This window comes from Choloepus didactylus, chromosome 4, assembly GCF_015220235.1.
Source record: "Choloepus didactylus isolate mChoDid1 chromosome 4, mChoDid1.pri, whole genome shotgun sequence".
Taxonomy (NCBI): Eukaryota; Metazoa; Chordata; class Mammalia; order Pilosa; family Megalonychidae; genus Choloepus; species Choloepus didactylus.
In genome coordinates this window covers 34,635,540-34,706,664 of record NC_051310.1, presented here as the reverse complement: position 1 = coordinate 34,706,664, position 71,125 = coordinate 34,635,540, and the positions used below count along the sequence as shown (strand labels likewise).

The window sequence follows — 71,125 nt, the reverse complement described above, 5'->3', positions numbered from 1 at the left end:
TTTTATGTGACACTGTCTCAGCTTCTTTTGCATACAATGTGGAGATAGTCCAGTAGTGACCTGGAGTCCCATCTCTTTTCAGATGAGTTTCTGAATTTAGTATCAAGTGAGACAGATAAGAAGGATAATGCTAGGTAGGAGCTTCTTGGCATGCCACATAGGCAACTCCAAGTCTGCACTTTGTCTTCCTTCTGGCTGCCTTCCTATCTGCAACACCTGGGAACTTCTTAGAAATGTAGTATCTCAGACCCCACCTCTGGCCTATTGAATCAGAATGTGCACCTTAAAAAGATTTCCAGCGGATCCAAATGCACATTAAGTTGTGAGAAGAGCTGCTCAAGTCTAGACCATGGCCAGAGACCAGATACTCAGTTCTTTATAATTTCAGGAATAACTGCCCTTTTGAATAGGCTCAAGTTGGATCCTCCTTCTACAGAATTCCATGCTGCAGGGGAGAATGCTCAGAAAAAAATCTAATTGATTGATTGATTGATTCATTCATTCATTCAATAAATGTTAGATTGAAGCATATGAAATTGCTATTTTATTGGTCAAAAACGGTCGGATATTGTCAGTTTGATACGTTCTCACTCTTAATATTTATTGAGCTCCGATTATTGGGCCAGGCACTCTACTAGGTATCGGGGATACAGCCGAGGGCAAAACCAGCCTTGGTCCCCGCCCTCACAGAACTTATAGTCCACCAGGAGATATGGTCATTAATTAAATATATGACACCAAAAGATGTAAAATTACAGCTGTGGTACATTAACAAATGGAGGTCCCTGGTGCGTGGAGGGTGCACCATAAATTGACATATTTCAGGGCAGGCCCAGGTCAGAAAAGGCCTTCCTGGGAAGTGTCGCCAGAACTGAAATCTGAAGGGTGAGAACTTAACCAGATGAAAGGGGTAGGGAGGGAAAGTGAGTGAGGATTCAGGGAAAGAGAATTCCAGGCAGAGGGGACAGCAGGTGCCAAGGCCTCCTGTAGACATTTCTACGGAAGGCAGAGACCCCACCCTGGTTGCAGGGCCCACCCTGCTGGGGCTGGAGTCTCCTAGCCTTGGCTGGGAGGCAGTGAAGCTTGCCCACAGCAACAGCAGCCTTACTCAACCACCACTTTCAATTTCTTTCTTCATTGTCTGCCTCCACTACAGAAGCTGTAAAATGAGTGCTTGTTTTCCCAGTTTCTTCAGCAGCTAGAAGTGACCTAGTGGCACAGTTGTGCCAATAAGCTGTCTGTTGTGGGCTTCTGGGGAAATGTTTGCCTTTTTATAAGAGGGGGCAATGGCTGGTGCTGCTCTTTCTCTTCTTTGTCCTGCCTGGAATTGAGCTGTGAGGCTTGGAGCTGCAGTAGCCATCTTTTAACTATGAGGAAAAGGCCAGCAGAATCAAAGAGGCAGAATTCCAGAGGTTGCTGAGCCATGGAACCAGAGCCAGCAGCTACTGATCTCCAGACTTCTTCTTAGAGAAGAATAAACACCTTTTCTGTTATTTGCAGCTAACGGCCTGCCTGATAGTGTAGCTAAAAAATTAAGAATTAACAAATGATTATGATTACTGATTCATTATATAGATGTTTTTTCTTTCTATATTGTAGAATAGCCAACAGTTGATACCTGAAATTACTGAAACTCAATAGTCTCAGACCTGTTTATACTTTTGTAATAGTCATTCTAGCCTAATCTCACCCTTGTTTATACTTACTATTATAATGGTTATCTCGCCTATTCTCAGCCCTGTTTATACTTTTGTAATACTTATTCTAGCCCAGTCTTAGCCCTCTGTATAGCTACTATTGTAATGGTAACAACTCCATTTCCCCTTGTTTGAATCCATCAAAACCCTGAACTCTTTAGACTCAGGGAGACAGATTTTTGGGCCAATAGGCCATCTGATCTGCTTTATGTGTAGCAATAAACTCTCTTTGAAACCCTGGTGTCATGGATTGGCTGTCATGTGCATTTGCTCAGTATAATAATATATCTCTCTATGGCTGCCCAGAGTGGTATAGGGAGAAGTGGGGAGTCTACTCCCTTACATGTCAAAGAAGGAAATTAACATTTGCTGAGCTCCTATATGTACACAGCATTGTGCTAGCTGCTTCATATACAGGATACATTTACTCTCACAACCCATCCAAGTAGAATTATTCTGTCATTTCACAGTGACTAAGTAACTAAGGTTCAAAATCTCAGCGAATGGCCCCATTTACCCAGCTGCCAGTGGCTGCTCCATCCCACTGTAGCCAGAAGAGAAGAGTGTGGGCCCATTAGCAAAGTTAGCCATGCCTTATGGGGGTGGGAGCACTAGAAGGTTTGTCTCAGATCTAGGTATCCACCCAAATTGACTAGGATTCTTCTCTTGCTCAACTTTCTTCGTTTCTAGCAGCTAAACTAGCTTTCTAAAAGTCAACCCATTATGGTCAGAGCAGTGGCCAATAGCCTTGGGTATGGATAGTCATACATCTTTAATATTAAAATAGGCTACTGCCATGCCCAGAAACATCCTGCAGAGAAAGCAAGCCTTTTGTCTACTGCTTGGGAAACAAAAAAAAATATCCCTGTCCTTTGCTGGTTTTTAAGACATCTTGCTGTCTTCCCTTCCTGTAACCCACTGTAGTCAGCAGTGCTTGTATCTTGGGAGTCACAGGCTAAGTTCAGCAGTGACTGGGCAGGTGGCCCTCTCTGTTCCCCTTTCTCTGTCCCCTTCAGCACCATCCCTCCTTCTTCCCTGCTCTGAGCACCTGGTTCTTTCAAGTTTTCTCTGTCTTTCCTACTCAGAGGAAAACACCTTGTAAACATGGCTGCATCAAAGGATTGGCTGTTGAGTTTGTTCCTTCTTTGACTCCCTCTCCTCACCATTGTCTAACCTTGGTAGCTGGACATGGCATTACCAAGAAACACTGCAGCGCAGCTCCGAAATGTCAGAACCAGTCTTGGTTCTTGGTGGGTGTCAGGCTCTGAGCCAGTCTCTGGGCTGACAGCCATATATGAGTTAGACATTATGAGCCCATTTTACAGAAAAGGGGGCTCTCACTCAAGGTTGCACAGAGGGGATTTAAATCCAGATCTGTTGGATTTTAAACCTGAACTACTGTCCTCTTGCTAAGATGTTTTTCACCTTGTCCCTAAACCATCTCCTTCCTGCTTCTCTCTCTCCTGCACTCCCTCTCTCCCACCATCACTCCCAGGGTGCCTGAAGTTCCCCCATTAAGAGCTTTATTCCTTATGGCTGAAGGCATTTCAATTTTCAAGGATCCTCACTAAAATGCAAATACTCCTGGGAAGTGTAATCTCCTAAACATTTATCCTATCACACGTGGCAGTGGGAGAGTTTAATAGACCAGTCCCGAGGGAGGACACCCTGAAGGCAGAGGGGGTGCAGAACTAAAGTGCTGAATTTGCAGAGGGACCCCTCTTCCCTGGTGCTTTGATGAGCCCAGTCTCAGCTTCCTACCTGATCCCCAAGGGCCCTAAGGCTGATGATTTCCAGCGAACAGATGGGAACAGAGTATTCAATAAGCTATTTCGGGAGGGCAATTACCCTGGGAGTGCCTCCATCCTCCTGAAGTGCGGTCTAATAAGGCTCCGGGGAGCCCGGGGCTTGAGTGCCGCGTGGAGAGGCAGAGTCGGAGGCGCCCACGCTCCCTTCTAGGCCCTGGGTCCCAACTTCTGCAGCTCAGAGATCGCCTGTCTTTTCAGGATGGGTCTGAGTGTGTGTGTGTGTGTGTGTGAGGGAGGTTGTGGGGGCTTGTGGGGGGTGGATTTAAAATTCTACCGCCTGAACTGGCCGCATTGGTTGTCATGGCAACGTCACCTTGAGCCAGTCTCCTGTTGATCTGGGTGTTGCTGAAGACAAGCTGGCAACTTCCAGGCTGACAGCATTGCTCTAGGCTGGTGGAGAGGCCCTCTAGATTCAGAGACCCCTGCATTTCTGGCTTTGACACCTTGGGCTTCCAGGATTCAACCTCAAGAATCAATATATTTATTTCTGGCTCTGTGTGGAAGTCTCTTTGCTGACCTGCAGGAATAAATCTGCCCCTGGACATTCCCTGAGCATCAGTGGCCTCCTGAAGCTGGGCTTGGAGGCAGCAACCAGCTGTGTGCAGGAATATTCCATGGATTCCCCTTTGCTGCTTCCCTCCCACCACGCTTTGATGCTGGGTCCACGCAGGTAATAACCACTAATGAATTGTTAATCAACATGCCAGGCATAGGGCTCAGCTCCTCCACGCCTCATTTACCCCCATGACAACCAAAAGGGACAGATGAGGACTCACATTGCAGAAGAGGGCACTGATGTTCGCAGAGGTTAAGTGGCCTGCCCAGGGTCACTGACCCCGGGTGTGGCAGGACCAGGGGTGGAGCCCAGCCTGTCTGATTGCAGAGCCTGCGCTGGAACCGTCAGCACATTGCAGAGAGGTCTGATGCAGTGAGCAGGGCCCTGGGGCAGCAGATGTGGATGGTGAGATGCAGAAAATATAAATGTGGCCCAAAGGGGCCCTCCCCTTCATTGCCACTTCTCCTGCACCAAGAGCCCCAGGGAGAAAGCTAGCATGCCTAAATGTGCAGGGGCTCCCCTTCTAGGATTTAATTATCTGGAATAAGTATCATCCTGTCTCCTCAAAGGTTCACATTTTATTTAAAATAGTAACAGTAATTTCAGACTTTTAGACTTGCGATGCTCTGTTGCCATTCGCTGTTGTTGTGTTTGTTCTTATTTTTTTGTAATCTCTCTTTTGTAAAAGGACATTTATCTGTGATATGAAATTCAATTTAAAAAAAATGTTTGCTTCAAAGGCTTCAGTGGAACCCTTTAGATAATTAGAGATGCTTAAAGATACCTCAAAATCAGTGATATCATTACCCAACATGAGTGGGGCTAACCTATGTGAAAAAATTAGAATATGCAAATTCATAGAGACGGACTGTAGAGTACAGCTCAAGGAGGAGGGGGAATGGGGAGTTAATGCGTAGGGTGCAGGGTTTCTGTTTGGGGTGATGGAGAATTTCTGTTATTGGATGGTGGGGAGGGCAGCACGATGTTGTGAATATGATGAATGCCACTGAATGGCATGCTTGGGAGCGGTTGAGATGGGAGAGTTTATGTTGTATATATGTTTCCATAATTTAAAAAAGAGAAACTGAAACTAATGAGACAATGACAATTAAATGCAATACCTGGTCTTGGACTAGATCAAATAATGGAGAAAATGCCCCAAAGGCATTATTGGGAAAACTGGAAAAAATGGAATATCTAGTGTATGCTTTATATCACTGTTAAATTTCTTGAGCTTGATAACTATACTTAACGAGGTTACATAAGTGAATATCTTAGTTCTTACGTGATACATGTTAGTTTTAACCATTCAAGGAGCATGATATATGCAACCTGTTCTCACGTTTTGAAAATACATAAATAGGTAGAAAGAAAGAAGAAAGAAAGAAAGATACAACAAATGTGCCAAAATGTTACAAGTTGGTAAACCTGGGTATCTGGGTAGGATGTGTCCTCTAGTTCTCTATATTTGTTTTGTATTATTTTTTTTTGCAACTTCCTGTAAGTTTGAAATTATTTCAAAATAAAAGTTAAAAAAAAATTAGTGGGTCTGGTTACCAGGCATGACCACTTTGTGAAAATTCATTCAGCTGTGCATTTAAGATGTGGTGCTTTTGGTTTATATCTTATACTTCAGTTAAAAAAAAAATAAGAGCAAGGCTCTGTCTGAATAATGTGCAGATTGCAACAAGAGTACTGGTGTCCACCGTCTCTGGTTTTGGGTGGAGCTGACCGACTCTGCTCCTGGACCTCATGCCATTTCTGGGGCTTGGCCACACACAACATGCATGCATACAGCTCTCTGGGGGCTCTGTGGGGGTTGGCCTCTGCAGTCACACCCCTGTGAAGAGGTTTCCCATAGCAACCCTCTGGAGGTCCCCATGCTGCCTACCGTTTTTCTTCCAGGGGCTTCCCAGCCAAGACTTTGCACAGAGTTGCACGTAAAGACCTCGTGTGGGCATGCATGAGCATATGTGCACACATGTGTGTGTAGGGGACAGAGGGTGGCCAACAGTTTTTGTTTGAATCCCGGCTCCAGCACCCACTAGCTGTGTGAGCTTTTCTGAAACCCAGTTTCCTCATCTGCAGAGAGAAGATAATAAAAGCAACCAAGCATAGAACTGCCACGAGGAAGGATTAAATAGAATAATACACGTAAAGGGGTGCACCCAGGATTTGGTACATAGTAAACATTAAAATAATGTACAGAATCATAGTATCTGAGGATGGGGGCTCAGGCACCCAGGCTTTTACGAGCTCTGTAGGTGATGCTAATGTACAGCCAAGGTTTCAAAATATACTCTGCCCTGGCCTCTGCCCCTCCATCACACCTTTGAAGAACTGGAATGCCACTAGAAGGTTAATTCTCTTCTCTTCTGTCTCACAGATCAGAGCAGAGGTCAGAACCAGGACTGCTCTTTGGAAAGGGCTCACAGATGCCAGAGGAAAGATGTTCCTTCCTTTGCCCCGCACACTTCCACTGTACACCCAAGTGTGCCAGGTTCTGTGTTGGAGAAGGACAGGCAGATGGGTCAGGTGTGACGGAAATGGCCCCATGACATGCCATGCCCTGTAGCAGGAAGATCACAGAACTCCTGGATTCTGGTCTCAGCTTTGCCCCTGCCTGTGTGTCTCTGGCCTTTAAGTCTCAGGGACACTCTGAATTTCCACTGAACTAGCTTGATCCTCATGGCCACTTTACTGTTCTTTGGAAGAACACCTGGCTAACTGCCTTTCAACTGGGCCTGTGGGCCCCGGCTGGCTCCAGGGCTGGGTCTGCAGTTTGTTTTCACGTGGCTGCAGTTGTACACTGGCCCAGGCAGGGAGCCTCCCCCAGCTACCTCAGGGAGGCTGGATGTGCCTGGACAGTTGACCCAATGGAGGCTGTTGGTCAGAAGGAGAGACACCTAAAGAGGTGTCAATCCACTCCAATATAGATGGTGGGTGTTCTAGTTTGCTAATGCTGCCTTTTCACAAAACACCAGAAATGGATTGGCTTTTATAAAGGGGGTTTATTTGGTTACACAGTTACAGTCTTAAGGCCATAAAGTGTCCAAGGCAATGCATCAACAAAGGGTACCTTCACTGAAGGATGGCCGATGGCGTCTGAAAACCTCTGTTAGCTGGGAAGGCACGTGGCTGGCATCTGCTGATCCCGGACTGTGTTCCAGCTTCTCTCTCAGCTCCTGTGCATTCTTCAAAGTGTTGCTCTTGGGGCATTTTGTCCTCTCTTAGCTTCTCTGGGGCAAAAGTCTGCTTTCAATGGCCATCTTCAAAATGTCTAAGTAGCAGCTCCTCTCTCCGCTCCTGTGTGTTCTTCAAAGTGTCCCTCTTGGCTATAGCAAGCTCGCTCCTTCTGTCTGAGCTTATATAGTGCTCCGATAAACTCATCAAGGCCCACGCTGAATGGGTGGGGCCACACCTTCATGGAAACCATCCAACCAGAGTTATCACCCACAGTTGGGTGGGGCGCATCTCCATGGAACCAACTCAATCCAAAGCTTCCAACCTAATCAACACAATACTTCTGCCCCCACAAGACTGCACCAAAGAACATGGCTTTTTCTTGGGGACACAATACATATAAACTGGCACACGGGGTTGCCAGCAAAAGCACGACTTGCACAGGCTCTGATGGAAAGGTGTTTTGCTCACATAGAGAGAGAAAGAGCAAGGTCAGCTTCACTAGTGGGCATCGGTTCCCCATAGCCAGCGGGTCTCCCTCCATGGCCGAGGCAGGGAGGTGTTCCACTCTATTCTCAGCACCCCCTCTCGTATTTGTGTGCTGTAGTGGAGGAACGTCGTAAATCATGCCCACCAGAGTCAGGTGGTCTCCCGTGAATGTTTGCATATGCTCAGGATAATAGAGGAAAGAATGTCCTGGCAGTCCCCTTATCTACTAGGGGATTGGGTTTTATTCCGCCAGGCCGACATACCTGGTCCTGAGCACTAGATGTATCTGTGGGTCCCAGGGAAAAGTGGCAGGCCACACAAGGACTGTCCCCTGCTACTGGAGTATTTGTGGACTCAGGCTCCCCAGGTGCTCCCAGGGAAGGCTGATATCCAAGCCCCAGTCCACACAGGCACGTCACCCTGATGCTTCTGTGTCACACGGGGTGGACGTCCTGTTGGAGTGAGCTTTCTCCATGAGATCATGCTTCCTAGGCCCAATGGCTTGGAAAAGTTCTTTGTTCTTTGAGAAACCTCAAAGCCAGAAACTCAGTTTTTACACATGGTCATTCACCCCTTAGTTTCTATTACCCTGGCCAGCTTCCCAAATGGGTTTACTAAGGGTTAATTGGGTGGATACCACTAACAGTGCAGGTGAATTACATGGCATTTCTATTTTCAGCGTCTTTCTTCTATTGCTTTGCTGTATTCTTTTGTCAACCCAGTGAAGAAGGTAAGGAAGGGAACCCCAGCCAGCCATGCGACACTGGGAAATGCCCTTTGGAGTCCCAACCCAGCCTGCTGGTGGTGGGTCAGATGCACCCATATGTAGGCTCGTTTCATCCTCACAGTGGCCTGATGCTGCAGGAATTACTATCTTATGTTTCTGAAGAGAATAATTAATCTTAGGAAAGAGAAGAAGTCATGGGGCTGGGATATGAATCTAGAACTCTCTCTACCACCCTGGGCTGCAAATGTAACATGACTTTTCTGGGTCTTCAGTGGAAAAGAGGAGATTGTAATATGGAGTCTCTATAACCAGTTTTAGTTCAAAGTCCACAATTCTATGAATATTATCCTCTGCCATTAAAAAACGGCACTGAGGCATAGAAATGATCTTTGACTATGGCTGCATAAAAAGCCAGGGGTAAGCGAGTCCTGTTCAAAACAGATCTCTAGGCTCCCTTCTAATGGCTTGAGCGACAGAGTATTGGAGCAGGTCCTGGTTTTAGAGACATTGAGATCAACACATGGCACATCCAGTTGGCTTCAGTGTTCTTGTCTATTTGGCTTCTTAGCAGTCTTCAGGCCTGTGAGTAGTTTGTCCCTTTAAAAAGGCCCTGTGTCTCCTCCTGGGCAAGCAGGAGCCTAAGACTCTGACCCAGCCTGGGGATCTAGGAGAAGAAGGCTGGACAGCTTGCTGGGAAGATCCAAACTGGTGACATCTAAGAGCTCCCTCCCTGAGTCCTTCCTAAGTGTTAAGCACTGTTCCAAGTGCCTTCCATGTAGCATCTCATTATATTCTCACAATACTCCTATGGGTTGAGTGTTGCCACCTGCCCGCCTCTTTAACGGTGATGAAATTGAGCACAGAGAGGTTAAGTAACTTGTCCAAGGCTGCACAGTTAGTCCATGTCAGAGTCAGGAAGCAAACAGGGGCAATCTGGTTCCATAGTCTAACATGCTTAACCACCTTAACCACAATCCTCTAGTGCCTCACATGATGCATTAACATCCAAAGACCAGGTAAGGAGGTGGAAACATCACACATGACATGGATGACAATCTGGGGCACCAAGATAGAAAATGGGTCTGGGAGAATGAGGGCTGAGTAGTAGAATCTGAGCAGATTCCCTGTAGCACTGAAGCTTTGACCTATGGGGGCAAGAAAGAGGGGGTGTTTCCTCCCCCCCCCCACCCCCCAAGCAAGCATCTCGGAAGACTTTTTAAGGGATGCTGGCCCCTGTGCAGTGTGTGGGATGGGCCTGGAGGCACCAAGCTGATTTGAATAAGGGTTTCTGACAAATAGAGTAATTCTCCTTTGTACACTCGTAATTACTTAGTTAATTAATTCATTATTCATTCACCCAAGAACTGGGGCAGCCTTTTCATCATTGTGTTGCCAGAGCCTTGTGCATATAATCAAACATTTATTGAATGAATGAATGAATGAATGAACACGAGTAAAAGTCCAACCCTGTGGCCTGAAAAATAGTTTTAAATGACTCCAGTCAGAGTGCTTGGGGAAGGATCTTGAAGAGGAGAGCAGAAAAATAACAAGCTGGCATTTAAGGAAGTTTTTGGAAGGAAAGGCAGGCTTTAAAAAGGAGGAAGGAGAGGATTAGGGAGGTGCACTTAAGAGATAGAGAAACCCTGGTGGGGAAGTGTGAGGGTAGGAGTGTGGGCACAAAGCCTGAAAGGCAGCCTGTGAACCTGGTCCAGGGCTAGCAAAGAAGCCCTTGTCCCAGGGATCCCTCGTCCCCCGACACCCACGCAAGCCCAGAGATGTCCCCTTTTACAGAAGGGATTCTAATTGTAACATTTCATCCTTATTTCCTAAGGATAGCGGACTCCCCCCAGGTTCCAAGTATAAGGAGCTTCTCTGGTCCCTGGACTGGGATTCTGTGAGCCTAGCCTGGGGACGCTTCCAGCCCAGGGTTGAGCTGGGACAGTGGGTCTCTCTGGAGGGCCCAGTTTGGCAGACTTAGGGTGGTGTGTGTAGGAGGGCAGGCATCAAACCCTGGCCTGGACTGCCCGGAGCTGGAAGAGCTCTCCTAGATGTGCAAATCCCAACCCCCTCCCCCAAGGCTCACACAGCAGCCCAGTCATAGTGGGGCTCCTTGGCTCCTTCCCACACCTCCCTCTACCACACCACCAAGATTGTTGAGTGTAAGAGGAAACGCCACCGCCCGCAGAAAACCTAGGGGACTTTTTTTTCCTCTTCAACAAACATTTGCTGAAATGACTTTTTATTGGTGGTTGCTCTAAAACACATAGCAGAAAAAGAGTCCTGAAAATTATTCCCATTATAACTTTTGTTCAGCTGGATCTGTGTCAACAATGTGGGTCTCAATTTCCTCATCTATAAAATACAGCCCCTTCCTCACTTGAATATTCTACAAGCCTAAGTCATATAAGGAGTGAATGACTGATAATTATGTCTCTGCTCAAAGCATGCTCTTTAAGTGCCAAGAGCTGAGTGCTTTGGACATTATTGGGGATATAGAAGAAATTATTTCCCAGTCCCTTCCTATCATTTATTTAAGCATTCATCGAGCGCCAACGATAAGCTCAGTCCATGGCAGGTACTATAGAGTTTTAAAAAAAGAAATTTAAGGTATTACTGCTATATCTAAGGTACCTTGAAGCTTATTGGAATGACAGTACATGTATGAAATAAGGAGAACAATTTAAAATAGCATATGGTTAGGTGATAGAGCAGTTGTGATATACCACTTTATGTCAGAAGAGGGAGAAGTCACAGTGGATTTGATGAATCTAAGAAGGTTTCATAGCAGTAGGGCTTGGGTTGGTCAAAATATAATGTTGATGGTTGATGATGACGATGAATAAAGCTAAATGTATTGAGCTCTTAGCATGTGCCAGGTGTTGGTATGGTGCTTTATAAGTATTGCATTTAATCTTCACATCAACCCTCTGATGTAGGCACCATTACTGTCCCCATTTTACAGATGCAGAAAGTGAGGCCTCAACTTTTTATCAAGGAATCTGACCAATCCATAGCAATACCTTCTGAGGTAGGGAGCAGGGATTAAGAAAGAAGGAAAGAGTGGAGAATGGTCTTCAATCTCTCTAGGAGCAGCATGAAGTAGATACTAGGTAGAACCATCTTGCAGTATAAGGCCCACATTTTCAGGTTAAACTCTTTTTAAGGCTGACTTGATGCCTCTTGAATATGAGTCCCTAAGACTTATTATGTAACTTCCAGATCTAGATAATACCACGGACTCATGTCAGATCTTATTTCTCTGTGTTGTATTTGACCATACTGACAATCATTTTGGCTTCTTTAGCAGTGGGGAGACAGGATTTGAGAAGCCTTGAGATTCTATGATTCTAGGACGGTAATTTCCTTTTGTCTATCTTCTGGGGCACCATTGTCTGCTAACTTCTTTGACACCTCTGATTTCCCCAGTTCATTAATTATCAACATCTCTCAGACTGAATCCTGGACTAATTGCTGTTCACTCATTCATTTCATTAACCCAACACATATTTATTAATCACTGATTATTTGAAATTTTGGGAGTAAAGCATCATTTTTGGTCTAAAAAAAGGTTTGGTGATTCTATCTACCATCCTGGTGTCAACTTCAGAGGCCACCTGAAGATGACGTATACAATGACTTCCCCAATGCAGATCTTTCATCCTCTCCCCAGATGTTTTCAGGACATGTTTTAATATAATCTTCTGGAAGCAGAACTCATCAGGTTTTCCCTGGATTGTTCAAGTCCTCATTTCCCTGTTTTTATGAATACCATCCATCTTCCTGGGCCTCTAGTCTGTCCTCTGTTACGGGCAGGGATGGTATCTTCCTATTGTTTTGCCTCCTCGAATAGGGTAGCACATGGTACATGGCTCAGAGCAAACAATTATACAAGGTTGTCTGACTAAATGATTTAAATGACTAACAGAACCCTAAGCTGCAAGAAGGTAGCTCAGTGCAGATCTGTATTTAGTCTCTCAGATGATTAAATGGGTGATGGTTTGATGGATGAGGCAAGACCAGTAAACATAAAATTTCATGGTGTTTAGTATAAGCTTGACTTTGAGTCATTTTATTCATGTATTCTTCAACATTCTTTTGGTGGCAAGTGTCACCCAGTTCAAATTGTTTTAGCCAGAAAGCAGATGTATTGAACTCCATCACTGCAAAGACGAAAGATCCATCAAGCACGTTAGGTTCAGGGACTCGAACCTAACTCAAGTGGTTGTTTCTCTCTTGGCATGTCTTGGTTGTCTTTTGCTCTGTGTCTTGTTTTCTTTCTTAGTCAGATTCTTGTCACATGACAGGAAAAATGGCCACTGACAGCTACAAATTACATCCTTACATGTATTTTAAAGGGAAGGGGCTCCCCCATTTCTCAGCACACACATATCAAATCTCAGGAAAGACCCTAATGGCCTTGTTTGGGTCATGTGCCCAGTCACTGCAGCTTAAGAAATGGACAACTCTAATTGGCCAACCCAGGTCATCTACCCAATCTGAGTTGTGGGTGATGGGGCACCACCAGAACTGTACCCCCTCCAGGGCCACAGCAAGTGGGGAAGGGGTGGTTCTCTCAAGAAAAGAATGCCAAAGAGAACAACATGCCTCCCTAATCCCACCTGCCCCAGCCTTTAAACCAGAGAATTTACTATCTCTTTACCCCCAAACCCCCACTCCAAAGCCTTATTGTGTTAGGACATTAAAGAGAAGATGCCAGGCTTTCCCCAGAAGTGACTTCATTTCTATGGGTGCCAATTTATTCTTAAACCTTTACACATATTATAAAATTCTCATTGGTAGTTATTGGAAGAGGATCCTTTCCATTCCCAATCCACAAATTTTCTCAATCACTTAGCCTTGAATAGCTGTCTATCTAATCTATAAAATTTTTAAACCAGTCTACCCCCGCCCCCCATCACTACCATGTAACTTCTCCCCACCTCCCTAAGGAAGAGAGTGATACAAAGGCTCATTTGTCCAGGGCTCTCCTAGTAGCTATTTGATTGATCAAAGGAAGAGAGGGAAGAAACCATCATAAACACATGTCTGTAATTTGCAGAATATCAGACAGCTTAATTTGATTTCATGAGACCAGCCTACTCGTCATCCTAAGAGTTCTCTATGGCATATGTTTGTTTGTTCAAATTAGCAGATCAAAATGAACTGTTATTTATGATAACTCCATGGATGACCAGGGATGCCTCTAGGACTGCTACTGAGACTGGCTTGCTCTACATCAGCAATTGCGAAATCAAATGCCCCTAGGTGCCAGGGAGGCCATGTACACCCTGAGGCAGGCTGGGTGGAGACTGTCATACTGGAGTGTTTAAGCCCTATCTTAAGGGGACAGCTTCTACTGGCTCTAGCTCCTTGTTGCCATAAGAGAGTGCATGCTGTGGCAGATGTTAATTGTTCACTAATACCAACTTCTCTTTTCCTCCTTGGTACGTGGGAGGACTGAACTTCCTTGTCCCTTTGAAATTAGGAATAGCCACGTGACTTGCTTTGGCCAATCATCTATTAGCTCAAGTGATATATCATTTCAGGAGGAAACATTTAATGGCTCATGCTTGGCCCTCTCTGTCTCTTTCTTTTTCCTTGCCATGGTGACTATGGATGCACTTGTTGGTATGGAGGCACAATACTGAACCATCACCTGTAGGGCAGCTGCCCTGAAGGGTCACCTAGATCTGCAGTTGTCTTGTATGAATGAGAAATAAACCTTTCTCATGTTGAGCTGCTGAGCTTTGGGGGATATTTGTTACTGCTGCACAACCTAGCTTGTCTTGACTATTCAGTATGTCCAGTGTGGCCTGACTTTGATTTTTTCAAGGGAAATTAGAAGTCCAGATTTTTGTGTGAAATCTTTGATATGTTTAAAAAAAAAAAAAGTTCTTTAAGGTTGAGCCAGCAAAACAAAATTCAGCCTGCCAGCTACTGGTTTCCAATTTTTGGTCTACAAAGTTAGAGCAAGTAGGAGCAATTAACAAATGATTTTTATATTCTGCAGTAATCCTATCTGAACTTCTTCAGTGCTGATAGTCAGTGTCACATAACTAACTCTTAGTTACCCAGGTCTTGTTCATTTGTGCTGAAGTCTACCTACCCTGATCAGATGGGAGGTGGGGACAGATGAGGAATGAGGCTTAACAGGGTCAGACACATAATAGATTTTCAATAAATACTGGTACAAATACTAGTTGGTTAGTTGATTACTCAGAACTATCACTTCCTCCTTTGATATTAGAGGAACAGGTCTGGTGAAATAATTATTTTACCACACCGTTTCACTTTTTCCTCTTTGCAAAGAGCTTGAGATTCATCAATGTCCATTAAACTTTAAAATATAATAGTCCAAACAAGTCAGAGGTGCAAAACCTGGTGTCTTCATCAGGACTTTTCTAGTTGCAAGTGATAGGAAACCTAAATTAAAACTGCCTTAGGTAAGACAAAATTTACTGATCCCTGTAGCTAAAAACTCCAGAGGTAGGAATGATGTCAGGCATGGCTAGATTCAGGAACTCAGACAATGCCATTAGGATCTGATCTGTCTTTCCCTCTCTTGCTTGGCTCTACTGTTCTCTGCTCTTCTTTGCATAGGCTTCACTCTCAATTAGACCCTCCACGTGGTAGCTTCTGACAGCTTCGGGTCCAGTGGACAGAGATTCTCCTTTCTCGGTGGATACTCAAAATTCCTAGAATTCAGTCTCATCTTATTCATTTGGGATATGTGGCAATCTGTGAATTAGTCCCATGGGGCCTGAGGATGGAATAAAGTTATTGGTTAGGGTTGGGCCATTGTTTGCCCCTAGAGCCAGTGGCAGGTGGGTTCCATGCAGCAAGGCAGGGAGAAGCAGGCCAATCTCTCTCTATATAAACAGAGCCATTAAGGTCACAGTGTTCTCTTCCTGCAGCCCCTCCCAGGAGCAGGGATTATTTAGAGGGCCTGGGAGGGGGCAATGTGGCTGGAAGGGAGGTCTCCAAGCTGCATTTGCATGGCATTTTACATAACATTGAAAAACATCCGTATCAAATAATGGGGGAGGCCCAAACAATATTACAGGGAGATTGAGGAGGTTAAAGACTCCAAAGTCCCTCTGTGGTACCCCACCAACCCACACCCCTGCAGCATATTTACTCTATGGCGGAAGCAAAGACCCAGTAGACTCTGTCTGAAGTAGACCCTGGAGAGGACCCACTTTAACCACATACCCCATTATTAGTCCCTGCATAGAGATCAGTTTAGTTGTTTCAAAGTCCCACCCAAAGACACATTAAGTAATGTCTTGCCCCTGTTCAGTGTTTTCTTCCATATAAATGTCCAGACCTTAGTCTCATGGGGGAACATCATAAAGCAGTTTCATATTACTCAGCTTTGATCTTTATACTGTAGTAAAGGTGTCGTTGGCCTTTCGGGGGCAGAGAGTCCTGTTCTCCCGCAAGACTATCAAATTTCTACTCATTTTCTTTCAGGGTCTTGATTCACTAACTCCAGTGTTCTGGGGGAGGGAGCCGATGGTGAAGGTGAAGATGGTTGAGAAAGACCAGTCCTCTTATCAGGAGAAATTTTGCTGCCGTGGGAAATAAGGAGAGTCAAACTTTCACTGTCCTCACACTGAGGAGACACGTTCACCGTTCACCGGGCTTTGCTCACTTGCTCCCATCTGTCTCAAGATGCTTCTTTCATTCTGAGCATCTGCACTCCAAGAAGGCATGCTCTTTTTCTTTCACTTCCTTTCTTTTATGGGTGATGACCTGACATCGCCCTGAGAAGGAGGCTGAAGGTCACTGACTGTAACATCATCACCCTACTTGGCTTAGGCAGAAAGGTAGGGGGTTGTTCCGGCACCAGGGGGTCTGGAGATAGGAGAGACAAGCCAGGTGCCAAGGTCTCAGGGGATACGTTTCTGCCCAAGGGCTGCTGGGTCTTTGCACCTTTACATTCCAGAGGGTACCCTAGGGTCATATTTCCTCTGGAATCCTGCTTCATCATCTGCCTCTCTTAGGAGGATGAAACGGTGGGACGGAGACGCCCAAGTTGCAATGGTGATAAGCCATTTGGGGTCTGCACACTTTGTGTCCCTGGGAGGAAGGGAAAAGGCTGCTGGGGAGGAGAAAAGCCCGGGGATCAACCTGTGAGTCAAGGAGAAGGCGGTGGTCTCAGGCTGCAGCCCCCCTACCAGGGGCGTGGGACATGCGTTTTAAAAGCATTGGTGAGAAGGGCAGGACTCTTGAAGCGAAATGCCCCAGGGCTTAGGGGGGACGTGTGTGATGGTGAGGTGGGCTAGCGGGTTGGGGTCGAGGCACCTAAATGCTTGAATCCTCTGCCCATCCTTGTCCATAGAAAAAGAAAACAGGCTTGCGAGATCACTTCCTCACTCACTCGGTCCTGAAGGGTCCAGAGATGAAATCGTGCCGAAATCCTCTCTTTCGGTTTGGGAGAAAACGCTAAGGATTGAGGAAGAGATTTCAACACAGGCTCGGTTTCCACGGGCTGTATAGACTTGTCCCACAGCCACTCGCTTCTCTCTCCCAGAGCAGCGGCTTGGGTCCCGGGGGTGGAAGCCGGGCGGCGGTGCGCGAGGGATGCTCTTACATAACCGCTCGCCGCGTCCCGCTTCCTCGCGCGCTCCTGATCGGCGGGGTGGGAGACTCGGGCAGCGCGATGGAGCCCGGACGGGCGCGGCGGGGCCCGGGCCGCCCCGGCGGGGAGCGGAGCGCGAGGAGCGGCAGGAGGAGGGCGCGAAAGGCGGCGGGGGAGGTGAAGGTCAGTGGGTGTGAAGCGCCGGATCCACACCCCCCTTTCTCCCCTGTCCCCTCCTTCCCTTCCTCTCCGTCCCCTCTGACGTCTGGAGCTGGCAGCACGGCGGGTTCCGCATTCCCGACCCCTCCCCGCCGCCCAGGGGCCTCTATATAGCCGGGGCTGATGCAACCCGTCCCGCCGCCCGCCACAGCCTGCGGGAGGGACGCTCGGCGCCCGCTGCAGCGGCGGCGGGGCTGGCGCCGCGGCGGCTCCCGGGCCGAGACGGGCCTGGGCACCGGGCGGAGCTCGGCGGCCGGGCGGCAGCGGCGCTGAGCGGGCACAGTGCCTGCAGCCGGGCCCCGGCCCCGGGGGCGCCGCCTCCGCCTGCGGCTTCTGCACGGTGGGTGCGAGGGCGCGCTCTGGGGGCGCCGGGGCCGGGCGGGGTGGGGCGCGGCGCGCCGGCCGCGGGCACCTGGGACTGCCGCCCCCGCGCGGGCGGAGCGCGCCGAGCCGTGGATCCAGCTGCCCGCGGGAAGCCTGGAGCAGCCACGGGACCCCGACCTCTCCCCTGCGGGGCGCTGCAGCCCGGGCCCTTCCCGCGAGGCCGCTTCCCTTTGGTTCCCGCCCCGGGACGGGAGGCTTCGTCGGCTCTTTGGAGAGCTGGGGCGCTCCTCCTCCCTCCAGCGCTCTCCTCCCCGGTCCGTTTGCAGTTTGCAGGGAGGTGCTCTCCTCGGGCGGCGGGAAGGCGGGGTGAGTGGGGAGAAAATTGCCCTGGGGAGACGGGCCATGGGGGTGGAGATGAGGGGTGAAAGGGCAGGGAGGTGCAAGGCAATGATAGTGGAGGGATGACAGCACCCAGGAGACAGTGCTGAGAAGGGCTCAGGGTTGTGATCTAGTGCAGAGTTTCTCTTAGCGCTGTGGCCGGGGGTTCCTGGACTGGGAGTGGTCCTGGGGCGTCCCGGGTACCCCTTGGGCTCCCTTCAGACCTCACGCCTGATTACATAAGGAGACAAGGTAGCCAGCCCCTCCTCTCTGGCCCAGCCCAGTTTAGAAGGCTTTCTTCTGACTCCAAAGGAGGCTGGGGGGAACTGAGCCTTACCCTGGACGCCTGGACTCCTGGACCCTGGGGTGGCAGAATCATATTTTGCCTGGGTCATTGGGAGGTGCTGGGGAGGGGAGAGGCCTCGGCTTTTCCTCAGGGATGGATGGGTATCCCTGTTCCGGAGATGGGGGCGTTGGTGGCGGGGTCAGCAGCAGTTGCAAGGCTGCCTGACCCTTGCCCAATGTGCTGCCTTCGCTGCTGGCATCAGGGCATCAGGCTGTGACTTCACCCCACGTGCTCAGGGCAGATGTGTTCTGGCCTGTGTTTCAAAAGGGTTTGCAGACTGTGCGAGTGAACTTAAATCTTGGTGGACTCTTGCTGCCAAGGTCTTCTTTTGCGGAGCATCAGAAACTGTGAAGCTTCAAACAATTATTGGGTACCTGTCTGTCCTTAAAGGCCTTGGTATGAACTGTGCTTACATATCATCCACTGGGCCCCCCAACTTCCCTTCCCTGTGAGTTTTAAAAAACACCTTCCACTGCTTTCATCTTTCCAGCAAATCTGGCTGCATCTTGGAAGGACAGCTTATCTTCCTTTGCAGGTTTCTAGGGGAGCGTTTTAAAAAGGTATCAGGTATGAGCTTGGTTCTGATTTTCTGTAAACCTGAGGACTGGGGAAGAGAAGCAAAATCGATTCTCGTGCCTCTGGGTGGTTAGGCTTTGCTTTGTTTAAAACAGGGAGGATGGATTTCTCAAAGACTCTTCTGTTCCCCTTCTGCTTTGGCTCTGGTTCAGAACTGCAGGCAGCTCCAGAATCTTCTTGAAGAGCAGGGTGCCTTGTGATTTGAAGGACTGCTGGAAGGCATGGGTGTGGGGGCCTCTGGCTTTTCTCCTAGGTTGGTTGCAGCCACCTCCAAGGAGATGTGTAGATAAGTGGTGACAATGTCTTCCAGCGAAGGGGTTGGACAAGCAAGTTGGTCTTCTTGCTCATTCACTGCCTGCTTTTGCAGCCACAGGGAACACTCCTCCTTTTTTCCTGGGTCTCTTGTTGTCTCCCTGTCCCCCCAGCTGTTTGCAGGATGTGTGGGCATCTTTTCCAACCTGCACAACCCCTGGCAGGATGGAAAGGGCTGGGCTCTCTGGGCCTTGTTTGTCATGGGGCTGCTGGTGTTGTAATGGGCCTGCCTCCTGTCTCGCGAGCCTCTCTCTTTCCAGCTCCACTCTGGAAAGGAAGGGGCCAACGCAGCCTCTAGCCTGGCCTGCTCTGTGTTCATTCAGCTCCAGCTCACTTGAGCAATCAGAGCCCAGTGCTGAGGGCAAGTTACATTCTTTTTGGCTTTTCTGCTGCAGGATGCAGTTTGCTTTTTTCCATAGAGTGAATTATGTTTGAAAACCAAAATGGGAGGAAGAGAAAAATAGAGTGAGTGTGTATGGGTGTGTGTGTGTGTGTGCATACCTCTATAGGCAGAGGGAGAGCAGCAGGCACATTATTTTTCCATTTTCCTTTAATTAAGGCTCTGTGGAGGTGTGTTTGAAAACAGAGGGTCTCCTATGCCTTTGAGGAGGGTGAGAACACCGTTTTGGCTGCGTCCCGGGCCATATGCAGTGTATGGTGGCCAATGAAACTGGGCCTGGCTCGTTCTGTTGCTTGTCTTGGCAGCTGGTTCCATGGCTTGTGTTACCGGCTCTGGAACGTAAGGGCTGCCAAGCTCCGTGTGCTTGACTGTATGTGCGTGCACATGTGTGTGTGCACACTCTTGTGCATGTGTGTGGTTTGGCCTCTCGAAGCTCAGCAGAGACAAATGCCTTAGCGACCCAGGCTAAGGAATTTCTAGCCTGTGTTTCTTTATACCGATTGCTGGTTGTGGGAGGCCCAGCCAGAGCCCACTGTTCTGGGGGCTTTTTAGCCTGTTTTCTTGCTGCAGCCCATGGGATTCCCATTGGGGAGCTCCATTTCCAAAGCTTCAGCTGGCCAATGGCATTTTAAAAAAATGGGCCAAACCATTTATCACACACTGTGTTGCGGCATGTTGTACTGTTATTTACTCCTGACACCAAGGAAGAGAGCTGGCGTGAGGTGGGACGAGAGGACAGAAAGCTTGCTTAGTGGCAGTACCTTCCCAGCTCCTTGCTGCCTGGGATAAGGATTCCTGATGGAAATGACTTAATGTGTACTTACTGAGCATCTAACTTTAAGTAGAGGAGAGGCATTGTTCAGGGGCAGGGCCTTGTTGAAAGCATTTGTCCGGTTTCTGGGGAAGAGCCAGAGTCCCCTGGAGGAAGGTTCCAGTGTCTTCTATGGCTGGGATGGCTCTGCAGGGATGGTGCCTGCCAGTTGCTTCTCCTGACCCCTCTTCCTTCTCATTTTACTTGTGGGAAGACCCAAGGAGTACCTGCTTACCAGCAGTGAAGAGATCCAGTGGCTTGACAGGCCCAGAAGATGCTGGACTTTTGCTTGTGGGTGGTGCCTCGTTGCAGTGACTTATGCAGGTAGAAAAGTCCTTAGGAGAAACCGAGGCAAAGGGTAGCTGCTGGGCCTTCTTTTTGCACCTCTCTCCCCGGCTTTGACCTGGCACCTTTTGTTTCTAATCTGTGGTATTGGCCTGAATGCAGGATGGCCCTGTCCCCTTGGAGTGTAGACCTGGAAAGTGGGAGAACAGAGAATCTCCATGGCAGTAGGAAAAGGAGATCACTGTTAGGTGGGAGCAATCCAGAAGGGACCTGGGAATTGTCCTCTGGCTTTAGTGTCCCCCCAGGAAGGAGAGCCCTCATGGCTACACTGACTTTGCCTTCACCAGGTGCAGGTGTCGTTCTAGGTACTTTCCAAGTATTAACTAATTTAATCTTCTCAGCAGCCTTACAGGGCAAACACTGTTATTATTCTCACTTTACAGCTGAGGCAAGTGAGGCACAGAAGTTAGGGAACTTGCCCAAGGTCACACAGCTAGTAAGGGACAAAACTAGAATTCACACTCAAGATGATCAGGCTCCAGAGCTCCCACCACATTGTCCTACCTGTGGAGTGTGGGACAGCCATCTGGAGAGGTTCTTTGGCCACTTACTCTTACCTTAAACCTGGAACTTCCTCCACCCTTTTGCTCTTCACCTTCTGGATCTCCTTGTCCTTTGGAAGCTGGTTGACTTAGATCATTTCAGGAGCCAGAACAAAGCACAGCCCAGGTGACCCTTGTAACTCCAAGCACAGGTTTGGTGTCTAAGTTCTCCATCCCCTTGGAGTCAGTACTGTTTTACCCTGTGGTCACTGCCCCACCTCCACCCCTGTGTGCTCCTGCTTTCTGCTTCCTGCTTCCTCCTGGGAATCTTCCCATGCTTTACCTCCTAAAACCTCCTGCCGATTCCAGGTTGCCAGCTGCCTGCTTTTGACTTCCAAACCCACTCTTGCTCCTTGGGCTTGACCCTGTGAATTCCCCTCCTCTCCCTGGACTTCCCTGCTTCTGCCTACACTTTCTCTTAGCAGAGCCTTGAAGCCTTAGGCTGTCAAGTGTCCACTAGCACAGGTGTCCATGGCTCCCCAGGCCACCCCTGGCCAACTGCTTCCTTGGAGGGGCGGGGAGCCAATCTTCTCAAAGAGGCCTAGGGATTTTATAGCCTCCTGTAAACCTTTGTTTCTAGGAACAGAAAGTTCATGATGCAGATCCTAAGTTTCTCTTAACCTGCTGTGTTTTTTTTTAAGCCATCATCATTCTTGGGTGAAGATGCTGATTATTTGAAGATGCCGATTACTTTCTGATAAGAATAGCCCTTTGCGTGTTTGACCCATCAACTGAAAACTGTTATTTATAGACATTTCAATTTTCTTTTTAAAAAGGGATATTCGGCATCTTATAGATTTATATACAATAAACAAGAGAAAAAGTTAAGAGGGAAAAACTTAAAAGTTTTATTTTATATGAATCTGTAAGATGTCGAAGATGGCTGAAATGACTGTTCATGTTCATATCTTCCATTTTCTGGACTTGATATATTTTGTGGCTTTTCTTCTAAACTTGTACAATGTGCCGCCCCAAATGGTGTGCCTACAAGTTCTTGATGAAGTCAGAGTAGAGAGATATAGACACCAGATCTTATCTTCAGGTTCTTGCCCCTTGCATCCATTGGGTCCCTTTTTCCTTCCAGCTGATTTATAGGGTGTTGCATCAAATCACCCATAATCGTAGGCTCCACAACAGTTTAAGGTCCACTGTGACATCCTAGACCCTTTCTGTCTTATTCATGCCTTGCTTTTCAGTCCTCATTTTGGATCTGTGCATCACCAACCTCTTCTTCATTGGCTGGCTTCCAAGTTATACCTGGTCAGTGTCCGAAATTGCCAAAGTCTTTTGGATTCTAAGCCTGTCTTTTGAGGCACAATCCCCATTTCCCAGTGTTGTTCTTCTGCCAGTGTGGAAAGCATGCTCTTTATTTATGCATTCCAGTTACTAATGGAGGCAAGGAAGGTGTTTTTCTGCCCTTCTAACTCTTGGGCCCTGAAGGGGAAAAACCTTGGGTTCTTCTCTTAAGGCTTTTAGTGCATAGTTCTTTTGCTATTAAATTGTTTCCGTATGGAACAACCCGTTTTGGGGGATAATTTCACCTCTTGTCATCTTTCCGGTGCCTTCCCTGAAGTGGGTAAATTCTGGCTATTATTGGTCCCCCTGCTCTCCTCCCTCCTCCCTTATAGATCCCTAAATCACATCAAATTGTTTTATTTTTTAAATCACCAAACTTGCCTTTCCGCCTTAGATCGTCAGCCAGTTCCTTCCAGTTAATGAGGATCCCGTTATGAAAGGCAGCTGTTTCACCTCCTCCATCTTCTGGGCCCCACCCCCAGAGAGGTTTAGGATGACTTCTCACTGGTGAATGTCAGCTGTTACGGTTGTCTCCTAGGAATGGCATGTGTTAAGGACTTTGCGGTTTATGTCTGAGCAGTTAGGGTCTCCCTTGTGGGAGAGGAAAAGAGAGGGGGGGATTTTTGCTTCTACAAAGGGAAGCCTGGTGCCTGGTCCTCTGGGTGAGGCTTGGCATTGGGATGAGTTCATAAGGGAGCAGGAGACTGTGCTAAGACTTCGGAATGGCAAGAATTTATGGGACCATTGCTCCCAGGGGGTGGCTACCCCTCCAGGGGGCTCCACAGTAGCAGAGAATTCATTGTATTTTGGGATTGCTTGTTAGTGTCTCATTTATACCATTTGCGTGAAAACAAACAGAAGCTGCAAGCAGAGCGTATCATTCCCAGAACAAGAGTGGGTCTGGCTTCCATCTCCCAGAGAAGTCTCTGGAGTATTTTTCTTATGGTCTATTGTGAAAACAAATAAACTGGAGGTAAAACTGTGGCCTGATATTGAGCTTCTCAACTTCCAGAGACAGATCCTTATTCTGTTTACTAAATTTTGCTCTGTCATGAATTTATTGTCATTTGTTCATTCATTCATTCAATCATTCATTCATTCAAACATGCAAGACACGGGGGTTACATGGGGAAAAGAGCCAGCCATGTGCAGGGAGATGCTAGGGCTTCTGGCCAGGGAGGAGGTTTTGCTTTGCTCTGTACCTTGAACATGGTACTTCCATCCCCTGTTAGGGGCTGTGTCCAGCTGAAGCTCCAAGCACAGAGCATTTTCCAACCTCACATCTATTGTCTGTTTTGATTTGTTAAGCATCCTTTTTTGGGGTCACTGACTCCTTGTAGGATGAGTCAAGCATGAACTGTGAGAGGGAATTTTGTAAGTTTTTCTCCTCTGCTGAGGAGGACAGTGAGTTACCTTTGACAATTTGGCCCACGTAGCCTAAAACCACCCCTCTGCTTGCCGACTGCCACATGGATAGCCTGGGCACCGTTTTGCCAAACAGGAATGGGCCCTTGCATTTGCCCCTGTCTTGTTCCCCTTGGAGGAAGGCCCAGGAGACATGCAGCTCATGTCCTGGAGTGGCCTCCTAGTAGGGCAGCCTGCAGCCCTCTCTGCATTGCAGTCCTGGCTCTGGAGGGTGGAGGGGGTGGCTCCCTTGCTGACCCTGGGCTCCAGTCCAGCTCAGGCTTAGGGAGTGTCATGGCATATGGGAGAGGGCACAGGGACCATTTCTACGTCTGGGCTTCCCCTCAGGCTGCCATGGAGTTGCTCAAGGAACCTCTTAAACTTGGAGCTCCATGGGAAGCAGAGTGGCAGATCCTCTGTGCAAGAGAATGATCCTCTCCTATGGGCTAATACCTGAAAGTCCACCATTAGTTGGTCATTCCTTTTGCTGAAAGCATTGGCACACCTGGGGCCCCAGCAGGGCAAACAAAAAGGGCAGGGTAGGTAAACACTGGTTCTAAAACCCAGGTACCAGGAGTCTAGACCTGGCACTGTTCCTCTTTACCTGTGTGACATTGGGCAAGTCACTTAACCTCTTTGAGCTTCAGTTTCCTCATGTGCAAAATGAGGAGGTGGTTTAGGTGAGTAACACAGCCTCCTCCAGTTCTAAAACTATAATTTGAATTGAATGAGTCTTAGATCCTTTTATGAGACAGCCCAGGGGACCCTGAATACTAAGGAGAGGGACAAAGGATGGGGTGGGAAGGAGGGGCTGAGAGGACCAGGTGTGGGAGGTAGAGTAAGCAGAGCACAAATGACAGTGTCCGGGAATCACGACAACATAGAAACTTGAGTGAAAGGCAGGGAACTCTGTTCAAATGACTTTATGGACAGGTGCAGCTGGGCTATTGGGGATGAAATGTGGATCCATTGTCTGTTCACAGGCACCTTTGCTGAAGCAAAGCAATGTATAGTGGAGGTCTTTTTGGTTGGAGGGGACAAATTATTCCACCTGCTTCTCTCCTCAGAGTTCAGAACCTACTGAGGAAGAGACACAAGAGTTGGTTAGGGAGCTACATTTCACCTTTTTTTTTTTTTTTTTTTTTTTTTTTTAAAGGCTGGATGGGATGGAGAATGCAACCTGGACTTGTAGCCAAAATGGGCTCCCTAGTTTATGCCTCTCTTGAAACCTAGACTTAGAACCTGAATGGGGCAGGGGGATGTGGGTTACCCTCAGGGTCATTCCCATGGGAGGCAAAGAGCCCCAAGAAAGTGTGGCCACAAGCATAGACTAAGTGCCCAACAGAGAAGTGTGGTCCAATGGAGGTCAGATTTCATGGCCAAGCCAACTACATGACTTCACCGTGGAAGGAGGCAGGTAAAGATGGAAGGATAGACCAAAGCTTTCCTCCCAGTATTTCCAAGACAATGGGAGTTTTCATTTTATGGGCCTGGGCAGGGAGGTGGGAAGGGGGAGAAAATGATTTCCTTTACACGATTGGAATTCAGGAGCAGTTTTGTACTAAATCTCTACTTACAAGTCTGCTTAAAAGCCAAGACTGGGCCATTTGATCTCCGTATTCCCAGTGCGTGGTTCCTAGTGAGTGGTCAATAATCGGATGAATGGATGGATGACTTGGTGAGTGGATGGGTAGGGGGTGGATGGGTGGATGAGTCTGGCCTCACAGACAGACAAGCTTTCTTCACTGTCATTTGTGTCTTGAAATGACTATTTCTTACCCATGTGCTTCCCAGAGTAAAGAGAAATAAGAATTACCTTGGTGTGGACCTGTCTGATTTTGTCCTTTCATGCCTGGATCTTCCTTTCCTTGCAGCCTTCTGTCTGGCAGAGCTAGAATATGTGTTTGCTTTGATATTGAAGAGTCTGTGGAGGACTTTTCTAGTAGAGAGTTCCACTGGGACAGCTCATGATGAGTGATTCTGTCTCCTTTGCTTCAGACTCTTTCTCATAGATACTAGACACACACGCACGTACACACACACTCACACTCACCTTTAACTTAGATTTTCTTCATCTCATATTCCGAGTGTCTCAACAAGCATGCAGAATAGGATGTGTGATCTGAGAGGGGAGGCACTGTGCCAAACCAAAAATAGCTCCCTCTTAAACAGGTGCAAAGGTGCTTGAGATTCCACTGTTATATTCTACTCTCTTTGGAGGTAATATGTTGCAGTTTAAATCCCAGCTCCACCAGTTTTAACTGTGCAAACCTTGAGCAAGTTATTGTTTCAAGCCTTGGCTTCCTCCTTTGGGTAAAGGGGCCTGACCCAGTCTTATGGGGCTGATGGAAAGATTACTGCAGTACATAGCACATGGTAAATGCTGAATAAATGTGGCCTAGAATTGAGTTAAGCATTGCCAGCTTCCTGCTTTCCTTTAAAAAAAAATGCTCACATTCCTGGCAGCACCAAGGATAACCTTGGTGTGAATTAATTGATCAACTTTTCCTCTAACAGTTTGGGCTTCAGATCAAGTGGGAGGGGTGGGGGGCGGGGTCGAGGGGAACATTGGTGAAAGAAGGGACAAGATCCTGGCAAGACATGGGGCCTTTCTGGAGCTGCTTTCCAGGCTGACAGCGCTTGTCTTGCTCTTCTCCCTCTTGTTCCAGGCTGGACTGCCGCTCCCCCTGCTATGATGCCTGGGCAGATCCGGGACCCTTCCGTGACTGCGGGCTCTCTGCCAGGGCTCGGCCCCCTGACCGGTCTCCCCAGCTCGGCTCTGACCACCGAGGAGCTGAAATACGCCGACATCCGCAACATTGGGGCCATGATCGCCCCCTTGCACTTCCTGGAGGTGAAACTGGGCAAGAGGCCCCAGCCCGTGAAAAGTGAGGTGAGAAGTCAGGAGTCTGAGAAGTCAGGAGTCTGAGGTCTGGGGTGGGATCACAGCTCTGCCTCTAACTTTCTGTGCGACCTGAGCCTGGTGGCTCTAAGTGTGGCCTGAAGACATCAGCCTCCAGGCATCACCTGGAAGCTTGTTAGAAATGCAGAATCTCGGGCTCCACCCCAGACCTTCTGAATCAGAATCTGCATTTCAGCAGGATTCTTCAGTGATTCTTGGGGCGGGATGCTTAACCCAAGAGAAGGATGGTAATAACAACAATGAATAAGATCGTGGCACTCTCTCTGGGGTGTTTGAGTCTCAAGGGAGATAATGCAAGCGTACTTGTGCTTTGAAAAGTATAAGCAGAATGTCACTGTTGGGTTATCTGTTAAGATTATGATTAGTCACATCGTTGCCTCTTCCTTGCTGGCCCCAGGCTGGAGCTGAATGAGGGGGCTTAGAAGAAAGTCACAAGCATCATAACCCTTAGGTGGCATCTGCAAAGGACCCACACATGGAGTTTCCTCCCCCCCACTGCCCTCTCCCCACATCCCTTGCAGCTGCAGCCCTCACAAGCCTACTTGCACAAGAGCAGCTCTTCCCTGGGGACTGGTGAGAAGCAGAAGTCCCTAGTGGGGATCAGCATCAGTGTTGTGCACACCCCAGGCCACTTGCCCAGGACTGGCGATCTGGAGACTCCAGGAAGGGCCCCCAGCAGAGTCATTTCTTCAGAGGTCTGACAGGGTAGCGGCTTAGGGAGAAGGAAGGGAGAAGGGAGAAGGAGCTAGCGATGGAAGGTAGAGAGGTGGCTGGAGTGGGGGCGGGGAGGGGCAGGGGAAGCATCTGAGCATCAAGCGTGCAGCTGCCCTGTGAGGCAGCAGTATTCATAGGCAAACACGTGTCTAAGTGGGGGCTGAGGGTTGGAGGTTCCAGAGGGAGGGACTCTTGAGTGGACAAAGTCTCTGGGTACCGGCAGGGGAGAGTTGAGTATATTATGCAACAACTGTTCCGTACCCCCCTACACTGCATACCCCCTGAACCTGTGGTCACCATAGAGACTGGAAAGAAAGGTGTGGTCTGCTGGGGGCTCAGCCAGGGGTTGCAAACTGGCCGTTTGTGGGCTGAATCTGGCTCTCGGGTGCGTTTTGTTTGTCCTGCATCATATTTTAAAAGAAACGTCAACCTACATTTCATTTGAAAATTTGGATTTTAATCTTTGGTTTTAAAAATTGGAAGATCTGGTCACAGGGTGTCCTGCTCTGCCATGGCAGCAGCTAAATGGCCTGGAGAGAGCCACGTCACAAACAGGAAAACATCCTCTCTCCAGTTTGCCAGAGGCCCCCGCATGTCCCTGCTTTCCTGATTCTGCTTTCCCCCACTCCCAGATTTTTGCTTTTGTTACCACCAGCTGCATTCAAGTACCCTAAATGCCTGGGCCCCTACTACAGACATTTGAGGCCGAGGCACGTGGATTAAGTGTGTTGCTGGTGCCCGCTACAGACAGTTGATTAGGAGAGGAGAGCTGACTGTGATTATGTTCTTCTGAATTGATTTTGTAGATAACATGCTGCCGACAGCACTTCCTGACTTATTTAGTGCTCTGTTTTCTTGATGGAGGTTCCTTGCCTTTTGGCTCTCTGCTGTTTACCCTCTCAGCCCCCTAGCTTGAAAGCATCCTCGCTGGGTCGTTCCACAGGATAATTGCCATTTTAAACCACCAGGGAACAGTTCCATTGGGGCACTGAGGCTGTGAGGCTGTGGAAGAGCCAGGCGCCTGGGGCAGGGGCTGGCCCAGCTGGGATTTGCATGGAGCCAGTTATCACCTCCCTGCTCTGCCAAAGGCACCCCCACCCCGCCTTATTTTTTTGGAAAAGTCCTTTATTTGGGTTGGGTATTTTTATATTTCACAGCCACCCCCAAATTGGTGGCATCTGCCCTGTACCTGACAGTGACGTTCTGTCCTCACAGGCCCCCACAACACACACCATCCAAGCCGTGAAAATAACAAGCCTTTTTTAGGGCATATTTGCATGTCCTCTCCCACGCTGTCAGACTGCAGCTTTGTGGGGGTCAAGAGGCAGGATGGAGCAGCGGAGGTCTTGCTGACCTTGTGTAAGGTCAGCCCTGTCTTGGGAACCGACCTCTAAGTGGTTCCTAGGTCAGACCCAAGGTGGAGCATGGGGCAAGCTAATTCTTGCAGCAAGTGAAAAACAGAGAGCAAGGAGAAAGACTTGCTGCTAAAGAACCTTATGCTCCAAAGGTTTGTTCCTATATGGCCAGCTGCCTCTAGTGGGTTGAAATCGGCATTTTCGACTAGTAGACTCTCTTGCATAATAAGATATTAGCTCACATCTATTAAACACTTGCTGTGTACCAGGCCCTGTGCTGCTGACTGTTTAACATGCATATCTCATTTGCTCCTTACACAATCCCAGTAACCAGGTTATCCCCATTTTAGAGAAGAGGAATTTGAGACCTAGGGAGGCAGGTTAAGTCACTCAGGGTTACACCACTGGACAGTGGAGGAACTGGGGCCTGAGTGATGACGATGATGAGGGCAGACATAGCCGGGTCTCACTGGCATCGAGGGATGTATGCACCAGGAATGATGCCATTTAACTCTCAAAGGAACCCTACCACATAATCATTCTTGTTGTTCTTGTTGTTATTATCCCCACATTACGGATGAGATCAACAAGGTTTAGAGGGGTCCAAGGTTGCAGAGCTGGGAAATGAGCCCAGGCAGTCTGACTTGAGAGCCAGAGCCCTAGCCTTACGCTGGGCTGCCTCGTGTGCCTTCTCTGACTCTTCCAGGCTTCTAATTGGCACTCCATTGGGCTGGGGAGGCCAGATGAACCTGGCCCCAGACACTCAGTCATTTTGATGACATGGCTCTGTTAGTGCTGAGCCCTGCAGTTCTGCAGCCTCCTCGCCTCCCAGGCCCTGGAGAGAGAGTGGACCGGGCTGCAGCTGCAGGCAGCCCTGTCTGAGCTGGCTGTTGGACTGTCCGCTTTGCAGAGGCTAGCAGTCTCCTAGGCCATGTCCAAATGCAAGAAGCACCCTGGTAAAAACAAATTGGAGGAATTAGAAGGTGCTTTGTGCTCATTTTTCTCATTTTCATGGTTGGCCAGGGAATCTGGGGATGTTATATTCTGAGCTCTGGGATTTTTAGAGACGTTGCTTCTTTTTCTGCCTCTTTGTCCTTCTTTCCTTTCCCATATTGTTTTTCAAGACAGCTTTCCTCCCTGGCTTTCTCCAGAGCTTTCCTTCCTTCTCTGTTCCCTTCTGCAGCCTCTTACCGTTGGGGCTTGTCAACCAGTCAGTCCCTATTGGCCGGAAGATTTTGGCTCTTCCTGTGTCATCTCTGAGTGGGTGGCTGTGGCTGCAAAGGCCACACCCCTTCTCTGCCTGGAATGCATTTTGGTAGGGAGGGGATGGAAGCCAGAAGCCCAACCCTTACACACACACGCGCGCACACACACACACACACCACTCACTCACTTGACAGCTTGGTAGTTGGGTCCCCTCACCCTCTCTGCAGCTCTGCAGTGCTCTGGAGGGGACTCAACAAGTTCAAGAGAAGTTGGGCTTGATGACCTTTGAGGAGAGAGGGTGCAAGCTATCATTCCATGAGCAGGAGTCAGGCTACAGATGAATTTTGTTTGGCCCTCACACTGTGTTATTGGTTTGTGTGTATGTGTGTTTTTAATCGAATACGTTGCTATATTTAAAAGTCAGGAAACGTGGGCTTTCTCGCTTCTCTTAAGAAAACCAGAATATCTAGCCACTGTAGGCCCACACCCTTACATGCAATGAGAGAATGAGTGGCTGGAGCCGAGTAGCAGACATTCAGTGTACTAGCATGCAGTCTTTAGTACATCTCAATCCCCACTACTCCCTATTGCCTTGGACCCAGCCCATTTCACACAGTCTGCATCACAGCCTGCTTTTGAGTTCTTGGACAGTGTGTTGGTCCCAAGGGTGGGGACTACATTTCTTTTTTATTTCCACCAGACCGTGTTCATTGCCTCACATGGATTCTATGTTTAATACATGCTTGTTGGATTGAAGATTAATTAGCTGTGTCAACTTGACAAGTCACTTAAATTTTCTGTCCCTTAATTTCTGTATCTCGGTTGTTACCACAAAGCATTGCCGATTTGTTTTTTAAATAGATTTTATTTTTTAGGTTTACAGAAAAACTGTACAGAAAGTACAGTTTCCTTATATGCCCCACTGCCCCCCCCATACAGTTTCCCCTGTTATTACCATCTTGAATTAGTGTGGTACATATGTTACAATTGATGACCCAAATATTAATACAATATTATTAACTAACCTCCATAATTTACATTAGGGTTCACTCATTGTGTTGTGCTGTTCCATGGGTTTTGACAAAGGATAGTGCCATGTATCTATCATTACCGGACCATACAGAATAGTTTTATTGCCCTAAAAATGCCCTGGGCTCCACCTAGTCATCCCTCCCCACTCTCTCTGAACCCCTGGCAACCACTGATCTTTTTACTGTCTCCATAGTTTTGCCTTTTCCAGAATGTCATAAAACCAGAAACATACAGTATATACCCTTCCCAGACTGGCTTCTTTCACTTAACAAAATGCATTTAGGTTTCCTTTATGTCTTTTTTTTGCTTAATAGCTTATTTTTATCATTGGATAATGTTCCATCATATGGATGAAACACAGTTTGTTTATCCGTTTGCCTATTAAAGGATATCTTGGTTGTTTCCAATTTGGGGCAATGAATAAAGCTGCTGTAGACATTTGTGTGCAGGTTTTTGTCTGGACCCAGGTTTTCAATTCATTTGGGTAAATACCTGTGAGCATGATTAGTAGATCATATGGTAAGCCTGTGTTTAGCTTTGTAAGAAACTGCCTGAGTGTCTTCCAAACTGGCCAGGACCATTTTGCATTCCCGCCAGTGGTGAATGAACATTCCCATTGCCCTGCATCCTTGTCGGCATTTGGTACTGTCAGTGTTTTGGAGTTTAGCCATCTCAGTAGGTGTATCTCATTGGTGTCCTTTTGTTTTTTTGAATTTAAACAGCTTCAGACAGAAAAGGAGAACACAATGAAAATCAAATCACTTGTTCTTAAACTTGGTTGATCATCAAAACCATCTGGGAAACTTCTTAAAAACACAGATTTTCCAGAACTCACCCCAGGTTCATGGAATCAGAATCTCTGAGGGTAAAGGAGAGCCAGGGAATCCGTACATTTACTAGGCTCAGAGATTACCTGGATGCATTTGGGAACCTGGCTTTAAACCATTCGTATCCCTGCAGGCTCTTCTGATCCTTGCCAGGGAGCATTCCTAGGAGTTCACCTTGAGTGGTCAGTGTTTACATACCATTGTGGACTGGCCCGTCCACTTGGTGCAGCTCCCTGCACATCTGCATGAATTCCACATGGTGACTGGATCTGTGGCCTCGCCATGTTTAGAGCTGTTTAAGAGACCTTAGCTGTCACAGATTTCACACTGGGGGTTTCTCAAACTCCCCAGGAATTCTGGAGAACATTTAAAAGGCTTTCACCAGTGGATGAAGTCTGAATCTGAATCCGTGGACTGCCGGTGGCCATGGAAGGCTTGTCCACTCCCAGCCATAGGTGATCTTCCCAGAGTCTGGTCACAGAAGAGACCAAGATGTTCACCCATGTTTAGCCTAAGAACAAAATGCTGCCCCCAATCAGCCAATATGCTTGGTAAATGTTGGCCTAAGCATGCTTCTGTTTTTAGTGATTTAAATCATAAAAACATCCCACTGACATTTTTTAGCAAGCATTGCATAATTGGCTTTTAATTTGGGGCTCTTTGGAATAGTCTTGGCCTTCTTCCCCCTGACTCAGATGCTTTTTCTGTCTTATATTTGCTTGGTAGAAAGAGAGATCCAATCTGTCCCTTCTTGGAACAGAATCTCCCAACTCATCTTTGAAATCCTGAGTTTCCACTTTAGTTCTTTCACTTTGTTAGCACATCTTTAAAAGCTGTTAGCTTTTTTTTTTTAACACAATTAAATTTGAGAGAGGAGGAGTGATAGCTAAAGGAAGCTACGAATGGGTTTTTAATTATTCCCTATAGTATTGAGTCTTATTTCATATCATACCCTGAGCTTTTACAAGGATTCTGAAACTTTGATTTAACATCATAGGTTGGTCATACACACTGTTGTTCTATTACTGGGTTGTCTTAGAGAGAGGTGGTGGTAGGGACATGGCTGGATCTGTATGTTCTTAGCAGAAATCAGACACCTCTGAAAAGTTCAGGGATTTTTCTTAGTTTTCCCATTTATAAGAATGGGGTAATAAAGTACCTAACTTCAGGGTTTGCTGTGATAATTGAACTAATGTGGGTGAATGATTTCGCATAATGCCTGGCACTCAGTAAGATGCCCAACAAAAGACGTGATTGTGATTCACTCATCAAATGTTTTGAATAGGCAAGTTAGTTTTTACCATTGATTTGAAAAGTGTTCCTTGGGTTTTTATTTCCTTAAGGGTACTTTGCCCTTGGAAGTGGTGGGTGGCCTGAGTGTTTGGAGATGCCCAGGTGTAGTGGGTGCCGGGCACCCACCTGGCCTCCTGACCAGAGGGACCGTTTCTGGGCCCTGGGAAGAGCTCAGGGCTTGGGTTCAAGCCTGTGGGCTCGAAGTCTGGCTGCATCGTTCTCTCCCGGTTTGACCTTGGACCTTGACTAAAAGTCATAGAGTTTTGTTGTGAAGATTAAGTGAGCTGCTGAGTTTAAAGATGACCTTTGGCTAGAGAGCAGTATGTCTGTAAATTACCTTTATTAGAAGGGGGTGAGGATCTATCTGTAGCAAATCACCTATTATGACAGGACTGGCTTTTCCAATGTGTTGAGCCTCTGACCTGGGCTTCAGAGAAGCAAACAGATCTTCCTGTTTCTGGTTGTTTATGCAGTTTAGATGAAGCTGGAGTTTCAGCTCTTCAACCCTCTGCTTTCCCCTAAACTGCCTTTTGTGACCCCTTATCATGTTTCCTGGAATGTTAAAGTTATTGCTGGTTTCCCATCAACCATCAGTTTTAAAGCAGCCCTATCAGAGCCAGTCCTCTTCCTTTGCCATCCCCAGATCCACTGACATCATGACTCGGAGCTGGGAAACTTGGCTGGACAACTCTGGAGCCAGTCAAGTCTCTCCCCCTCTACTGTGACCAAAAGGCACAAGAAGACTTGGCCTGAGGTCAGAGCACAGAGACCTAGAAGGACATACCGACAGATTCAGGCAGCTGGGGAGGTGCTGGCAGGGAGGTCATGGCCTCTTCTGGGTTTAGCAACCCCTCGAGATTGTGCACATCCTGCACTAGGCTGGGGCTTATTGTGCTTTGCTCCATGGCTGCAGGGTCCCATTTACTAAGCTTGTTACACAGGTGGTCTCTGGATGACAAGCTCCCCCATGGCTTGCCTCCATAGCCCTTCCTCCCCAACCCCCAGGAAAAAGCCTTGCTGCTTTGTAGCAAGACAAGGCTCTCCATTGGAACAGTTTAACTTTGGAGAGGCTACTAGACATTTGAACTTTAATGTTCTCCCTTGTAAAGATGTGGGAGATGAACTCCTACCTCACACGATATACAGAAATTAACTCAAAATGGATCAAAGACCTAAATGTAAGAGCTAAAAGTATAACATTCTTAGAAGAAAACATGGGGGTAAATCTTCATGACTTTGGATTTGGCAAAGGATTCATAGATATGACACCCAAGGTATGAGCAGCAACATCAAAATGAAAAACTTTTGCTTCAAAGGCCATCAAGAAAGTGAGAAGCAACCCACAGAATGGGAGAGAATTTTTGACAATCATATATCTGATAAGAGACTTGTATCTAGAGTATATGTAAAGAACGATCACCATGCAATAAAAACAAGACAAATGACCCAACTGAAAAAGGGCAAAGGATCTGAATACACAGTTCTCCAAAGATGCAGAAATGGCCAGTAAGCACAGGAAAAGATGCTCCATGTCATTAGCCATCAGAGAAATGCAAATCAAAGCCATAGTGAGATACCAGTTCACACTCACTAGGATGGCTGTAATAAAAAATGAATAAATGTTGGTGAGGATGGGGAAGATTTGGAATCCTCATAAACTGCTAGTGGAAAAATAAAATGGTGCAGCTGCTTTGGAAAATAGCCTGGCAGTTCCTCAAATGACTTAACATAGAATTACCACATGACTCAGCAATTCCACTCCTGGCTATATACCCAAGAGAAGTGAAAACATGTCCATTCAAATATGTGTACATGAAAGTTCATGGCAGTGTTACTCGGGAAAGCCCTAAAGTGGAAACAACCCAAATATCTATCAGTTGGTGAATGGACAAACAAAATGTGGTACATACATACAGTGGAATATTATTGAGCCATAAAAAGGAATGAAGTACGGATACATGCTATAGCATGGATGAATTTTGAAACATGTTAAGTGAAGGAGGCCAGTCACAAAGGACCACATGTTGCATGATTCCCTTTATTTGAAATATCCAGAATAGGCACATCTATAGCAACAGAAGTCACCCTGGTTGCCTATGGATAGGGAGTTGGAGGGAGAAGGGTGTGATGGCTGAGAATGTGGGGTTTCTTTTAGGGATGATGAAAATGTTCTAAAATTGATCGTGGTGATGAATACACAAATCTGTGAATATACTAAAAGCCACTGAATTATATACTTTGAGTGAATTGTATGGAATGTTGAGTTTTATCTCAATATAGCTGTTTAAAAAATAGGGAAAATTATATCTACCCCATAGGGTTGTGGGTTGGATTAAAAAGGATGATGTACATAAAAAACTCCCAGCAACCAGCCATGTAGTGGGTGCTCCAGAATTTTAGTAGCTATGATTCTAATCATAGCAATGAAAAGCCAGGAACTGGTTGGGGGTATGTTCCCACTTTCCTTTTTATTGCCAGTGGCCATCCAGAAACAAAGAAATCTGACCGATTTTGTATGGAAATTGGGAGGAAATATGGTATGGAAGGTGGTTTTCAGCCTTGGTCACTCATTAGAACCACCTGAGGAGCGTTTTTAGTATATTGACCTGTGGCCCAGAGATTCTGATCCAGTTGGTCTGAATGGGGCCAGCAGGTGGTTCTAACCTGTAGTCAGTCATTGGGTGAAACCCCTGGTACTGCAGAAACCAGTCCAGGTTTTCAAAGGAGGGAGGACATCTGGGTTCTAAACAGAAGGCTCACATGAGCAACGTGCTTTTATGGTTTGCAAGCTGCTTTTGCAGCCTTTGTTTCCTTTCATCTGTTCAACAACCCTATGAGGAGATATTATTAGTACTATTTGCTGTTAGGTAACTCAGGCATAGAGATTAAGCAACTAGCCAGGGTCACATTTTAAGAGCATAATTTTATTTATTCTATTAATAAAACAGAAAAAACTAGAGCCATGTGATGCCCATCCCCATTAGTTACCACATCTGATGCCTTGGAGAGGACCAGCAAGCTAACTTCTGTTACCAGGTTAACCTATTTCAGGTAGACTTCAGAACAAAGCTCTTCCTGCTACTTCTCTTTAATTGATATGAGAGTCTCCTGAGAGTGCAAAGCAAGCTGATAAAACATTTACATATATATGTAATGTATATATATATAGTAAAACCATGCTGATCTGGGTCAATCTGGAATTTTTGGAGCTCTGTGCAAGGAAAACAAAAGACAGGAATAATTTGGATGCTGAGGCTGTCATGTACATGTAAGTGTCCCACGTATTTCTGATTTTTTGCATCAACCCAAACATACCTTATTGTTCCCATTGAAAGATTATTACCGGTATATGATACAATCACGAGTCCTGTAATAAAATACTGCCTTTATCTATTTAGTACTTGGTGGTGTCACTTGAGAAAGAGGCTTCTGCTGCCCAAACCAGCTTGTACTGGTGTATAGATGTATGGATGTACAGCAGCGCTACTCTCAGTGGTGCCTGCAAACCAGTAGCACCAGTGCCCGGGAGCTTGCTAGAAGTGCATGTTCTTCGGTCTCGCCTCTAAGTACTAAATGGGACTCTCAAGAGGGTGGGGCCCGCAATCGGGGCTGTGACATGTCCTCCAGGAGACTGATGCTCCCTGCATGTTTAGATGACCGACCTCCACCATCCCTTCCAGCTCTGGCTGCAGTACTACCTGGAAATGGCTCCAAGGGTCTAAAACCACTTTTTTCTCCAAACCTGACCTCCAGCTTCCTGGAGGAATCTGCCTGCCTATGGGTATGGGTATTCACTATGGCATGCATGTTCCCTAAATCTGGGTAAGGCAGGAGTTGCTCTCTGAGTCTCAGGAAATATTTCAGTGTTTCCAAACCACGTATTTCCATGCCTTGAAATCCTAAGTATTGGCAGCGTTCACACCCTAAAGGACTTCCCAATTAGGTAAATGGTTTGTCAAAAGGGCTGCTCCTTTATTTTTTAAGAAGGGAGAATCAGATAAGCCATTCTGGTCCCAAGGGAGCCCTCATTTGCTGCAGCTCTGGGTCTAAGAACTGGGGGTCTCTGTACCCCACCTCACATGCCTTTGTGCTGCAAAGCCCTTCTTTATCCCCTCTCTGAATTTTAATTGCATCCATCATATCACTCATGGTAAAAATCACCCTTCCATCCTCCAGACCAGGTTGTGATTTCTTTGGGCTGTGGTTATCTCGGTGGGATTTTCAGTAGCTGACATTTAGTACCCGGGAACTAGAGGTCACCCATTCTGCTTGGTGATTTGTCTGTTATCTGTGCCTTATGCCTGAAATAAATTGGCTGAAATCGGTGTTTTAGCTGCACCCCCTGCATACAGATTAAGTAGAACTGTGTCGGTAGAGAATAATTAAGCCAAGGACCTTGTTTTTCACCTTCAGGATGGAAGACAAATGACTTCCAAAGGCTTTAATAGGATAGTTCTTAAAATATTCTTCCACTCTGGTCAACTCGAGACGTTCAGAACGGTCTGGTTCATACATACTCTTTGCAACGACTGCACTTTCATTTAATTGTGATAATTCTGTAGAGGCTCTTGTCTCTCAGATTTTTTGCCCCACTGTAATCAAGGCATATGGCATCGCTTTTTGTTGTTTTTTATTAAAGAATGTGTTTAACTGTATTATTGGGTTGGCAGACTCACAACTCTTTTTGAGAAGAAAACTGATTTTTCCCTGACATGTATATTCTGCTTCTTACCAGTCTTTTGGAGAAGGGGAGAGGAGAATCTTGTGGGAGCCACTATTTCTCTCCTGTTCTCATCTTTTGAAGAGATTGTCAGTTGGGCAAGGAAATAGATTGATTGCCTAGTGAAAAACCAAACCCCACTAAGCCATAAATATGAAATGGGCCTGAAATAGACATATTTTAACAAAAGCCATCATTCTTCAAATAGCTCTTTTCCAGCAAAAGGATTTTCCAGCAATCATCTCTTTGGTGTTAGGTTTTCTGCTCATGCCAAGGTGATTTTTCCTATGTCTTCTGGATCTCTATCTCATTTTTGTAGTAGCAATGTTTGCTCTTTCCTTAGCAGAACTGTCTGTAATGTGTGCTGGCTTTTTCGGGCTTTGTTCCAAACATAATGCTCTCTTTTCTTAGCAGTGGATGCAGACTGTTCTCTGCTGCATTTTGACAGAATGGCCCTTCCCTACTCTGTTTGTATAACCCAACCTCATTCCTCTGTGGCCTATTGTTTTATGGGCTCTCTTAACCGAGGAGAAGGTTTTTTGTTGTGGACAAGGATGGTTGGGAGGACTGAGGTCAGAAAAATGCATCAGCTTGCCGAAATGTGAGGAGACAGAGAGGTTGGTTCAGACGGATCCACCCATGGGCTTGGGTACCCTGATCACAGGTTATATTCAGTTCAGGAAGAAGGCACCCCTGCCTGTGCTCAGAGAGCCATGGTGTTCTGGTTTGGCCCTGCCACTGTCTGACCCAGAGACCTGGGCAGACTCACCTCCTTTCTCTGAACTCAAGTTCCCTCACCCGAGGATGCAGGGGATCTGTGATCTCTAGGTCTTCTCAGTTCTGGAACCTCAAGATGGAGCTTAGTTTACAGACCTGCTTCTCCCCACCATTTTCTGCAGATGCTGAGCGATCGCTTGTCCACCTGCACCTCCAGGCAGGAGTGCTGAGGGGATCATCTGGCAGGTGGAGCCATTGCCTCTGCCAGCTCCTGTTCAGAGCCTTCACCTTGTGGTTGGCTGGGTTGGCTTGATGTTTCCAGCAAGTACAGAGCTTAAAGCATGGGTTCATTTGTATGTGAATGTGTTTGATTATATAATGGGGCTTGGGCCAGCTGGGTTGGAGTGGAAAGTGCCCCAGGGCTGGAAGTCAGGATTCCTGGGTTCTTGGTCACCAGCTCTGAGGACCAGAGCTTTGTGCATCCTCCCTTTAGCAGACATTTACAGAGCACTACTAATTGCCATAAACTCAGCAAGCTCCTGGGCACCCAAAAAGTCAGCAAGACAGCAGGACACTTTGCTCTTGTGCAACTCCCAGTCTAGTTGGAGAAGACAAAAACTGATGATGTAATTCAGCACATTAGGAGCTAGGATAGGCCTAAAGTTCTTTGGGAGCCCTGAGCAAAGGGACGCCTTCCAGCCTGGAGGGGATGAGAATCAGGGAGCACTTCCTGTGGAGGTGATGCTCCAGCTGAATATACAGAATGAGAAGTAAGCCCTGGGACAGCAGAAGCAAAGGCATGGAGGCCATGGAAAGTATGGGGTAGATAGAGGCAGGAACATCGAGGTTAGGGTAGGAAGAGACAGGAGCTAAGGCCAGAGCAAGTGGAGCCAAGTCACGGGGGAATCTAGTTTGACATTACCTGAGAGTGAAGGGGAGCCCCCAAAGGCCAGTAACGGGATGGGATTTGCATTTTAGAAAGAGCTCTCTGATGGTGAGGAGGGAGGAGGGAGGATGGCCTTGGTCTTAGCCGGCCAGGCTGCCATGACAATACCATACACAGGGTTTGGCTTAACAACAGGAATTTATTGTCCCATGGCTAGAGGTCAAAATCAAGGCCCCAGGAAGGCTATACTTGTGCCTTGATGTCTGTACCGTTCTGATGTTGGCTGTCTGTGATCCCTGGGGTTCCTTGGCTTGCATCTCTGCCTCCGTCCCAAGGCAATATCCCTGGATTCCTCCTGTGTTTGTTTGAATGACTGAGTCTGAATTTCTTCTGTGTATAAAGAACTACAGAAATACAGATGAAGGCCCATCCTGATTCAGTTGGGCCACACCTTAACTAAAAACAACGTCTTCAGAATGTCTTATTTATAAATAAATGAGTGCACGCCTATAGCAGTGCAGGTTATGATGAAGAACAAGTCTTTGTTGGGTACATAATTCAATCTACTACAATCAAGCGTCAGAAGGCCTCTTATTTTAGGAGGGTGTTGCAGTGGTCCAGGACACAGAGAGAGAGCTGGAAAGTGGCAGTGGGGAGGCAGAGGGGGGAGCAAATCTGAGAAAGATTTAGGATACTGAGTTGGATGGCCTGTGTGATCAAATTTGGAGGTAATGGATAAGCAAGGGGAGAGGCCTGGGTTTCCAACTCCAGTGAAGGGGTGGGCAGCTGTGAAAGCTGAAGTGGAGAATATAGATGAAGTAACCAGTTGAGGATCAAGATTTTGATGCATTAACTTTGAGGGGCTGAGGGACATCTGGGCTGAGCTGGCCAGCTGGCAATTGGATGATGGGGTCTGAAAATAATGATTTGGGTGGCATTAGTGTTTAGGTGGTATTGCCACAAGAGTCAGTAAAAATGGTGCCCATAGGTGGTGCATATACGGTGAGAAGAGCTGCAAGCAAAGGTTAGGACCATGGGAAACATCAGTCTGAATGGGGCTGGATGAGGATCACAGCAAGAGCTAGAAAAAGGAAAGTTCAGAGAAGTAGAGGAGGACAGACAAGTTCAGGGTCATGGATCAAAGGTACAGAGAATTCAAGGAAGAGGGAGGCGTGCAGTTACAGCCAGGAGGCCAAGGAGCACAGACCTAGCAGTGTCCATTGGACTTGTCAATGAGGACCCAGTCCCTGCCCTCGAATGTAAGCCTTGGAACAATCTGCTTCCTTCCCTGGGCTTCAGTGTCCTCATCTAAAAAATCTAGGGATTGGTTTACCTGCTCGTCAAGCCCCTTTCTGGCTCTAAGAGTCTATGAAACTACCAGTGACTATTGCTGAAAAGCAGAAACTTCTTACGGGGGGATGTGGAAGGATGTCTTTCTCATTCCTACTCACCTCAATCTAGCAAACCCTGACCTTGAAACTTGGATGATTAAAAACCAGGAAGTCAGAGCTGGAAGGGACACTTGGGAGAATTTAGTCCAATGCACTGCTGGGAAAGCCTGGTGTAATGGAGTAGAATCACAGCTCTTGTCTTTCCTGGGGCTTGGTACCTGGGGAAGACACTGCTGCGCCTTGCTTTTCTCACCTGTAAAATGAGGCCCCTAAAACCCACCTTGCAGACGTGTTTGAAGGTTAGCTAGATGTGGGAGCTATTATATTTATTAAAGATGAGCATAGGACCAGAGAAATGACCTGATGGGTCAGGGCCACCAAGTACGGCATCTCCACAGCTGGAACCCAGGTCTTTTACTCCAGACCCTGCAGGGGTCTGTTGCCTACCAGACGTTATAAATTAGCAGAACACGGGCAGGAGCAGCTCACAGATGTGTTTTGTTTGGCTCACACAGTGTTCTTTCAAAATGCAATTAGTTGCCAACCTTAAAAATTGGGAGACTTCACATAAAAAACTCACATTTTCAACTAGTCTTGAAAATTTGGAGGATTTGACCACATTGGGCTTGTATTGCACTGGGGCTACTTGGGGTGTCCCTGCTGGGGTGGGGAGGAGCACACTTCAGCCAACCCTCTTCCTTCCCTATGACTGAATTTGCAGCCCCAGCCTTTAGACCAACAATTTGTCTCAAATTTTCTCTTACAGCCCTGCCCACTGTTCACTGAAACAGCCCACTATTTCACAGCTGAGATTTCAGACTTTGGCCTTTGGGAGGGAGAGGGCCTGGCTAGGGGAGATGGGAGAGCTGACTCTGGCCTGGGGAGAGGAGGGCAGAGAGCCCCTGGGGAGATGCTGGTGGGGAGGGCCTGGCCCCCACAGGTGGTAAGGGGTCAGTGTGGGTGTTGGAAGCCGGCCCCTGGGGTTTCCTCATTCTTCCCTCCCTGGGTGGGTGGGAGGAGGCTGAGGTGAGGCCTGCCCCCTGGACTGCCCTCTTACCGGAGGAGGACGGCAGCCCCTGGCTCAGTGCAGCCATGTTTATGTGGGGGAATGTCTGGTATGTTTGGTATTTGGGTATTTACTTCCCAGGGTGCTTGTGGGTCCCTGGTGTTGAAATGTGGCTCCTCCATGCCGGAGAGGGGGTGTAAGGCGGGTCCTGGGGAGCCCCGGGCCTGGCTTGTTTCTCTGGGTAATCTGAATCAAGGGCTTGATTAGGAGGCTACAGGGCTGTCCCTTCAGACCTGCTCATGACAATTCGCAGGCCCCGAAGGACCCCCACTCTCTCTCCCCCTCCCCAGGTTTCCTTTCCAAGCCACATTGCAGCCCTGTGCAGCAGGGCTCGAAGAAGTGAGGGATGGGTGGCTTGCCCAGGAGTGCACGACTGACCCATAGCAGAGTTGCTGGGGAACCCAGGTCTCTATAAGAACCACCCCCCAAAGCCCATGGTGTGCCCCTGACACCATGAGCCTCAGATAAGCCTCATTCTCGGCCCCTGGCTGCAATTCTCAGTATGAGATAAAGCCCTTCATGCTTTCACTGCTCTAGTTCGTGCTAGTTCCCACCCCCCACTCCCTCTGTTTTTGCTTGTCACCTCCCTTTTTGCTCTGTTCTCTTATTGCTTTGTGCATTTGAATGCTTCTGTTTTCCAGGCCTTGGGTTGAAAAGTGTCATTTCTCATTCTCATTCTATCTCTTTGTGGGTCCCGCAAGATATATATTTGAAGATGCTTATGAAAAGTCAGGATTCAGAATCACATCTGGGCTACACCCACCCCTGTGTGAAAATTGCATGGCCTGCAGATGGGGCCTGGGAATCGTGACCATGGGAGAGGGTTAGATTAGGTGAGGCCTCCTCCCTAAAACGTGTAGCCTTAATGTTCATTGTGCAATAAGTACTTTTTGTTTAAAATGTCCAAATAGGGAAGAATAATATGATCATTGTCCTTAGAGTGGAAACTGCTGCTGCATTGTCTTTAGATTCCTTTCACCAGGTTGTAGCTGAAAAGGCGGGGGTGCCTGTTACCTGGCAGGATGGGGTAGGGGTAGGTTCATGCAGCCCGCCCACCCTTTTAAGTGCAGGAGGCATTCAGACCTCGAGGGATTCGAATCTCTCAGACTGACTGAGAGCTGTCAGTCAACCTCTGGGCAGCTTTGATATCCTTAGTTTCCTCCCCTGTAAAAGTGGGGAGGATAATAGAACTGTCCTAGGTGGTTTACTGACCCAGAGTATTAAATGAGATCATCGATTTAATTAATAAATATCATCAAGGGCTCCTTCCGTGCCATGCTGAGATCTAGTTGCTGGGTAATAGCAATGAAGGAGATGGAAAGATCCTAAGATCCTGCTTCCATGGTGGGCGGACAAGGAGATGAACAAAGCATCTGGAAAGAAATAAACGGTGATAATAATGGGGTGGGAGTGGGGCTTTATTTTAGATTAGGGTGGTCAAGCAAAGCCTTCTCCGAGATCCAAAAGAAGTTCAAAGCTTGGGGACGGGGAAGGAGGGGAGAGCGGTGCAATGGAAGGTTAGAGAGGCAGGTGGGGCCAGGTTTCCAGCCACAAGATGGAGCCCAGAGTTTGTTCCAAGTGTGATGGAAGCTGTTGGAGCGTTTTAAGCCAAGGAGAGGCATGAGTGCTTCTGTTTTAACAAGCTCGTTCTCTGGCTGATGTGTGTGCTGGGAGGGTAGAGGGGGGTGGCCGGAGTGGACAAGGGGAGTCCTTAGGAAGCTGTTGCAGTTGTCCGAGGCAGAGGTGGTGGGAGCTGGGACCAGGGTGGAGGCAGCAGGGATGGACTCATGTGGGTGCCTGGCTCGGAGATACAGTTTGCAGGTAGAATCAACATGACCTGCTAAATGAACCATGGGAGAGGGAGGGACTGAGGGCAATTTCCAGGTTTGTTTTTGCTCAACTAGCCAAGTAGATGGTGGTGCTGTTCACTGAATTGAGAACAACTTGGGGAGGAATAGGCTTGGGGAGAGAAACTCAAGCAGCCCTTTAATGGCCTCTAGAGCAAGCTTTACTGTGTCTATGAACCACCTGGGAGTCCTATTAAAAATGCAGATTCTGATTCAGTAGGTCTGGGGCCCAAGATTCTGCATCAGGTGATGCTGATGCTGCCGTGGGCGGACCACACTGTGAGTCCTGGAGTGAGTGCAACTGTGGCAGTGCTCATGATCAAGAACCTCTTGGCTGCTGCTCTCATTGCCTCCTGCCTCTCAGCCCTGACGGGCTTGTGGGGGTCACATAGCTAGAGCTACACGTGGAATATTCTCATGTGCCCATCAGCTCCATTCCCATCCCACCCTGCTCCATGCCCAGGAGGAAAACCTCCGTGGACTGTGTTACCCAGCATCCCTTGCACCCTGGCTTCTGGTTGGGCTTGGCCAGGAGGAGGCACCAGCCAGCAGAGAGAGTCTGGGGTATTTATTCCCCTCCATGGCTCCCTGCTGGGCGCTGGTTAGGCAGTGGTGTTTTCCTCTACTGGAGGCCACGGCTCCTGTCTGGTGAAACTGTCTCATGGCTATGGCCTCAGCTGTCCCCAGGTTCCAAGGATCACTTCTGCTCCCGCATCCTTCAGGCCTGCAATCTTAATGGCTTCTCACTGTTGCTATCCTCAGTTCCCTAACTCCTCCCACCTCTCCGTAAATAGTTTCCTCATTAAACTCTCTTGAGACTCCATTGAGTGAACTGTCTCTTTCCTCCTGGGACCCCCTAGCCCAGGGGATTTGACACCGACTGGGGTGGCCCACCTCCATTTGCTTTGCAATGGTACCCTCTGCTCACGGCTGCTACTCAGGGGCCCCTCTCTGGGGTCTCCACCTTCCCAGCTGTCCTTGAAGCAAGGGTTTCTCCCTGAGATCACTGCCACCTTCCGGTCCTTTCATTTCACCAGGCATCACTTGACTTGACCCCGCTGTCTTGGGCACCTTGCAGTGGCAAGAGGCAGAAACCTTCTAGATTCCCTCCAGGCCAGAGGGGGCATTTTCAGAACAGATGCAGGGGCACACCTCATGGACCCTAAGGATAGGAGGCATAGTCAGGCCTCACCACGGAGTGGGGTTGGGAGGACCAAGAGTTTCTTACTCTGTGTGTGCTGTCAGTCTGTCCACTTGCTGGTCCTCATGTCTCTGTGCTTTGCTCTCCGACTCTGCTGTTTTCTGTCTCTCTCCACCCATCTTTGTTTCTCTGCATTCTAGGTATTTCTCTGATTTGTTTTCTGTCTGTTTTCTTCTGTCTGTAGCTCTATCTTTGCCTCTCTCTGTCTGTAGCTCTCTCTCTCTCAGGGTGGGTATCAGGGTAAAGCAAGTGAGGTGCCCTGTGCACAGCCTTTAAGGGGGCGCCGTCTCTTGGATGCTGACCCTGCATTTGCACAAGCCTGAGGGTGAAGGTGTTCTAGTTTGCTAATGCTGCCAGAATGCAAAACACCAGAAATGGATTGGCTTTTATAAAAGGAGTTTATTTGGTTACACAGTTACACTCTTAAGGCCATAAAGTGTCCAAGGTAAGGCATCAACAATCAGTACCTTCACTGGAGGATGGCCAATGGCGTCTGGAAAACCTCTGTTAGCTGGGAAGGCACGTGGCTGGTGTCTGCTCCAACTTCTGGTTTCAAAATGGCTTTCTCCCAGGACATTCCTGTCTAGGCCACAGCTCCTCTTCAAAATGTCACTCTCAGTTGCTTTTGGGGCATCCTCTCTTAGCTTCTCTGGAGCAAGAGTATGCTTTCATTGGCCGTCTTCAAACTGTCCCTCAGCTGCAGCTACTCTCTCTCAGCTTCTATGCATCTTCAAAGTGTCCCTCTTGGCTGTGGCTCCCCTTCACAATGTCACTCTCAGCTGCACTGAGTTCCTCCTGTTTGTCAGCTCATTTATATGGCTCCAGTGATTTAATTTAGACCCATCCTGAATGGGTGGGGTAACACCTCCATGGAAATTATCGAATCATAGTCATCACCCACAGTTGGGGGCGGGGGGACGCATCTCCACGGAAACACTCGAAGAATTACAATTTAATCAACACTGACACGTCTGCCCACACAAGATTACATCAAAGAAAATGGTGTTTTGGGGGACATAATACATTCAAACTGGCACAGAAGCCCTCCTTAAGCCGAGGCGCCTCGCCCTGGTCCAGGCTCTGCTTTTTCTATTACTCATTCCCCTTTTCTCTCTCTCTGATTCCCTCAGTATAGCTGAGCGTTTGTTTCTCTCTGGTCTCTCTGTTCTCCATTTGTCAGAATCTAGATCTTTCTGCCTCTCAGGCAGATGGCTGAAGCTGGTTGTCTGGCCCTGCATGCCCTCCAGGCCAGGACGCAGCGTCTCTGAGTCCAGTTTCAAATTTCCAGATTGGCTCAGCCATCTACACCTTGTGCAGTCAGCTGTGGGCAGGGACTGGGTTCCTCCTGCCCCCATTGCAAGGGCTTGAGGAAGGGGTGGCAGTGAGGAGGAATGCCTAACGGGGGGCCTGATGGTTGTGCATCCTCAAGCCGGTCCCTCCAGTGCAAAGTAGGGCTGAGGGGCAGCCCACACTGCTCCAACACAGATGACTTCGCCATCAAGGCTATCCTGAGAATTTGGGTAAAACAAAGTCAGAGCCAGGTCTTAAGAATGATGCACCCCATTCCGTCCCCTCAACCCCCACTTCATGGTTCCTTAAATATATTGAATGTCAAGCTGCCTCCTCCTCGAAGTCCTGGTTCTTCCAGCTGTATCTGCAGGAAAAAATACCATCATCTCCCATTCTGGGGTTCTGGTTTTAGACGTCTGAGCTGTATGTGGTGAAAACACTCTCTGCTGTCTCTCACCCACTCATGCCAAATGCTCTAAAGAATTCAAGAAGCATCAAGATGGAGGAGGCGGCAGCCTTCACTCTGGGGACAAAAGAAGAGCCTGGAGGAGGCTGGGGAGGGTCTCCAAATGGTCCAAGTCAGTTGGCATAGATGCCACCAGGCAAGGACGGAAAGACCCGGAGTTGGCTCATGGGGGATGGAGAAGGCTGAGGGACATTGCTGGACTCCTATTTTATTTCTGGTAGGACCTCAAAACAGCTATTTCCTGCATCTCTGGACAGGTCAAGAAAATGAGCTCTTCAATAGCAGCAAGAGGATTTAGGGGCGATTTGGCCTTAACTGCTGTGAAGCCCTGCAGTGCAGTTTCAATGGGAAGGTGTGGTGATGGAGTCTTTGGGGACACTTTTAGGCTTATTGGGGGATATCATGCAAGATGGGGCATAAGTGGAGGAAAAGCCTGGGGGCAGGCCTGGAAGCTGGTGTTGACCGTGGATTGTTTCTGGGCCTGCTCAGGATTCCTGCAGACCTGCCACAACTAGCAGGGGCCTGTGCCCCAGGATCTAGAAGCTGCCTTTGGCCAATGGACTTCTGGGGGAGGAAGGACCCAGTCCCCAGGTGTGGCTGGCCTCCTGCAGACAGAAAGAATTGGCCCTGCCTATTGGAGGAGGTGCCTTTGAAGCAGTGGGGAAAGGGCTATGTATTTGCTAACATGGATGATAAGTAGCTTTTATAATTAAAGAATGCTAGCCTATGGCATCTTTTGCTGGATATTCTTCATTCGTTCATTCATCCAACTGACATTTGTTGCATCCTTACTAAGTGCCATGGTCTCTGCTAGGTGCTGGGGATGCTCAGGTTTCTTACCCCCAGATTAGCAGAGAAGACAGGTACCTACACACCCATAGAATTATCATGTTCAGAGTGCTGTAGCAGCACAGGAAAAGCAGTTAATTCTATCTTGGGAGTCAGGGGAGCCTTCCTGGAAGAAGTGACATTTGCTCTTGAAGGTTGAGTAAACATTTACCAAGTGGGAAAGGAAGGTCATTTCAGTCAGGGCTGGGTGAGATGTTTGGAGTGGTGGGTGAAGGAGGGATTGATGTGGCTGGAGAGTGTGGATGGAGCCAGCCTTGCCAGCCTCTGATCTGGGCAGCAGCCTGGCCCATTCACTCTCTTAAACTTCCTTCTGGCTTTGAGTCTCTTGCATCTGATATTAAAGCAGTTTCCATTTGTTCCCAAAAACTCGGTAGATGAGGCCCTTGCAAGGGTTGGGGTGGGGAACTCATTCTTGGAAGAAAGAGGTTCTGTCTCCTAGGAGACAGCAGCTCTGCCAGAACCCAGGGGTTGCTCACGGGGAGAGGTCCGAGGCCCTGCGAGGCCAGTGGCACCCAGGTTGCACACATCGCCTTGGCAGTTTGTGGGCAAACCCTCCTGGCCGAGGGGAGATTGCACTGCCAGCCACTTCCTCCAGCTCCTTCCCTCTGCCTGTTGTCACGGTTACCTTGGCCTCGTCGGGGGTGAGGTTGAGGTTGGGCAGAATCAATTTCGTCCAGGTTTCTGTTTTCTCAGATGCAGGTCAGCCAGAGGAGCTGTCACTTCTGGTTCCGTTTCAAAGGAGGCCAAGGGGCTGGGTGGTGCTTGGGTGTGGTGGTGTTGACCAGGCACCTCTCCAGCCAGCCTCCCAGCCAGGGCGGGAAGGGGCCAGAGAGAAGCATGGAGGTGGTGGAGAAGGAGAAAGAGGGCTTCTCAGCCAGGACCGGTGCCCGTGGCAGGGTGCTGGTCTCGGGTCCGGGCCCTCTGTCCTGAGCTCCTAGAGCATGCTGGGAGTGTGTGGAGAGAGGCTGCTTATTTTCCTGGACTAAAGCCCATTCGGCTGAGACCTTGTTCCAGGCCTTGGCCTACCAGTCACCCTTTGGCTCAAGAAGTGAGAGAGCTGGCAGGCTCAGGGCAATCCAATGACTTCTCTAATGGCCTCTGACTCCAGGCCGTCCCCTGCCCAGCAGGCCCTGAGTGTCCCTGCTTGGTAATGGACGGCAAGAGGTGCCACACCAAAGTGACCCTGATGGGCTGCAGCCCAGTGGTCAACGGCAGAAATGTTGAGGCTGGAAGAGTTCAAGTTCGAATCCTGGTTCTGCCATTTCCTAGTTGGTGGATGACTTTGGGCAGATTGAGCTGTTGAGCCTCAGTCTCACCATGTGTAAAATGGGTTGGTGATAGCACCTTCCTCGAAGACTTTGATCATGTGGATTAAACTGTTTGTATTAAATGATGTGTGTTTAAAGCATTTTGCCAAGTCAGCAACAAACGGCAGGTCTTTTTGTTATTATTACGAATGCAACAGTAATAACTGCAACCTTGATGCAAAGTGGGTGTTGGTAGGCTGTGAGTTTCTTTCTCATCACTTTGCGTGCCCTATTTCACCCACAGCGAATTTCCTAATGTATCCTGGGGGAGGAGCAAGCCTGCAGACTCAGGAGGCCCCACCCCCACCCCCACCCAGCTTGTGCTCCCTATGGGGCCTTCTGTGAGCCCCAGGGTTTCCATCTCTCTCTCAGGCGGGTGTCCTGGGGGAAGGACCTGCAAGGGCAGGGAAAAAAAACCTGAGGGAAGGGGCTGGGGAGACTGTTCAACAGCAGGAGGTGACAGATCTGTGTGCTTGGAAGGACCAAGAGAGAGGAATATTGGGTGTGGGGGAGCAGTGAGGGTTAAAAATCCCAACAGTGGGGAGGGGGAGGGGGAGTCAGGGAGGGGAGAGGAGGTGGAGGCAGAGGGTGAGAGCTGGGCCACGTCCCAGGCATTTTTAAAGGAAGTGCCTGGGAACTGTTGGCCTGGAAACTGGTGCCGGGATGTGGGTTCAGAAGGGGGGATTGTCCATCTGTCTATCAGTCTGTCAGTTTATCCTCCAGGCCCGCCTGAATGTCTAATCGGTGGCTCTTTGCCCCCACAGCTAGACGAGGAAGAGGAGCGAAGGAAAAGGCGCCGGGAGAAGAACAAAGTCGCAGCTGCGCGATGCCGGAACAAGAAGAAGGAGCGGACGGAGTTTCTGCAGCGGGTGAGCGCGGCGGCTGGTTGGGGCGGGGATGCTCGCCCCCTTCTTGGAGGTGGGCTGGTGGGCTTCTAGGCCAGGAGCCATCGTCAGATGCCTGCAGAATCTGTGTGTACCTGCTGGCAGCTGCCCAGGCAACCTCACCCCTTTGCTCTTCCCTGCCTCCTGTCCCAGTCCCCTCCCTGAACCAACACAGCCAAGGCAGCCTGCAGTGATTCCTGCCCCCTGTCCCCCGCCCCAGCCCCCTGGAAGCCCAGCAAAGGGAGGAGGAGCCAGGGTCTCTGCTGAGGTTAGACGCTTGGTGCTGATGGGCTCATTTGGCCTGGGACAGCACTACCCATTTTAGTGCCCCAGTGGCTCAGCAGCCGTCATGGGTGTTAATGCAGCAAGGTGAGAATGGGGTGCGTGGGCGCAGTGGGTGCAGCACAGCCTGGCCCTGGGTAGTTGTGCCCAGAGAAAAGCTCCTTCCCTTAGCTGCAGGTGGTTCTGGCCCTTGGCCCCACAGAAGGTGACCCCCCTCAGCTGTTGCTGCTTTCCACGGGGGTCAGAGGTCAGCCCTGCGTGCAAATGTCAGCAGTTGTGGCTTTTCATCCTGGCCCTTTCATTTGGAATGTGCCAAGCAGGGTGTTTGTTCTTTCTCTCCCGAGTTGTGTCTCTTTGACCTTCCCTGCCTCAAAAAAATGGTAGAAGGGAATGAGGGAAATGACCAAGCCAGTAGTCTCCAGCCCCCATTCCCCCAACAATTTTTTCATTACTAAATAATAATGGTAATAATGTATATTTATAACATAATAGTTCAGGCACGATTCTGTAATTTACAATAAGTAACAATAGTTGCTAACATTTATAAAGTTGGACACTGTGCTAAGTGCCTTATGTATGTTAGCTCATTTATTCTCATAGGAACCACATGAAGTAGGTACCTCTGTTATCCTCTTTCTATAGATGTGAACTCCGAGCCACAGTGCGGGTAACTTGCCCAGGTCTCAGTGTCCAAGTCAAGCCTTGGGCTAAGTTCAAAGCCTTTGTTCTTAACACTCTGCTCTACTGGCTCTAATTCATTCATTCATCCTTCATTTGTTCATTCATTGATTCAACAAGTAGTTTTAAGCATGCAATAAACACCCAGCACTGTGCCAGGTGTTCTAGAGGTTACACAGGGAAGAGCAGACAATGTCCCTCCCTGGGGGGCTGGAGAGACAAGGCTGGGGTTGGTCTCGGTGTTGGTCTGACATTGGGAAGTGGTCCATGGGTCCCCTCTCATGCTTGCACCAAGCAGAGAGCAGTTCTGAGTTCAGGGGTGTAGACAGCAGGAGACCTGTGTATGCCTCCGTGCAATGAGCATCAAAGGCCGGGGGGTGGTGATTGAAGGTGGGACTTCCAAGTGAGCCAAGAGAGAGTGGTACCTATAACACTAGGCTGAAGTTTTCTAGAAGTTTCTAAGACACAAGTCTCACATGGGCCCTTATGGGAGGTGGATAGTCATGCACCTCATTTTCAGTCAGCATCAAGTGCCTGCTGTGGGCAGAGCCAGGAAGGGAATAGAGATGTTTCTCATCAGATCCTTGCCTTCCAGAGGCATGTCAGCAAGTGAGAAAGACATGCCCCAGTGAGCAGCACACCAGCCACACACAGCCACAGAAAACGGTCCATACCCAAAACACAGCACCAGCTGCTCTTCACATTCCAGTAGCACCGAGAACGTCTGGCATGCCAGGCGTTGCACGTCTCATTTAATCCTAATTACATTCCAGCGAGATGAGTATCTATTATCCCCATTTTAGAGATTGACCTCTAGCCCAGAGAAGTCAAGTTCCTTGTGCAAAGTCTTGCAGCTAGCGAATGGTGGAGCTGCGATTCATCCATTCTTTAGCTGATCCATCCCCCACCCACTAAATGCCTGCTGCGTGCTGCCTGCCGCTTGCCCCCTGCCCGGTGGACAACAGACTTGATGTCTGCAGGGGGGTGGCAGATGGGAATGAGGAAGAGTAGCGTGTGCTGAGTGTTATGTTGGGCAAGCCCAGGAACTGTGAGCTTATGGCAGGGGGCAGCAGGGGGCTCTCCCTGTCTAGGCTGAGGACAAGATACTTAAGTTGAGGCATAAAGGAGGAGGAGGAGCTGGCAAGATGAAGGTCAGGGATGCAAGGGATACCAGGAACAGCACAAGCAAAGACAGAGGCAAGAGAGGGAATGCTGTAAGGAACTGAAAAGAATGTCAGTATGACTGGAGTTTAGAGCACAGGTGGGAGAATGGAGAGGCGGGCAGGGAGCAGATCCTTAATATGTAGGATGACTCTGTCCCAGGTTGCCTGGGACGGACCCAGTTCATGTCTGTTGCCCTGGCTTAATTATCAATAGCACTTCTTTCACTCCCAAAAGTGTCCCCACTAGGATGATGAATTTTATAGAGTGCCATTGAAGGGCTCCAGGAGGAGAGAGACGTGCCTTTAAAAGAGCCCTCTGGCTGCAGCGTGGGGCACGGACTAGAGTGGTGAGAGCAGGGCAGGGAGATGAGTTACGTGACTGTCCATGTGGTCCCGGTGAGAACAGATGGCAGCTGTGAGGACGAAGGGAAGGGTGTGTCCTCCGGTCTGGGAGGGGGATTTGGGCAGGTCTGTCAGGAGCCAAGCCCATGCTGCCCCTCATTCCCCCATCTTTCTCTTCTCTGGTCTTGCAAGCAGAGGTTGGGCGGGAGGCATGGGTGGCTGGGGGGGCTTGGGGCAGAGGGCTCTGTCGACAGTCCTTACACACAGACCTGGGGGGAGTTTTTTATAATTTATTTTTTAATAGGTTTTTACAAGGTTCAAAGGTACAAAGGGATATAGATAGGTAGATAGGTAGATAGGTAGATAGATAGATATGTAAAAAGTCACCCTCCCACCTCCTTTGGCCCCTGGGAGATTCTTACTGCATCTCCGGGCTGGCCTGCCTGGAGCAGCTGAGGCTTGAAGCCTGGGCCAGAGGCTGGTGTTTGGATGGGCCAGGATCCCACTCTTCCTTCAGACCCTAGGGGTCTACCTTAAGTACCTCCCATCTGCAGTCTGGAGCAGCAGCCCCTAAGCCTCTCCCTTCTATTATGGTGGTCCCTGTGGCAGCTTCCACATCTAGCACGGGCCTCTGGGCAGTGATAGCACAACATCGCCCTCACCTGGTGCTTTGTCCGTTGCATAGCCACTCTCTGTGATGGTTACAGTGGCTCTGGAAGGAGGCAGGGCAGCCCCATTCCAATGACAAGGATCCTGAAGCATGAAGGATTTGCTCAAGGTCCCACAGTGGCTGAGTGAGGACTGGACCCCAGGGCCTCCTCTGTTACCCAGTGCTCTATCCGGGTTGCCCAGGCTCAGAGAAACTGGGAAACACATCCATGGTGGCACAGCTAGCAAGTGGCAGAGCCAGGATGTGAACCCCAGCAGGCTCTGAAGGCCACACACCAGGCAGCTTCCCAACTGGTACAGAAAATTGCATGTCAGTGGAATTCTCTTTTAAGTGCATTAGGGTAACTTTTTTTAATAGAGTCAGGAGTCTTAATGCCCACAGTCCCCTGGACCAATCACCTTATTTTCTGGGAGGAAGTCCAGGCCCAGAGAGGGTAAGTGATTTGGCCAAAGTCACACAGCCAGGATGAGCATTCGGATGGCCCAGCTCCTCATGCTATATTTTTTTTCTATTGTCTTTGCTGTGCAGGGTAGGAGGCAGAACCCTCTCTAGTGCTAATTCTATTCCAAGATGACAAATGGTTTCATTTTCTCTAGGGCAATAAATATCAACCAGAAGTCAAACTGATAAACAAAAATGTAAGCAGAGTTATTCACTTCCTAATTAACATGTGAAGATCCTAGCCCATGCTCCTTAATTAATTAGGAAACAAATCAGGTAATAGCTGCTATAAAACCACAAACCACTTCCTCAATCATGGTTTTTAAAAAAAGAAGATTCCTCCGAACTCAATTTATACTTATACAATAAATAAATGTGAAGCCCTAACCCAGTAGCTTTCTGAGTATGGAAGGGAATAAAACTAAAAACAGTTCGATTCTGGCCGCCAGACAATCAGAGCTCAGGCTCCCCTGCCCCTCCCAGACTCAGTTCCTTGGACCCTTCAGCCAGGGACTTTCTCCTTCTTCCTCCAAGTCTGGGCAATTCTTCTTTCAAAATGTCAGTCCCATGTGTTACACCTTCAGTGCTGCTGCCCGGTGAGGGTGCTGCTCTGACTCCCTTTTCCAACCTGCTCCTCCTCTGTACCACCTCCACGGACCCTCCCTGGGGCATCCCTGACAGACCCAGCTCCCACACCCACACTTGTCCTCCACAGCAGCCTCATCTGGAAACTGGGGACAGTAATAGTATCGACTTCCAAAGGCTGCTGTGAGGATGAAATGACTGCGTGTGAAGTACGGGGAGCACGTCTGTACCTACTGCGTACTCAGGGAATGCTACTGCTATTTCTCCTTCACTTCCTCCTCTCTCTTCATTCTTACTAGCCCCCCTCCCTCCCTGTCTTCTTTATCCTCTTCTCCCTCTCTTTCTCCTTCAGACTATTCTCTTGCTTTGGGGTTCAAGTTGAAAATCCTTAAGCCTCCGTAACCATTTGAATTACAAAGTGCTTTTCCCAAGTGAGTTCATTTATCGTTTGAAACTCATGATAATCCCCTTTTTACAGATGAGGTAACTGTGGCTCAGAGAGGTTAAGAAACTTGCCCTAGATTTTGGGTCTAAATCCTGTGAGCTTGTCCGGAGCTATAGTCTGCTTCTAAACCCACCTTCCCAGCTTTACATCCTAAAGTGAGCTACGGTCAAACTGGAATTTTTTTTTTTTTTTTTATCTCCTACATGCCTCTTAAGCTTTCCCATATTTGTGTCCTTGTTCACTCAGATCTCCCTACCTGAGATTCCTTCCCTGATCTCTACCCAACCAGAATTAGTTTTTTCAGGCTGAGGTCAGACCCCGCCATTTAGCCTTGAAGGTCTTCTAAACTCTGAGTGGCTGGGCACTTAGTAGGTGCTGCCTTGCGGTGAGGATTCCTTCTTCCCCCTGGACTGGATGCTTCAAGAGAGCGTCCTCAGCAAATACTCATGCATGGATGGATTGAACAGAGGCGGCTAGAGGCAGAGAGGCTCAGGAGAATTTGGAGACGCTGCTGAGACCTTTGGCTGGGGGAAACTGGACGGTCGGGGTTTGTGAGAAGTTCCCAAGGTCATCCAGCTAGTCAGACACGGAGCGCGGTGAGCAGGTGGCCAAGATTCACACCTGACTGTCCCCAGCTGAGAGGGGCACGGACTCCTATTGTTTCACGTGGGGTCCGCCTGGCTTTCAGGGATGGACTTTCCTTGGAATTCTGTGAACAGTGGACCAGCCTCAGCTCACTGGACTGACAATCACCATCACTGCTTTCTGATATTTTCCCCCTGAGCACTTTTTTCCTTTTTGAGGCATATGTGTTCCCTCAGCATCAGGTCACGCAGACTGTGCTTCTCAGAGGTTCTGAGTTCCTGGGTGCTCATGCTCCCGACTCAGATATGAGCTCAGGGAACGCTTTAGTCAGACTGTCTGGTGTGAGGGAAACAGAACCACTGGGATGAGCATGGGCCCCACCAAGGGCCCCACATGCCCCGGAGGGCTGCTCAGCCCATGTCCCGCAAGGCGGAAGGGTGAGCTCCTAACCCCAGGCCAGTCCCAAGCCATCCAGCTGTCAGACATGCAGCTCCAAGCACAGCTTGCTTTTTGTCTGAAACAGGTTTCTGAACCTTGGCACTATCGGCGTTTCGGACTGGATAATCCTTTGTCATGGAGGGACTGTCCTGTGCATTGTGGGATGTTTAGCGGCACCCCTGGCCTCTACCCACTAGATGCCAGAAACAGTCCCCAAGCAAAGATGCTCTAGACATTGCCACATGTCTCCAGGGGGACAAAATTGCCCCATAATTGAGAGCCACTGGTCTAAAACTTTGCTGGCCCCTGAATAAAATCCACCTCTTTCAAACTTTGAGTTTTTAGATGCAGTCCAAGAAAAATCTTTCAGATGCTTTTCTATTTTACTCTTTTGACTCTTGAGCCTTAAATTGATATGCCCACAACCTATCCATGCTATGAATATATAAACCCCCGTTCTCCCAAATGAAGTCCCCGGCATCCTTTCCTTTCCTTGGAGCCTCATGCTGTGAGCTGGCAATTCATTGGAAGTTTCATATGAGGTCTGTTTGAAACCTCATTTTGGATCCAAAAGGATGGCTGTCGATTGCCTCCCAGTGGGCAAATCTGCTAGAATACAGGGGATAAAGGAGAGGCTGTTTAAATAATTATAGCCTAATAGCAGGAAGTGCATGTTTTAAGAGGAATTACATGACCACACTGGGTTTCTTGACCCCACAGGCCAAAATATCCCCAGCATGCATTTATCACATGTCAAAGCACTTTACCATTGTACTGCCATCTGTGGGCTCCCAGAACCCCTCCGGGGACCTCCATGGACCTGCTTTAGATTCTTTTCTTCTATTCTTCTCTCACTTGTTGTTTCTTGTGCAAAGGCCCTGGGGCAAGAGAGAGCCTGGCATATCTGAGGAGCAGTGAGGAGGCCCCTTTGTCTGGAGTGGATTGAATGAGGGGAGAGTGGTGGGAGCTGAGCAGGGCTGGTCCCAGGACGTAACCTGGGCTCATCCCACTGGTGACAAAGGCCAGTGTCACAGGTCTGTCGGGCACTGTCCGCAGAGGGTTGGTTCACACAGGGCTCAATAGCAGTGTCTGTGCTTCCTCCAGTAAGAACCTAGCAGACAGAAAACAGGGAAATGCCAGCCCGCCCACAGGTGGCACCTCACCCCAGAGCCAGTCCCCGGTGGGAGCATAAAGCTGTCTGTGTGTGTTTGCGTACAGGAATCTGAGCGGCTGGAACTCATGAACGCAGAACTGAAGACTCAGATCGAGGAGCTGAAGCAGGAGCGACAGCAGCTCATCCTGATGCTGAACCGGCACCGTCCCACCTGCATCGTCCGGACTGACAGCGTCAAGACACCCGAGTCAGAAGGCAACCCGCTGCTGGAGCAGCTCGAGAAGAAGTGACCATGGGCTGGGAGGAGGAGGAGGAGGAGGAAGGGGAGGAGGTATGAAGAGGGAGGAGGAGAGGTCTGGAGGGCCCTTCCTTGATCCGTGAAAAACTTTGCAACGAGGCTCAGCACAGCCAGCACCGGCCAGGCTTTTTTTGTGAAACTCAGATCCGCGCCCCCCCCTACCCAGGGAAGAGCAGGCTGAGGACACCCAGAGGGACCAAGCGCTGAGACCAAAGCAGACCTGTGGGTGGGGCTGGCCTGCCTGGGGCCCAGCTCGAGGAGGCAGGACGGGGCGCCAGGGCCGACGGACGCGCCCGACCAGGCAGCCCTGGGCACTCCTCCTGCCTCCCTGCCGGGCACCCACCCAAAGGACCCCCCACCCCCAGCACCCAGGAAGAGCCAGGTGTCGGAACCAAAAAGAGGGCTGGGGATGGAACTCAGAGTGAACTGCAGTCCGCTGCCCCAGCCCTGAACCCCGGACCTGGAGAGGGCTGTGATGCGGGGGCCCACCTCGGTCCAGCCCTGCCCTGCCCTGCCGGGGAGGCCGCAGCCCTGGGGGCGCACCCCTCGCCGACCCTGCTGGCGTTTGCTGTGGGCACTGAGGCGCGGGCGCCCTTCCAAAGCACATACTCACTCGAATGTTTTACAGACCGGCTGTTCCTGGCAGTGCTTTCAAATGCACATGTGTTTTTTTTTTTATACTTTCTTTTTTTTTTTTTTAATATTTTTTACAAACAAAGAAGATTTTATACGCGCAATATCTATATGAATTTCTATATCACTTGATGTGATACAGTATAATATGCTATGGTTGGTTTGTTACGAACAGATATCCACCAGTTATGGCCGTTGTGTGTAACCTCCTAAGTACTGTAGTATCTGGGTGTCGGGGTGGCCGGGGTGGGGTGGGGGTGCATTTCCATCCTTGTAAACCCTTCCATAGTACTCAGTCCTGTATCGCTCAGTAAACGTTACTCTTACTACCCTGCTTACACCTGCTGGCCTCCTGTGGTTGTCTGCCTGGAGAATGGAGGGCAGTGTGCATGTTTCAGGGGTCTGCAGTTGTCCAGAGACCTTTTTGGAGCATCTGCTGAAGCTTTTAGTTTTCACAACAAGCCACTCCCAGGTAAGTATTGATATGCTCATTTCACGGAGGAGGAAGCTGAGGCTCAAAGAAGTTAAAGAAATAGTTACCACCTGAGAGTACTGACTTCGTTCATTCTCGTCACACGTTTGCTGAGTGCCTACACGTGTGTACAGGGTACTGAGCATCCACTGGAGAATCGAACAGAACTAGGTCCTGCCTCCATATTGCTTACAGTCATGAGTCAGATCCTGTGCTTGCTCCATACACTGCCTCATTTCATCTTAGCAGCAGCCTTGCCAGGGAGCAGCAGTTGTCCCCATTTCACAGAAGGGGAATTAGAGGCCCAGGGAGATTAAATTTGCAGCTACCATTTGTTGAGGTCTCATTATGTATGGTTACAGTTACCCTTCACAGCAGCATGAAATAGGCATTATCGGAAATAGGCATTTTACCAGCAACTTCACTGATTTTCGGAGAGGGTCAGAGGCTTTCCCAAGGTCACCAGCTGACAAGGGCAGAGGTGGAGCTGGAACTCTGCCTCCAAAGGCCCATGACTCCTCCCCCCATCGCCAGCTGACTGTGCATCTGTCCCTGTGGTTGAATGTCTCACTCAAATGGAACAGGAAACCTGTGAGGCCGCAGTTACAGATTTAGTTCCTGGGCAGGCTGGATAGAGTTCCAGTCTGTCCCATGATCAGGGAGCAAACCAGCTATCTGACAAATGTGTGCCTGACCCAGGACGACTCACCCACTTCTCACCACAGCTGGGAAACCTGCCCCAGAGAGCACGAACAGCTCAGCGTGACACACGGTAACCGCCATTAACTTGGCACTGACGGTTCGCAGGACACTTTGAATGTGTGATGTTGTTTGATATTACGGTTCTGTAAGGAAGGTGAGGTAGGTTGCTTTTAGCTCCATGTTATAGCTGTGCAGACTGGGGCTTACAAGAGTTAACGCTCACCCTGCTGAGAAGAGGTAGAACCGGGAGTTGAGCATGACTCTCATACCTTCTAATCCGTGGTTTTGTCTCCTCCATCACCGGGGCTAGATGAGTAGTTGTTGATGAGGCTTTGTGTCAAGGACAGCAGTTCCTCAATTGGGAACGAGGCCTTCTGGAACAGACGGAAATGGAGACTTGGTTGTTTGTGCCTTTAGCCTCTTACTCACTTGCCCAGTTTCCCTCCACTGAGCACACCTGGTATGGACTCCCCTCTGAGCCCTGCCTTCAGAGCACAGCTGGGTCAGCTACCCTCAGCTGTGGCAAGCACACAGTAAACCATCGGCCGATAGTTCTTTACCATGAGAAAAATGAGGGCGTGGACTTTCAAAGTTCATTCAGGTGACCTGGCAGAAGTACCCGCAGGACCACTGCCTGCCACTGGCTCTGGTTCCTCTGGTCCCGTGATTGGGTGCTGCAAGCTGGCATCTCCAGAAGCAAGTCCCCCTTAGCCTCTGTGCATGGGCTGTCCCCCCAGAATCAGCGACTTCTGTCACGCCCCCATGTGTCTTCCTCATGAGTTAAAGTCTCAGCGTTGTCTGTTTGCTGGCACTTGACATGTGTTACCCGGTCAGTCCAAACACCTGCTGGGAGGTAGGTGCTATCATCCCCAGGTGACAGATGAGAAAACTAAGGCACAGAGGAAGCAACTTGACCAAGGTCACAGACATGTCAGGTGGCACAGCTGGGATATATTGCACAGCCTGATTCTAGGTATATAAAAGCTAATACTCCATATTTATAGAGGGACCTCAGTTGCCAGGACAACTTGTGCAGGGGGCCAGGAAAGTTGACAAGGACCAGTGGGGGTTCACAGTAGATACCAAGAATTCCCAGCTCTCAGACATCCATCTCCAAGACATACTTTAGGGCAAATAGTTTCAGAGTCCCATCTGCCACTTGCTAGCTATGGGCCTCACTGTCCTATTTATAAATTGGGGAAACAGTAATAACCCAAGTCTTTTCTATGAGATTGTTGTCAGCATCAAATGAGGAATGGATGGGAAAGTGTTTTGTGAAATATAAAGCTCCAGAAAATGCTAGTTATTTTTCCCTCTCTTAGCATGGATGGTTGACATTTAATACAGTAAAAATTATTTGAATGTCTTATTCTCCAAAGGTGAGCTGCAGAGCTTGTGTTCTGGCCAGTTACCCAGTCTCCATGGGGTGATGAGCGTCTGGGAACCAAGATTCCTGGGTCTGGCTTCAGATTGGCCACAACCAGCTATGCTGGGCTGGTCGTCCCCTCCCTGAGTCTCAGGGCACCCTCCTGAGTATCCACTGAGTGGATGTGTGTGACCTTGGCCCGAGAAGGACAAAACCCATTAGCAATCGAAAGGGCAGAAATTAATATGCTTGGGTCAGGAGATGGATTAAAAGGGCTTGCATACACTGCCAGTGGGATGGAAATTGCAATTTGGCGGTATCCAGTAAGGCTAAAGCTTAGTGATTTCCTGCTTAAGTATATATTCTGGAGGAACTCGAGCATAGGGGCTTAAGGAAATGTAAAAGAATGTCCACTGAAGCTTCAATTATAATAAAGAAAAATCGGAAACAACCTAAATGCCATGCCTATAGTGTTTTCATGAAATATTATACAGCAATTAAAATGAATCAACCAAAGCTACATATGTCAGTGTGGATAAATCTCAGAAACATAGTATTGAGTGGGAAAAAAGCAAGTTGCAGGAAGATATATACAGTATACCATTTATATAAAGTTTCTAAACATGCAAAATGATAGTTTGTTGTTTATGGGTACACATAAACAGGGTGATAGAGATATGAAAGCATGCCAAGGAATGCTATAAATAGCAAATTCAGGGATAGGGAATGCTCCTTTAGGAGAAGGGGGCTGGGCACAGCATCAGAAGGATAAGACAGTAGGCTTCAACCATACATGTAGCATTTTATTTATTTCTAAAAATCTGAATCAAGTGTAGAGAAGTGTTAGAATTTGTTAGTGGTGGGCAATAAGCATACAGATGTGGGTTATATTCTTCTCCATACTTCTCTGTTTCCTTGGAATATTTCAAAATGAGAAGAGAACATGCCACAACACAAATATAAGGCTTTGTTTTTCCATTCTTTCCTTAGCCAACTCAGGAAATAAAAACAAAATGTGAAATTAGAGTTGCAGCATATGCTCTTTGAATTTATGCAAATTTAATTATATGCTGAGAGGGAGAGAGAAACGATTCAAAGGGTGTGAGGAAGGAATTTAGCTGACCCATCAAATCAGGAAGCCTGTGTTCCCTGGTGAGGATGCGCCGGTCAGCGTGTCTCCACTTCCAGGAAGCCCTGGGCAAAGGGCCCTGGGGAATGTTGGTCTGCTCTACTTCAGTGGGTCCTAGTTCTTGCATGCTACGTATAGGGCAATTTAAGGCATTTTCAAGTTTAATTAAGACTCTCTACATTTTCTCCTTACATGCTGATTTTTCATTCCAATCCCTATTGTAAAATGCCAACTCCACTGAGCCTTTAAGTGGAGCAGTGGGTTAGAAGCAAAGCAAAGTGGAAGCATTTTAAAGATAGGCATCAATTTTCACAGGTGTGTTAGCTTTCACAGGTGTGTCAGCTGTAACAAATTACCACAAATGTAGTGGCTTAAAACAACTCAGATTTATTCTTTTAAAGCTCTAGAGGCCAGAAGTCCAAAATGGAGCTCACAGGACTAAAATCAAGGCATCAGGAGGACTGCATTACTCCTGGAGGCTCTAGAGGAGAATCTGTTTCCTGGCCTTGTACAACTGCTGGAGGCTGCCTGCATTCCTTCCCTCATGGCCATCTTCTATCTTCAAAGCTTGTAGTGGTTAGTACAGTCTTTCTCACATTGCATGACTGTCACACTGACCCTCCTGCCCCCCTCTTCCATCATTTAAGGACCCTTATGATTACATCAGGCCCACCAGAATAATCCAGGATAACCTCCTTATTTTAAGGTCAATGGATTAGCAAACTTAATTCTCCCTTGCCATGTAATATCACATATTCACAGGTCCCAGGTACTAGAATGTGGGCATCTTTGGGGGACCATTATTCTGCCCAGCACAGCAGGATATTAAGAGTTGGAGGTTCTAAACTCGGCCCCTCCTCACTACCTGGCCAGAGAGGCTATTCCCCATGTAAGAGCCATGAGGAGGTGGGGCAAGATGGCAGCATAGGGAGGTGTGGGATTTAGTTAGCCCTCTAGAGCAACTAGTAAATAGCCAGGAACAAGTAGTAAGTTGTCTAGAACAACTGTTGGGGGGACATCCATGACCAGACACACATCGTACACCAGTCTGGAATGGGAGGGAGGGCTGAAAACACAGCATGGAACTGTAAGTAAAGCTCCCCAAATTGCAGAGCTGGTTCCCCTCCCCCACCAGCATGGCAGGCTGAGTTGCAAAACTTCACTGTGGGGAAAAAGAAGCAGTCCCTGCTGGGAGCAAGGGAAGGTAGCTCAACCAAGCTCCAATTGCAGTTTTAATTAACAAATGTGGACTACTGAATATAAGCTACTAACACAGATAAACCCAGAGCAAGCAGGAAAGGAATCCTGAGGTCCCTCATGGCAGAAAGGAGGTAGGGCTGGTGGAAAAAATAATAAATAAATAAATACACAGGCTTTTGGAGATAGTTGAGCTCGGAATACTGGAAAAGAGCTGTGTTCCAAGAAAAGTGGCACATAGAACCAGGTACCAACTCCAGCTCTTGACTGATGACACTGGGAGGCTGGGAACTGGCTCTTAAAGGGGATTCTTTTGTTTTTTTCTCTCATTCTAAGTAGCTCATTAGAGAAAGCCTCAGGCATTTTCAATTGTCAGCTGGGACCCAAGCAATGGTGGAGTTAAGATAGCCAGAGAGACAAAGGAAGAAGTCCAGTGAAGGAGATAATTTCCTAAAGGGCTTATCTTCCCTAAGAAAAGGAGGGGCAGGGCCCAGCTCAAATGGTGGCCCTCCCTCAGAGAATTCAGACGCCAGGGCCTGGGGAGAAAAAAAAAACAGACAGAAACAGTTTAAGCTTGGCTTCTGACTCACCCTCCATCCCTGGCAGAGAATTAAAGGCACCACACCTCTTTACACCAGTGGGGCGCTGCGGGCTGATAAGCACCACCTGCTGGGCAGGACAGGAAAAGCACAGAGTCTAAAGGCCTCACAAGAAAGACTGACAATCTTCTGGGTTTCATCCTTAGGGAAACTTGATACTGATTACATCCTCTTCCTGAGACCTGGGCCCATCTGGTATGGGAAAATCTGATTAGGGTAATCAAAGAAACCAGATGCCTAGACAACAAAAAATTATGAGTCACACTAGGAAAAATGAAGATATGGCCCAGTCAAAGGAAAAAACTTATACTTCAAATGAGATACAGGAGTTGAAACAACTAATTAAAAATCTTCAAATAAATATGGTAAATCAATTAAAAATCATATCAATGAGTTGAGGGAAGATATGGCAAAAGAGATTAAGGATATAAAGAAGACACTGGGCAAACATAAGGAAGAGCTTGAAAGTTTGAAAATACAATTGGCAGAACTTATGAGAATGAAAGGCACAATAGAAGAGATGAAAAACACAATGGAGACCTACAACAGCAGATTTGAAAAGGCAGAAGAAAGGATTCATGAACTAGACGACAGGACATCTGAAATCCTACACACAAAAGAACAGATAGGGAAAAGAATGGGAAAATATGAGCAGGGTCTCAGGGAACTGAATGACAACATGAAGCACACAAATATAAATGTCATGCGGGTCACAGAAGGAGAAGAAAAGGGAAAAGGGGCTGAAAGAATAATGGAGGAAATAATCATTGAAAATTTCCCATCTCTTACGAAAGACATAAAATTACAGATCCAAGAAGCACAGTGTACCCCAAACAGAATAGATTCAAATAGGCCTACTCCAAGACACTTAATAATCAGGCTATCAAATGTCAAAAACAAAAAGAGATTTCTGAAAGCAGCAAGAGAAAAACAATCCATCACAAACAAGGGTAGCTCAATAAGAATATGTGTGGATTTCTCAGTAGAAACCATGGAGGCAAGAAGGCTGTGGTATGATATATTTAAGATACTGAAAGAGAAAAACTGCCAACCAAGAATTCTATATCAAGCAAAACTGTCCTTCAAAAATGAAGGAGAGTTTTAAATATTTTCAGGCAAACAGACACTTGGAGAGTTTGTGAACAAGATACCTGCTCTACAAGAAATACTAAAGGAGCACTGCAGGCAGATAGGAAAAGACAGGAGAGAGAAGTTTGAAAAAGAGTATAGAAATGAAGACTATCAATAAGGGTAAAAAGAGAGAGAGAGAGAAAAATAAAAGAAGATATGTCAAAAAGACAAAATTGTGGACAGTAGTCATTACACTGAGTGAAATTAGCCAGAAACAAAAGGACAAATACTATATGGTCTCACTAATATTAAGTAACATTAATGAGTGAACTTTGAGAATTAAAATTGAGAACACAGGTTATTGGGAGATAGAAAGAGGATAGAGATTAGACATTTGATGATGAAGGACTACAGAATGTTTAACAAGATTGATTGTATAGATCCAGAAAAGGATACCACAATACTGTGTGATAGTAGCACAATATTGTGAGTACACCAAAGATGACTGCGAGTATGGTTGAGAGAGAAAGGCTAGGGGTATGTATGATACCAGAATCACTGTGTGATTATACCGGGAATCACTGATTGTTTACTTAGGATGGATTTTGTGGTATGCGAATAAAACTGTGTTTAAGAAATAAACAGAGGAATACAAGTGCTGGAAAAAATGTGGAGAGAGGGATGTACCTATTCACTGTTGGTGGGGAAGTAGAATAGTGCATCTGGAGGGCTGTGTGGTGGTTCCACAGGAAGCTAAGTATGGGGTTGCCATATGGTCCTGCAACCCTCTTTTTGGGTATACACTTGGAAGAACTGAGAGCAGGGACACAAATGGACATTTGCACACTGGTGTTTATGGTGTCATTACCTTCACAATTCGCAATGGATGGAGGTGGCCTAAAGGTACATCAGCTGTTAAACGGAATGGTGAACTGTGTTGTATACATACAATGGAATACTGAACTGCAGCAAGAAGGAATGAAGTGGTGAGGTATGCAGCTATGTGAATCGACAATGACAATAGTATGTTGAGAGAAATAAGCCAGAAATGAAAGCCTCGCTAATATGGGTTAACTATAATGTGCAAACTCTGAGAATTGAATCTTAGAGCACAGATGATATCAGGGGGAGGCTTATTGTAAAGGTTCCTAGATTGTAAGCTCTTACAGTAGTCACATCTATTCATGAGTTGCAACAGTGATTTCTAAATTCTGAGATGCTGAACTCTTTGCTGGTCCCTGGAACTTCAGGTGTCTGTGCGCCAGAGTCCAGCAGCTATGAATGTCAGCATTACCCCAAAAAGCAGCTGTTAAAGAAGCTGAAAAAGAGATCAGAATTCAATTAGAAATATGAACAAAATGAACTTAGGACTAGAGTAAATCAGACTAAAGGGTAAAGGATGATATTGACTTTTTTTTAAATTCAGTTTTATTGAGATATGTTCACATACCATGCAGCCATACAAAGCGTATAATCAGCTGTTCACAGTACCATTATGTAGTTGTGCGTTCATCACCAAAATTAATTTTTGAACATTTTCGTTACTGCACACACAAAAGTAATAAGAATAAAAATTAAAGTGAAAAAGAATAATTAAAGTAAAAAAGAACACTGGGTGCCTTTCTACCCCCACCCCCACCCATTTTTCTACTCATTCATCCATACACTCGACAAAGGGGAGTAGATTCCACATGGCTTTCCCAATCACATTGTCACCCCTCATAAGCTACATTGTTATACAATCATCTTCAAGATTCATGGGTTCTGGGTTGTATGGTAGTTTCAGGTATTTAATGCTAGCTATTTCAATTCATTAGATCCTAAAAGGGTTATCTATATTGTGCATAAGAGTGCCCACCAGAGTGACTTCTAGGCTCCTTTTGGAATTTCTCAGCCACTGAAACATTTCATTTCATTTCGCATCCCCCTTTTGGTCAAGAAGATGTTCTCCATCCCACGATGCCAGGTCTAGATTCCTCCAGGAGTCATATTCCACGTTGCCAGGGAGATTTACACCCCTGAGTGAATTGACTTTGTTTTAAAACTTCAACTTCTGTGAGAGACCAAAGGAAGAGATGTTTATTTGGTGCAAAATCTATATTCTCTGTAACACACTATGTAATTTAACAACTTGTGGTCCGTTTATTCAAACACCCTAATTACATGGAATCTTGAATAGAGAGTGAGATCTGGTTAGTTTGTACAGGTTGGTGTGAAGCCCTGATCATCCTTGGCCATCTACTTGGCACTTGTACATATGCAACCTGGAAATTAGGGAGCGTTTAAATGCTGTAGGGCCACCCTTAACTGATTGGAGGGTGCGGGGAGGTGAGAGGGTCAATGGATAAATACTTCTTTTTTCATCTTCCAGCTGTGCATTTCCTAAGGTCCCTGGGAAGGGCTGGCAGGATTAAGCAAGACCTATAAGGGGCCTATAGGAGTGGCTGATTCAGTAGTGCATCTTGTGTTGGTTTTCTCCTTCCCTGTTCATTCCCCCAGTCCCTCCTGCTGGGTGCAATAATTTCCAAATAAACCATCTGGGCACAAGCACTGGTCTCAGGCTCTGATTTGGGGGGAGTTCAGGCTAAAACAGTTGATATCAAAAGTAGCCATAGAAAGCAGACCCTCAGGATGCGATATTTGGAGGCAGATCACTTGACAGTGACAGTAAGTGGGGTGGGGACTGTCCCTGCAGGTGAGAGCACCACAGCGATCAGATTGTCTCCTGTGGTGGATGGAGATGTGTGCAGGTGGAAGACGACGTGACATCTGGGGCATCTGCATGGTATGGGGTAGTAAGTTAAAGCTTGAGTGTTGGTTGGCTTTTGTTAACTGTTTTGGAAGCCTTGGAAAAAAGAAAATGAAAAGCTCAGTTCAACCAACTATAAGTTCAAGACCTGCTGTGAAAACCAGTGTGCCTCTGTGGCAGTGTTTAAGGGGGACACTTGTCCCCCACAGGCCCAGGGCACCCCGTTTCAAGAACCAGATCCAGAATCTAATTTGAAGGTTGGCAAGCCCGTTAAGGAGAATGGATAGCCACCCTTGGTCAGGGCCCTGAAAGGGAAAAATGTAAGACCCTGAGATCTGAAATGGGGGCATTTGGGTAAATGAGACTCTTGAACCCCCAGATTCCCTCTGGACTGGCAGAAGCAGACCCCTGTCCCTCACCGGAGGAGATCAGCCTTCCCTTGCATGGAAATGCTGCACAGGCTGCACTTGAAGCAGGTGCTTTACATCATGATGTTTACCCTCAAGCTCCTCCCCACCACACTCATTCTCTCCAGGCAGATAAACAGGGTCATGTGTCTGCACAGCCTGAGTAGGAGAAATACAGCCCCAGCTGCAGAGGGAAACAGCCTACTTGATGACAGAACTGTGGGACCTGGCCAATATGCATTAGCAGGAACCAGGGGAAACACATATGGGAGAGGTTTGGTCTTTGTTCTAAGACCAAAGGGGCCTAGAATATAAGTCTGGAAAGGGGAGAATTTTTTGACATGGGAGCACTCACCTGTGACACTGGGTTCAATATCATGGCATCAACGCATGGAACGTAGCTTTTTTTGTTTTGTTATTTGTGTTTGTTATTTTGTTTTAGGATTTTATTTTTAATGGTTAAGCTTTTAATTATGCTTCCACATTGACCACTGTGCATTTTTTTTAATCTTCATTTTATTGAGATATATTCACATACCACGCAGTCATACAAAACAAATCGTACTTTCGATTGTTCGCAGTACCATTACATAGTTGTACATTCATCACCTAAATCAATCCCTGACACCTTCATTAGCACACACACAAAAATAACAAGAATAAAAATTAGAGTGAAAAAGAGCAATTGAAGTAAAAAAGAACACTGGGTACCTTTGTCTGTTTGTTTCCTTCCCCTATTTTTCTACTCATCCATCCATAAACTAGACAAAGTGGAGTGTGGTCCTTATGGCTTTCCCAATCCCATTGTCACCCCTCATAAGCTTCATTTTTATACAATTGTCTTCAAGATTCATGGGTTCTGGGTTGTAGTTTGATAGTTTCAGGTATCTACCACCAGCTACCCCAATTCTTTAGAACCTAAAAAGGGTTGTCTAAATTGTGCGCACGAGTGCCCACCAGACTGACCTCTCGGCTCCTTTGGAATCTCTCTGCTACTGAAGCTTATTTCATTTCCTTTCACATCCCCCTTTTGGTCAAGAAGATGTTCTCCGTCCCACGATGCCGGGTCTACATTCCTCCCCGGGAGTCATATTCCACGTTGCCAGGGAGATTCACTCCCCTGGGTGTCTGATCCCACGTAGGGGGGAGGGCAATGATTTCACCTTTCAAGTTGGCTTAGCCAGAGAGAGAGGGCCACATCTGAGCAACAAAGAGGCATTCGGGAGGAGGCTCTCAGGCACAACCATAGGGAGGCCTAGCCTCTCCTTTGCAGCAACCGTCTTCCCAGGGGTAAAACCTATGGTAGAGGGCTCAACCCATCAAACCACCAGTCCCCTATGTCTGTGGTCATGTTAGCAACCATCGAGGTGGGGTAGGTGTATACCCCTGCATTCTCCACAGGCTCCTCAAGGGAGCACTACATCTTTTTTTCCTTGTTTTTCTTTTTTTTTTTTTTTAACTTTCCCTTCTTTTTTAAATCAACTGTATGAAAAAAAAGTTAAAAAGAAAACAAACATACAATAAAAGAACATTTCAAAGAGACCATAACAAGGAAGTAAGAAAAAGACAACTAACCTAAGATAACTGCTTCACTTCCAACATGTTCCTACTTTACCCCAAGAAAGTTACCTAATATAGCAACATTTCTGTGAACTTGTTCCTACTATATCCATCAGAAATTAACAGACCATAGTCATTCCTGGGCATCCCCAGAACGTTAAATAGCTTATCTGTTCTTCTTGGATTATTGTTCCCCCTTCCTTAATTGCTCTCTATTGCTAGTTCCCCTACATTCTACATTATAAACCATTTGTTTTACATTTTTCAATGTTCACATTAGTGGTAGCATATAATATTTCTCTTTTTGTGCCTGGCTTATTTCGCTCAGCATTATGTCTTCAAGGTTCATCCATGTTGTCATATGTTTCACGAGATCGTTCCTTCTTACTGCCGCGTACTATTCCATCGTGTGTATATACCACATTTTATTTATCCACTCATCTGTTGAAGGACATTTGGGTTGTTTCCATCTCTTGGCAATTGTGAATAATGCTGCTATGAACATGGGCGTGCAGATATCTGTTCGTGTCACTGCTTTCCGATCTTCCGGGTATATACCGAGAAGTGCAATCGCTGGATTGAATGGTAACTCTGTATCTAGTTTTCTAAGGAACCGCCAGACTGACTTCCAGAGTGGCTGAACCGTTATACAGTCCCACCAACAATGAATAAGAGTTCCAATTTCTCCACATCCCCTCCAGCATTTGTAGTTTCCTGTTTGTTTAATGGCAGCCATTCTAACTGGTGTTAGATGGTATCTCATTGTGGTCTTAATTTGCATCTCCCTAATAGTTAGTGAAGTTGAACATTTTTTCATGTGTTTCTTGGCCATTTGTATTTCCTCTTCAGAGAACTGTCTTTTCATATCTTTTGCCCATTTTATAATTGGGCCATCTGTACTATTGTCATTGAGTTGTAGGATTTCTTTGTATATGCAAGATATCAGTCTTTTGTCAGATACATGGTTTCCAAAAATTTTTTCCCATTGAGTTGGCTGCCTCTTTACCTTTTTGAGAAATTCCTTTGAGGTGCAGAAACTTCTAAGCTTGAGGAGTTCCCATTTCTCTATTTTCTCTTTTGTTGCTTGTGCTTTGGGTGTAAAGTCTAGGAAGTGGCCGCCTAATACAAGGTCTTGAAGATGTTTTCCTACATTATCTTCTAGGAGTTTTATGGTACTTTCTTTTATATTGAGATCTTTGGTCCATTTTGAGTTAATTTTTGTGTAGGGGGTGAGGTAGGGGTCCTCTTTCATTCTTTTGGATATGGATATCCAACTCTCCCAGCCCAATTTGTTGAAAAGACCATTATGACTCAGTTCAGTGACTTTGGGGGCCTTATCAAAGATCAGTCGGCCATAGATCTGAGGGTCTATCTCTGAATTCTCAATTCGATTCCATTGATCTATATGTCTATCTTTGTGCCAGTACCATGCTGTTTTGGCAACTGTGGCTTTATAATAAGCTTCAAAGTCAGGGAGTGTAAGTCCTCCCACTTCGTTTTTCTTTTTTAGAGTGTCTTTAGCAATTCGAGGCATCTTCCCTTTCCAAATAAATTTGATAACTAGCTTTTCCAAGTCTGCAAAGTAGGTTGTTGGAATTTTGATTGGGATTGCATTGAATCTGTAGATGAGTTTGGGTAGAATTGACATCTTAATGACATTTAGTCTTCCTATCCATGAACATGGAATATTTTTCCATCTTTTAAGGTCCTCTTCTATTTCTTTTAGTAGAGTTATGTAGTTTTCTTTGTATAGGTCTTTTACATCTTTGGTTAAGTTTATTCCTAGGTACTTGATTTTTTCAGTTGCTATTGAAAATGGTATCTTTTTCTTGAGTGTCTCTTCAGTTTGTTCATTTCTAGCATATAGAAACATTACTGACTTTTGTGCATTAATCTTGTATCCCGCTACTTTGCTAAATTTGTTTATTAGCTCTAGTAGCTGTATCGTCGATTTCTCAGGGTTTTCTAGATATAAGATCATATCATCTGCAAACAAGGACAGTTTTACTTCTTCTTTTCCAATTTGGATGCCTTTTATTTCTTTGTCTTGCCGGATTGCCCTGGCTAGCACTTCCAGCACAATGTTGAATAACAGTGGTGACAGCGGGCATCCTTGTCTTGTTCCTGATCTTAGAGGGAAGGCTTTCAGTCTCTCACCATTGAGTACTATGCTGGCTGTGGGTTTTTCATGTATGCTCTTTATCATGTTGAGGAAGTTTCCTTCAATT

General features: G+C 47.5%; 1 protein-coding gene across 2 annotated transcripts; it reads left to right on the top strand.

Annotated features, from left to right (window-relative positions):
* The first annotated feature begins 17,368 nt into the window (after positions 1 to 17,368).
* Positions 17,369 to 57,956, top strand: JDP2 (Jun dimerization protein 2). 2 transcript variants are annotated; one of them, XM_037832263.1, is made up of 4 exons: positions 17,369 to 17,953; positions 26,667 to 26,890; positions 49,852 to 49,956; positions 56,819 to 57,956. In XM_037832263.1, the coding sequence occupies exons 2-4, from the start codon at positions 26,690 to 26,692 to the stop codon at positions 57,002 to 57,004; spliced, it is 492 nt and encodes a 163-aa protein (XP_037688191.1). In that variant the 5' UTR covers positions 17,369 to 17,953; positions 26,667 to 26,689; the 3' UTR covers positions 57,005 to 57,956. The 2 variants fall into 2 exon arrangements, with proteins under 2 accessions (XP_037688191.1, XP_037688193.1); XM_037832265.1 differs by having other exon boundaries at positions 17,469 to 17,603.
* The last annotated feature ends 13,169 nt before the right edge of the window (positions 57,957 to 71,125 follow it).

Bases quoted from the DNA above. Each gene is read 5' to 3' on its own strand.
- JDP2 (XM_037832263.1), top strand. From the start codon at position 26,690: ATGATGCCTGGGCAGATCCGGGACCCTTCCGTGACTGCGGGCTCTCTG. The intron at 26,891-49,851 runs GTGAGAAGTCAG...TTGCCCCCACAG, and splicing joins CCCAGCCCGTGAAAAGTGAG to CTAGACGAGGAAGAGGAGCG. The intron at 49,957-56,818 runs GTGAGCGCGGCG...GTTTGCGTACAG, and splicing joins GGACGGAGTTTCTGCAGCGG to GAATCTGAGCGGCTGGAACT.